Source organism: Natator depressus, chromosome 6, assembly GCF_965152275.1.
Source record: "Natator depressus isolate rNatDep1 chromosome 6, rNatDep2.hap1, whole genome shotgun sequence".
Classification (NCBI taxonomy): Eukaryota; Metazoa; Chordata; order Testudines; family Cheloniidae; genus Natator; species Natator depressus.
In genome coordinates, this window is record NC_134239.1 from 54,238,093 (window position 1) to 54,310,181 (window position 72,089).

The 72,089-nt window shown below is 40.6% G+C and overlaps 1 long non-coding RNA gene across 1 annotated transcript; it reads right to left on the reverse strand.

Annotated features, from left to right (window-relative positions):
* Positions 1–8,188: 8,188 nt before the first annotated feature.
* LOC141990049 (uncharacterized) lies at positions 8,189–24,911 on the reverse strand. The gene is made up of 4 exons (XR_012640063.1): positions 24,776–24,911; positions 10,267–10,382; positions 8,838–8,925; positions 8,189–8,269 (listed from the first exon to the last, which is right to left on the reverse strand). It is a non-coding gene; the product is annotated as an uncharacterized LOC141990049 (long non-coding RNA).
* Positions 24,912–72,089: the final 47,178 nt, after the last annotated feature.

Genomic DNA, 72,089 nt, shown 5'->3' on the forward strand with positions numbered 1-72,089 from the left:
TGATCATTAAGCACTGGTCCATATTATATACCATATGAGTGATTACTCAATGGCAAATTGATAAAATCTTTGATCTATGATTGATTTAATTTGGATCATGCCAGTGTGGCATGAAAAAGAGCCCAGAGATTGTACTGTGGTTGTTCCTAAGTGTAGACATGTTCATATATTTATGTTACAATGATATGAAGGAATATTCATGACCCTTTTCTTTTTATTAAGAGAGTCTCCAACTGAGCTGGAGAGAGGGGATTCAGTTTCAAGGGTGTGTGGTCCCACTGAATATTTATTTTCTATTTTTAACTATATTGTAGGTAAGTGACAAATAAATAATTTTGTAGGTACATGGATATGCAAAAGAAGAAACATAAGATTAGTGCTAGTGAACAGTGGTAGATTGACAGCCTGGAAAATGAAGATCTCTATGAAGCTCAGATTTCAGAGTAGCAGCCGTGTCAGTCTGCATCCGCAAAAAGAAAAGGAGTATTTGTGGCACCTTAGAGACTAACAAATTTATTAGGGCATAAGCTTTCGTGAGCTACAGCTCACTTCATCAGATGCATACAGTGGAAATATAGTGGGGAGATTTTATATACACAGAAAACATGAGACAATGGCTGTTACCATACACACTGTAAGGAGAGTGACCAGGAAACGTGAGCTATTACCAGCAAGTGGGGGAGAGGGGGACCTTTTGTAGTAATAGTCAAGGTGGGCCATTTCCCCCCCTACTGTTCTTGTCAACTGCTGGAAATGGCCCACCTTGATTATCACTACAAAAGGTCCCCCCTCCTGCTGGTAATAGCTCACCTTTCCTTATCACTCTTGTTACAGTCTGTATGGTAACACCCACTGTCTCATGTTCTCTGTATATATAAAATCTCCCCACTATATATTTTTTTTTAAATCTCCCCACTATATAATCCTGTGTATTGCAAACATTTTACAAGAAAAGACTCCTAAAGGGATTGCACCTGAGAAAAATATGTACTGTTAAAACTCAGGTGAAATGGGACATAAAGAGAAGAATCAAGACTAAATGGAAAACTTTTTGGAAGACTGAAATATGAAGGGCAAAAACATGAAGGGCAAAAACTGTCTGCTTTGAAATGACGACTTGTGATATCTGTGTAATGCTGGCCGGGGTAGAAACCGAGATGCACACCAAGAAGGTAGATTAGAAGTGAGAGCAAAGCATGGAAAAGTGTATATTGGGGATCAGAGAGGGAAGCGAATGAAGAAACATGCAAATAAGTTAAGAGGAAGGACAACAAACAAAATAAAGAAGCTAAAATGGCAGTGACGTTACAGAGAAGGTGACATCATCAGCATGAATAATGGGTCCTTTTTTGTTTTATTTTTGTTGAATTTTGTGCCGGTGAAAGGGATTTCACTGTTAGCCGTGAAGGCTCTAGCCCTGTAGCTGCCAAAACAAGTATAGCATGAGCAGCATCTTTATACATTTCCTGCCCCTCCTCTTTGCTCTCGTGCGTTCTCCATGTCCTGGAGAAGCCATATCTGTGAGTGAGGAGTTATTAGGCCTCTTTCTGAGATCACAGACAAGAAGGTTAATTAGTGCCTATTCTGATGTTGTGCTGTGGACATCTGCCTATTAGTGACTGTGGTCTCAATCCTGTATTTGAGTGTTCCCTACAGGCAGGCAGGCAGGCAGTCATGGGTTCAGGTCCTATATGAAGACCATACATTCCTTTAACATAAGAGCTACAGAATAGATGTCCGATACTACTGACATGGATATGGACCCAGATTCAGAGAAACAATTAAACATACAGTTAATTTTAAGCACACAAGATATCCCAATGAAAACAATGCAACTAATCAGGTATTTAAAGTTAAACACACACAGAAGTGCTTTGCTGGATCAGCTGCATGACATGTTGATAATGATAACTCCTCATCAACATTTTGCACAGTTGCCATAGTCCCACTTGCCTAGCAGTAAGAGTAAAGTCTCACACATAGTACTGAAAAACAAATCTCCATAAACAAATCTCTTAGTTCTGTTTTTTTCTAAACAAGTAATCTGGGACATATTCTCTCTGCATTTTGAGAGGAAAAAAATCAAGCATTTTTATGAGCCTGATAAAAAAACAAAGGCACATAAAAGGATGTAAAAGTTGAGTGACGATCATCCTCCTGTTAAAAAAATTGTCCTTTCCAACATTTTCAAATGAAACAGATCAGTATTTTAAAACATTCTGTCATTCCATTATTAATAAAAAGGCACCTTGGATAGCTAAACCTTTCTTAATACTATTTCCAAATTTCTTTTTGATCCGAGGAATAATCCAAGTATGTTCTCATTATTCATTGCTCTTTCCATTCTTTAGATGTTGCAAAGTTTATTCCTGTCTTAAATGCCTTTGAAGAGAGACTCTACCCCCTCAGCATCAGCAATAAAGCAGTTTAGCAACACCAGTGAGCTTTAATGAACAAAGGAAAACTTACCTTTTGCCACTTATCTATTAAACAACTGCACCTGCAGTGAGTTTTAGTCTCTTTGTCCTGCTATGTGTACATTATTGTTTTGTTAAAAGTAACATTGCAGTCACTTGGCTTCCACTTCTCTTAATCATGTTCAGTTTCTGATAGCATCGCATCCAAGAAGTGAGCAAATCTAGGCTGCAATTCAGCAAAGTAGTTAAGCACATGCTCATCCCGGTGTTCATCCCTACTCAGCAAATGATGAATGGCTCAGTTCTGTAAATTGCGGAGCACTCTAGCTTGAGTCAGCAAAACATTAAGCATGTTCATCACTTTAAGCACACAAATAGTCCCACTGACTTCACGTGTTTTTCTGGGTTGGAGTGTTCAGTACTCTTCATAGATTTTAAGGCCATAAGGGACCATCACAATCATCTAGTCTGACTTCCTGAAGAACGCAGGCCATAGAACCTCACCCAGTAATTTCTCCATCAACTCCATAACTTCTGGTTGAGCTGCAGCATATCTTAAAAAAAAAAAAAGATATTCAGCATTGATTTAAAGACTTGAAGTGATGGAGAATCACATCCACATCCCTAAGTTGTTCCAATTGTGAATCACCCTTATGGTTAAAAATTGGCACCTTATTTCTAATCTGATTTTTTTTTTTTTAGCTTCAGCTTCCAACCACTGAATCATGTTATGCCTTTGTTCTGCTAAATTATAAAGTCATCTACCATCAGAAATCTGTTGTCCATCAGGAAACCATGATCAAATCACCTCTTAATCTACTCTTGAATAAAGTAAAAAGATTGAACTTCAAGTGTCTCCCCATAAGGCATGTTTTCCAGATCTAAAGACATTCTTGGTGCTACTTTCCAATTTGCCAACATTTTTTGTGAAGTGTGAACACCAGAACTAAACACAATATTCCAGTAATGGAAACAGTGTTCCAGGATGGAATGGAATTCCAGTAATGGATCCCTTCAGGATTAAGACATTATCAGACAATGAAGTGCTTTGCTGAATAGGCATGAACTGCTGAATGAAGACCCTAGCACTGACACCCCGCCCCCGCACTCGGTAAGGCAACTCCCATCTTTTCATGTGCTGTATATTTATACCTACCTACTGTATTTTTCAGTCCATGCATCTGATGTAGTGGGTTCTAGCCCACGAAAGCTTATGCCCAAATAAATTTGTTAGTCTCTAAGGTGCCACAAGGACTCCTCGATGTTTTTGCTGATACAGACTAACACAACTACCACTCTGAAACCTAATATCTCAGTTTGGGTATCTTGGTTTAACCATCCTGCCTTATGTTATGATCTTGTTAAATCTACATCCACCCACCTACACACTTCTAGCAAAACACTTGTATTATTACAAGAAGTGGTTGCAAAATATGGGGAGAGAGGACACTGAAAACATTGCTACGATTTTATTTTTTTCTTGAAATTAAAAAAAGGTTATGTTCAAACAACTCTAGTTAATACATATTTGCATAGTTATTCACATGTAAATATATATTCCCATGCATATTTGCAACATGCTAAATTCGGCTCACATAGATATCCATGAAATTACATAAAAGGGATTGCAAAGTAAATTCATAGTTTATATGAGAACCAATATTCACAAATTTTTTTTTGCAATATTTGCCTCTCTCTAGTCATTATTGACCAATTCTGATTCAGCAGCAGGTTGCAACATAATGTGATCTTAGCCATATTTTTAATTATTCCTATAGTTATGCACCATTTTTTAAAATTACTTTTTCACAAAAAAATCTTGTAATTTCTTATCATTGGACGAAATATATTACTGCCAGAAGATGGGACTGGATGACAGGGGATGGGGAATCCCTCAATAATTGCCCTGTTCTGAAGCTGAAGCATCTGGCACTGGCATTCTTGAAAGACAGGATATTGGGCTAGATGGACCATTGGTGTGACCAAGGATGGTCATTATTATTGTGCACATTCCCTTTAGTTTCGGACATTGGAGTAGAAAATTACTCTGTTTTTCAATTTTTCCTCTATCACATTGGTGTCACAGATGCTTTTCTCTGGGTTTATGCTGTTGCTTTATCTCCCCCATACTGATTCTTTATTTGGAGAGTCTAACTCTGTTTTACACATGTCACTGTGGAGTAGTCTAGTGTGCAAGTTTTGCACAGGGATCTGTTGCTCATTATTGATTTTGATTTGCTCTTCCCAGTGGCCTTAGACATCAACCAGTTTCTGGGGGTAGCAGTGAGGGATATTGTTTGTTCCAATATAAATGTAGATATATTGTTATTCTGGTGTTCAGGCAGTTTCTGTGTGACTTTATACATTGAATTACACATTGTATTTGGATGTAAATTTTGGTTCTCTAGTTCTTTGCTATGAAAGGAGTGTATGCTATCTTAACTTTGTCTTCACTAGAGATTTAACTCATTGTGAATCATGAGATTTATTTTTAACACACTCCCTGATCAGTTACAAACTCCCCCAGTCACACCATAATCATGCCAAATGAGCCAGTGGCAATGCTCTGGGCAGAGGACAAACATCAAATTAGCATGTCACACTCTTTGTTAACTTGAAGTATCTGCAGTGAAAACGTGTGGCCACAACCAGCCAAAACAACCTATGGATGGTGGTCTGCCAACCCCTTCCACAAACCCCCAGGGCACTAGACATCTGTGTCCTATCTGCCATCTACCTGGGCTCTGTATTCTGACCAGAAGTATGCTACCTTCACATGATTCTCCTCAGTGTCCTGGGTCCCAAACTACTTGCAGTACCTTCAGCTTTGGATATCTCTGTTCTCTGATAGAGCAGTGAAAAGAATGTCTGGCAAAAGACTACATATCAGCACACAGTCACTTGATAGGACAGCAATACCAAAGCTTTGTCAGTCTTTGGGCTGAAGTGAGCAAGATTCACAACTTTGGGACCCAGAAGAGGAATGCCCAACAGTACGATAAACATAGCTTGGGAACTGGTGTTTGAGGATGGGATAGCCTCGAAGGTGATAGGTCATACATTAACAAAATGTATATACTAATCCCAATTCTGGCTTCAGCTGCAGGTCAATGCAGTGCCATTACACATGTCTCTCTGTCCCCTGCTACTCCTTTTTCCTGCTGGCCAACAACACTGTTCAGTATAGCAGACTAGGGAGGGAAAATAAATTGTAAACGAGCAGCTTATGTTGATTGATAACAATCACAATTTATTTAATAGAAAAGCATGAGTGCAAAAGATGTAAAAGCATTGCCATCCATAGCCCTGGCAAAATATATCTTGCTCAAACACAGTCCTTAAAGGCACTACCTAGAACACAATGACACATGGATAGCTGCAAAGAGAAGGAAAGGAGCTGGAGCAGAAGTTGCTGACCAAGTATAGTCATCATGATCAGAAAATGAGGAGGTGAGATGTGGTGTTTCAGAGGGACATGTTTGAATGACTCTTCAAGATCATGAGCCAGTTGTCTCACATTTCACATGGGCCTAAACCACCTGCCCATCCATGCCCCATTCTGTTGCTTTATCTTCACAGAACCATGTCCTACAACCCATGGGCAACTCTGGCTTGCAAGCATGCAACAGTCAATGAACAATGGAACTACACATTTTAAGCAATATCTGCTGCTCTTTACCTCTGTTCAAATGGTGGGTGAAAAGAACAGATACATTACCAGATAAGGCCACTGTGATCATCTACCGTTATACAAGGCACTGGTGAGACCTCACCTGGAATACTGTGTGCAGTTCTGGTCTCCCCTGTTTAAGAAGGATGCATTCAAACTGGAACAGGTACAGAGAAGAGCTACTAGGATGATCCGAGGAATGGAAAACCTATCTTATGAAGGGAGACTCAAGGAGCTTGGCTTGTTTAGCCTAACTAAAAGAAGGTTGAGGGGAGATATGATTGCTCTCTATAAATATATCAGAGGGATAAATACCAGCGAGGGAGAGGAATTATTGAAGCTCAGTACCAATGTGGACACAAGAACAAATGGATATAAACTGGTCATCGGGAAGTTTAGACTTGAAATTTGACGAAGGTTTCTAATCATCAGAGGAGTGAAGTTTTGGAATAGCCTTCCAAGGGAAGCAGTGGGGGCAAAAGACCTATCTGGCTTCAAGATTAAACTCAATAAGTTTATGGAGGAGATGGCATGATGGGATAACATGATTTTGGTAATTAATTGATCTTTAAATATTCATGGTAAATTGGCCCAATAGCCTGTGATGGGATGTTAGATGGGGTGGGATCTGAGTTACTACAGAGAATTCTTTGCTGGGTATCTGGCTGGTGAATCTTGCCCATATGCTCAGGGTTTAGCTGATCGCCATATTTGGGGTCGGGAAGGAATTTTCCTCCAGGGCAGATTGGAAGAGGCCCTGGAGGTTTTTCGCCTTCCTCTGTAGCATGGGGCACGGGTCGCTTGCTGGAGGATTCTCTGCTCCTTGAAGTCTTTAAACCAGGATTTGAGGACTTCAATAGCTCAGACATAGGTGAGAGGGTTTTTATAGGAGTGGGTGGGTGAGATTCTGTGGCCTGCGTTGTGCAGGAGGTCAGACTAGATGATCATAATGGTCCCTTCTGACCTTAATATCTATGAATCTATGAATCTATAATCTGACCTCCTGTATAACACAGGCCATAGGACTTGCTTGAATTAATTCCTGTTTTAACTAGAGCATATCTTTTCTAAAAGAAATTCAGTCTTGATTGAAACATTTCCACCAGTGGAAAATTCCATTACTAAAACATTTAATAGATTTGAAGATGAGAAGACACCAATATGATCATCTAGGAGAGCCAAGAAAAGGGGTTAAAGGATTGGAAAACATGCCCTGTAGTGAAAGAGTCAAGGAGCTCTGTTTACCTTACGAAAGAGAAGTTAAGGGGTGATTAAATCAACACCTATGAGTACCTACATGGGGAACACATATTTTGTAGTAGAGTGCTATTCAATATAACAGAAAAAGTTTAACAAAATCCAACGGCTGAAAACTGAGGCTAGACAACTTCATAACAGAAGTAAGACCACATTTTCAGCAGTAAGAGTAACTAACAACTGGAAGACCTTTTGATTTAAATGAATCGGCATTTTCCATAAAAACCCATTCAGTAGGAGAATTTCCAAATAGCTTTACTAAATAGATTGAGCTTCTTGAGTCTATGGCATGTTTTTCAATCTATTAATTATTCTTGTGGCTTTTCTCTAAACCCTCTCCAATTTTTCAACATCCTTCTTCAATTGTGGATACCAGAACAGTATTCCAGTGATGGCTACCCCAGTGCCAAAACCTGTATAGCCATTGCTACTGCACCAGCATCAAGAGGTGAACGAGGTACTGTCCGTAAGCAGACTCCAAACCGTTGGTGCCCTTAATCAATTCTGCCTCATATTATTTCCCCATATCCAAACATCCTCAAGAACACAACATGTCTCATTAACTTGTGTTGCATTATACTCATTACAGTCTAGATGAGTCCGTAAGCAATTCCATCTTGCCTTCACTCAGCCAAAAGCATATTCTATTACCATCCTGCACCTTCTCAGCATGTAGATGTATTGTGTCCTTGCAGGCATGTGGAAATCATGATAAGTCTATTACCTAGGGAAGCAGAGAGTAGGGATAGTCAGCTACAATCACAGTAGGCATGGACACCACATTGATGACTGTGTCGCTAGGAGGTAATAATGTTATCAACTTACCCATGCTAAAAAAGACCAGACCTCCAGAACAGCCTCACATTGTTCCCTCTGACAGAACATCATATGTGTCTATGAATCTGCCACAGTGGTCCACAAGCACCTGTATAATGACAATGTAGTATACTTTCCTGTTAATGTACTCACTTGCTCAAAATGCAGGAATCAAATGAGTATGTGTATGCCATCAAAAATGCCTGCATAGTTCAGAAACCCCATCCATTCAAAACCCTTCATTCTTTTGAGGATATTTCCCAATACAACCACCCAGGCATTAGAGCCATAATTGCCTTGCAATCTTCCATGACTACTAAGCTAACTGGATTTGCCAACCCCAAACAACAGATCTGTAACAATGCCAGTTGCCAGGTTCCACAGGATGATAGCAACATGCATCTGGACTGTAATACCATCTCTCATCTGGATGCTATCCTGGTGTTGAAAGGCCAGGACAAACTCCTCATGCAGCTCTAGGAATGTTGATTTTCTCATATAAAAGTGATGATCAGCTGTGGGCTCAGCACATTTCCATCATGATGTAATCCCACCACACTCTGCTTGTCACCCTGGTCCAGAAACAGCAGTCTGCCTGGGGGATGAGTGGGTGGGATGCCCTGCTAGGAAAGACAGCATCAGCTGGGTCCATGCCTCCACATTTGCAAGGCACTGACCTTTTCTTCTTCCTTTAAAAAGCAATCCCCTGTTGCTCTCCAGGCAGAAAGCTTCCTCTTAAACACCCTCCACATCCCTTGGAACCAGCTTCTCCAGAGACACATAAAAGAAACAGGTTTCAGAGTAGCAGCCGTGTTAGTCTGTATCCGCAAAAAGAAAAGGAGTACTTGTGGCACCTTAGAGACTAACAAATTTATTTGAGCATAAGCTTTCGTGAGCTACAGCTCACTTCATCGATGAAGTGCATCCGATGCATCCGATGAAGTGAGCTGTAGCTCACGAAAGCTTATGCTCAAATAAATTGGTTAGTCTCTAAGGTGCCACAAGTCCTCCTTTTCTTTTTATAAAAGAAACAGTGTATCCATAAAAAAATAGATGCTGTTTTTCCTGCTTGTTAGGATGAGTGTAATCCACACCTTTCAGCCCAAGGAGGTAACAGCTGTCCTGCTAGGAAATGCATTACACAGGACTAGACCATTTCCAACCACAACCACCAAAGACGACAGACATGTCCCGCAATGCCTGGCAAACAGAGTGGTACAGGCAGTTGTGGTCCTTTGAACCATGGAATACACATCCAGAAAGCTTAGTCTCTCTCACAACTGGCTACAGTGCCAGTGCTTTTGTTCTGCAGTATATTTACACTCTATCAAGTTAGGCTAAAACAAAATGACTAACTTGTGGTTGGTCAACTGGAGATTAGACTGCAGTGAGAGCATAGCCTTTGGTTAAGATGGCACCCGTATCTGAAAGGTTTATTTTTATAATGTTGATTAGTTTGAATATGCTTCTTATCCAGTCATGTTATTTTCAAGTACTTTTTGTAATGGTGGAAGACATGAGTACATAAGCTTAAGTTTTATTTCCTGGGTTATAGGAAAGCTTAATATAAAGGGTATAGAAGAGCAGAGTAAAGTTTGCTCTCTTCATATTAAGTGTGTCAGAGTTTCCCATTTGGAAACATATATTACAAGAGAGCCACCACACCAAAATGAGATGGGCTTTTCAGATCATCCCAGTGGCACTAGGTTTAAGGAATAAGCTTAAGTCAGCTCATCAGAGATAGTTATCCATATGACCCCACATCTCTTGACAAAAGGAGAGAGAAAAACAGTCAGGCTGAGGAACTGAAATCTAACTAGCAGGCTATTTCCACCATCCCATTCCCAGTGTAAATGAGAGTACATTGTATAGCAAATAGCAGATGGTGGTTTAAAACACACACCAGAAAAGGAGTCAGATGGACTGACGTAAGTATCTATAAAGAACCCTGCTGTTTTCATTCAAACCCCCTCCCCCCAACTCCTCCCTCCAAAAAAACCCACCCTCATAAAAATAACCCAGAAATCCTCTTTACTTCCGGGCAGTTGAATTGCAATAACTTAAATTCACATCCAATCAATACAAATATTATTAGGCTGTGTGTGCCTTTTTGCTTGTTCCAGCTGAATGGATTGTTGAGTTAGTGCAGAGAGAAGCAATGTACTTTAGTTTGCATTCAGAGGCCATGGATTACCACACCGACAGAGTCATTAAAACAGCTCCTAAAGAGAAAAACAAAATACATTTGACGTTAACATTAATCTTTTAAAAAAATAATAATAATTTGACCAAAGGCACTCACTACATATATTGCTGAAAATAATTAGGACCAGTTCTTGGACTGTTTAAGCCTACACAGAAGGGAGACAGAAAGAGAAAGCAAGCAAGCAAGCAATGCAGCTGTGATAGGTGGAAGGTGGGAGAGGAACAGAAACTCCATCTGTTAGTGGGGAAAAGAGTATACACTGAAATGGTAACCTATATGTAGGGAGGGAGAGAACTTCAATTCCAACTGTTGTAAATGACATTGTCAATTTTGTGGAGTTAGAGGAGAAAACAATTATACCAAAGGCAGGAGGAGGAGGAGATGGGGAATCTCAACTCTCAGCGACAGTGTGGGGGAACAGGACCAAAACAGTAAGGTGCAGAGGGGGGAACAGTGACTCCAGCTGTAGCAGATAGGGGAGAAGACGCACCTATAACGTGTGGGGGAAATGAGAAACAGTCAACATTTTCCATAATCAAATGTTACTAAGTAATATATTGGAGTATAGGAATCATCATACGGGATCAGAGAAGTGGTCCACTGAGTCCAGTATTCAGTCTCTGACACTAGCCAGTATCAGAGGAAGGTGCAAGACAACCCATGATGGAGGAACATGCCTGTAGAGGAAATTTCTTCCTATGCCCTGTCACCTCGCAGTTGGCTTGGGCGCTGAATTTTCAGTGATTTTTAGATCATATACCTTTTCTCTTTTTAGCCTATTCTCATTAACCATATAACGGCTTGACTGTGCAACCCTGCAGTCATGTTGATAAGCATTTACTTGTTCAAATAGCCTCATTGACTTTAATACAACTGCTCACTTGGGTCCTCAGTGTCCAATCTTTTTAAAAATCCTATCAATAGTATCTTATGGCATAGGCAAACTGTGTAAAATAGTATTTATTCTATTTTATTTATTTTTAATTGGAGGTCTTTACTTCCATGGGATGTCCTGTGGTTCTATTTTATAGGAAAAGTTAAATAGAAGCATTGGGTCTACCTTCCTATATATTTCTATCAGGTCCCTTCTTGTCTTCTTTCTAAAGTGACTGAATTTTGTTCTAGTATATGCACACACCACTACATGTGCATGTTTTCAATCTCTCCTCTTATGGATCTCTTTCCAACCTTTGAGCCCTTTCTTTTTCTGCTATAGCCTTTGTGAGACTGGGTGACCCAAACTGATCACAGTAATACAGATGGGGATGTGCCTTTGATTTGCATAATGGTGTTGTGAACTGTTTAGTCGTATTCTCCACAGCTTTCTTTATATAGCCTTTTGTTTACTGTTTTACTGATACTGCACATCGAGCAGAGGTTTCCACTGAGCTGCCACCCTGATGCCCAAATCTTTGTCCTTGGTAGTTTTACTAAACATAGAAACCAGCAATGTGTATGAGTAGAGTTCCTTCTAATATGCATTTCCTTGCACTTGTCAACAGTAAGTTTCATCTGTCATAATGTTCCCCATTCACCAGTGAGTTAGGAAAGTTCAGCGAAACCTACAGGCATCTATAGTATTGACTCTGTCATAAAAGTTTGACTATGATGGTTAATATAAGGTAGACATTGCTAGTATGTTTAGGGTCTGTAAAGTGAAAAGCTCCTAATCTTGCTATCATCATAAAATCCTGGCAGTACAGGATTTCATAAGGCTATGGGAAACCAGTGTCATTTGTAATTAAAATGGGGGCCCTGGCATTTTTAAAATAAAAAAAAAATTAGTATCCATTCCCTAGCAGTAACATAATAGCCAAGATCATACAGGGATAAACCTAGTTTTGAAGGCAAACCTCCCTAGAATAAAAAGATAAGAATGAAATACTGAAGATGGGCAGATAGTAAAAACCTCTGTGGAAACAAATTATCCAAAGATAATCCAATTACCTGTTGCTTGCAGATCTCCAATCTGTTAATTATCTCCATTCATTCTGAATAAGATGTCCGCTGCTGAGATTTATTAAAGGGACATCTTTAAGTTTGTAAAACTATTCAACATCTTTTGAGTCCAGGAAAGTACAGCATCATCATCTGCATTGCTTTCAAACTTTTAAGGCCGAGCTGTGTCCCTTGGATACACCTGTGCATCACTTATTGTAGTCAGAGTGGTGTGTACATATACTAGAACAAAATTCAGTCACTTTACTTTAAATATTTACATTTTTCCTCTTGTACCTCTGTGATAGAGCTGGTTGGAAATTTTCCGACAAAACCTTTTTCTGTTGGAAAAGGCCAGTTCATTAAACCTGAAATGTTTTGTGGGAATGCATCAATTTTGAGGACATTTTTGTTGAGGAAGGTTTCTCATGCCCAGGATGGAATTTCTGTTCAAAACCAGAGAGGACAGCAAAGAACCTGCCACACAGGTGTCATGAGGTGAGGGCACTTACCTACTGTGTGGGACACCCATGTTCACATCCCTGCTCTGATTCAGACAGCTAGGGACATGAACCTGTAGCTCCCACATTCCTAGTCACTGACCTATAGAGTCTGTTACCCTGAATATTTAATTTGTACAAAGTGGAACAGCTCCAACAGGAGAGTGAAAGAGAAACCCACCCCAGAATAGCCAGTTTAGTGCTGGACTATTGGCTATCCTGGGTAAGCTCCCCCAACCCCGGTCTTTTGTTTTTCATGAAAAAAAAAAAAGAAAGGTCTCACTTTTATCCCAATGGAAAAGGAGGGGGGAAATTGAAATATTGAAATTTTTCAAAGGACTAGAAAACCACTTCCTGCCCAGCTCTACTCTGTGATTCCTGGTACCAATGGGAGAAAATCACCAATACAACTCCATTCTACAAAATAGCATGGGGAATCCTAATTCACTGTCTGTACAGGTTCAAGTGCTTTTTGTTATATTGGTCACAATCCACAATGAAATGAATATTCTGACAAGCTCAGGTTCCACATGTTCCCGCCTGATTAAGGACATCCATATTACTATTTAAGAACCCAAATGAGGAAACTGGGAACCCTTAGATGCCCAAGTATGAGAAGTCAGCTCATAATGTTAAATGGAATGTTGTATGTTAGAGCAGAGAACTGGGACTTCAAACTGCTTGGTTCTATTCCTGGCTCTACCATTGATTCAGGGTATGACCCTGGGAAAATCATTTTAACCACTTTGTATCTCAGTTTCCTCATCAGTAAAATGGGGATAAAGATACTTCCCCTCACATTTAATTCATTATTGTTTAAAGTGCTTAAAGATTATGAAAGGAACGTGCACAATATTAATGAAACAAAGAGTTCCTCTGTATCTGTTAATGATAGCTACCTCTCCAGAACCACCTTTAACATTTTGTACTTATAATCCTGTACCCAGTATAGCCTTAGCTACATTAGGATAAAAGGTGTATTGGTAGGATCTATTAGGTAGCTTGGTTGAAAAGCATAGTGTAGACAAGACATTGCATTAATATGGTCAAGTTAAAGCTTTTAAAGTATGCACTGCCTCGCCTACATTTGACCTTTCAAACAATGGTTAGAAGACGTTAGCTTACACAGTCCAGCATCACACCTGTAAACCCTGTCTAGGCAATGCCTTTGAGATCAGGGAGAGCAGAATTTCCACATTCTGGGACTTTGTTAAATAAACCACGACAGTAAGGTTAAAAGGAGAATCCATATTAGGAAGCCAGATTTTTGTTTGAGTAGACTTCAGCAATATGGGATTTCTCTTTTTGGCATGTGCTAGTATCAAATGTGACCTGATTTATCTTAACTCACAGTGGGTCACTGCCTCCATGGTGTCCTTTGGATAGCTAGGGGAGCTCTCATGCAAGGCAGGACTGGTGACCCTTGTTTTAATAGGTTAATAAGGACCTGGAAACCAGGTCTACTGTGCTTTTCTCATTGGGGCTTTAGAGATCAGAGAAGAAACATTTCAAAGAATGGGGTTTGCATTTATTAACAAGAGAAGCTTTTCAATGAAAACTTCCAGGCATTCATTTAACACCACACAGCCTGACTCTTCTAAGATTCCTGCAGATAGTTCTGGGATTGGAATTGAAGGGTCATTGGGTATTTATTCTGTTAGGTTGCTTTTTTTCTCTTTTAATGTACATTTCACTGCTAGCAAAAAACACTGGATTGACAGCCTTGGAGACTGTAAACATCTGTTGTGTCACAAAGCAGGGCCAGTATGGGCAGCAGCAGTGCTAGCATCCCACGAACACCACCCTATGCCAATGTCATTCATGCCTTTCCTGGAAGGATCAAATTTATTCCACCAGAGCAACACCATGAATACAATTGTAGTTGCACAGGTACCACTGGGAGCAGATTTTGACAAGCCAAACCTTTAATAATTATGAGGATGCAAGAGAAGGAAATAAACCAGTTTGACTTTCAGATCTTCAGATGAATTTGGAGCCCTGGACATTAGAAAAAAATCGTTTTATTTGCAAATTGAACAAATTTCATCTGAAATCTCTGACACAATAAATACAGCATCTCCCCTTCCTATCCTGCCCCAGAGATGCTTCTATAGATTAGAGCCATTTTCATGTGAAATATGGAGAACAAAAAGAGCTCTGTCACCCTGTTGCTGGGACATTGGCCACACTGGACAATCTCTACGTAAAAGAATAAATGGACACAAATCAGACGTCAAGAATTATAACATTCAAAAACCAGTCGGAGAACACTTCAATGTCTTTGGTCACTCGATTACAGACCTAAAAGTGGCAATTCTTCAACAAAAAACTTCAGAAACAGACTCCAACGAGAGACTGCTGAATTGGAATTAATTTGCAAACTGGATACAATTAATTTAGGCTTGAATAAAGACAGGGAGTGGATGGGTCATTACACAAAGTAAAACTATTACCCCATGTTTATCCCTCCCCCCACCCCCCGGGCTGTTCCTCAGACATTCTTGTCAACTGCTGGAAATGGCCCACCTTGATTATCACTACAAAAGATTTTCTTCACCCCCCCCCGCCCCCCTGGCTCTCCTGCTGGTATTAGCTCATATTAAGTGATCACTCTCCTTACAGTGTGTATGATAACACCCATTGTTTCATGTTCTCTGTGTATCTAAATCTCCCCACTGTATTTTCCACTGAATGCATCCGATGAAGTGAGCTGTAGCTCACGAAAGCTTATGCTCAAATAAATTTGTTAGTCTCTAAGGTGCCACAAGTACTCCTTTTCTTTTTGCGGCTATAGACTAACACGGCTGCTACTCTGAAATCAGCATTGTGTGGTAGCTGTCATGCTATCCCAGAGTCTAACTGCTGGTAACTGTGGACTGTTTAATAGAGAGCCACTGGCCTTTATTGTGGGGGAACTCCTGGATTTATCTGGCTTACATTTGAACAAAATCCTTTATATAAATTTTGATTTAGGGAAATAGGAGAAAGAACAAGTTAAAAATTACTTAGACAAATTAGATGTCTTCAAGTCACCAGCGCCTGACGAAATGCATCCTGGAATACTCAAGGAGCTGACTGAGGAGATATCTGAGCCATTAGTGATTATCTTTAAAAAATTGTGGAAGATGGGAGAGATTCCATAAGACTGGAAAAGGGCAAATATAGTGCCAATCTATCAAAAGGGAAATAAGGACAACCCAGCTTAACTTCTGTACCTGGAAAGATAATGGAGCAAATAATTAAGCAATCAATTTGCAAACATGTAGAAGATAATAAGGTGATAAGTAACAGTCAGCATGGATTTGTCGAGTACAAATCGTATCAAACCAACCTGAAAGCTTTCTTTGACAGGGTAACAAGACTTGTGGATGGGGGGAAGCGGTAGACATGGTATATCTGGACTATAGGGAAGCTTTTGATACTGTGTCGCATGACCTTCTCATGAACAAACCAGGGAAATGCAACCTAGATGAAGCTACTAAAAGGTGGGTGCAAAACTGGTTGGAAAACCGTTCCCAGAGAGTAGTTATCAGTAGTTCACAGGCATGCTGGAAGGACGTAACAAGTGGGGTCCTACACAGATCAGTTCTGGGTCTGGGTCTGTTCCATATCTTCATCAGTTATTTAGATAATAGCATAGAGAGTACACATATAAAGTTTGCGGATGAAACCAAGCTGGGTGGAGTTGCAAGTGCTTTGGAGAATATGATTAAAATTCAAAATGATTTTGACAAACTGGAGAAATGGTCTGAAGTAAATAGGATGAAATTCACTAAGGACAAATGCAAAGTACTCCATTTAGGAAGGAACAATCAGTTGCACACATACAAAATGGGAAATGACTACCTAGGAAGGAGTACTGCGGAAAGGGATCTGAGGGTCATAGTGGACACAAGCTAAATATGAGTCAACAGTTAACGCTGTTGCAAAAAAAGCAAACATCATTCTGGAATGTAGTAGCAGGAGTGTTGTAAGCAAGACACAAGAAGTAGTTCTTCCACTCTACTCTGCACTGATTAGGCTGATCAGTATCGTGTCCAGTTCTGGGCACCACATTTCAGGAAGGATGTGGACAAATTGGAGAAAGTCCAGAGAAGAGCAACAAAAATGATTAAAGGTCTAGAAAACATGACCTGTGAGGGAAGATTGAAAAAACTGGGTTTGTTTACTTTGGAAAAGAGAAGACTGAGGGGGCACATGGTAAAAGGTTGTTACAAGGCGGAGGGAGAAAAAATGTTTTTCTTAACCTCTGAGGATAGGACAAGAAGCAATGGGCTTAAATTTCAGCAAGGGAGGTTTAGGCTGGACATTAGAAAAAACTTCCTAACTGTCAGGGTGGTTAAGCACTGGAATAAATTGCCTTGGGAGGTTGTGGAATCTCCATCATTGGAGATTTTTAAGAGCAAGTTAGACAAATGCCTGTTGGGGATGGTCTAGATAATATTTAGTCCTGCCATGAGGCAGGGACTGGAATAGATGACCTCTCAAGGTCCCTTCCAGTGCTATGATTGCCAAAATAAAATAATAATAATAATAATAATCCTGCCAAAATGGGAACCCCTTTAGTGAGATGGTAAACGCATTATAATAGTACAAACAGCAGCCTTTTTGAATTAGCTTCTTAAAAGGCTCTCATTTCTAATAAGTGATCAAACCAAATATATTTCAAAATATGTTAGATTTTTTAGAAGCCTATAATTAGTGATGCACTGATTGGGTCATCCATTGTTACCATTTTTCTTATCTGAGAGAGCCTGGTGCTAAATATTTTGTATTCTTTGTAAATACTGTGTTGTATTAATCGGTGTTAGTAGACCTGGCAGAGTAAATAAACCAGGACATCTGATATCAAGTATAAAAGAGGTTCCTCTTCAGGTAACCTCTGTATCAGGGTCATGTAGCACACTGTGCAACTCCTAGGTGAGTGTCTATTAGAGAGGAGGGACAGGAATTTCAGAAAGTGGCAGTGATAGATAAAAGGTAGAAAAATGTCCAGTCATCTCCTCCCCCCATTTTCACAGTTGTCCTATATTCTGTGAAACATCTACTTCAAAGTATACTGTTAATAGCTATGGTGCAGAGATCTGATATCAAAGATGCTGCAGGTTTACAGGGTGGTAATTAGCTGGCAGGTGAACATAAAATAGGGGTCATGGAAGGTGTGTTAGGAGAGTTGAGGCTGAAGGGCCAATGCAGATTTGCTTAAGCTTCGTAACCCCCCCCCCCCCCCGGCCCAATAGCAACTTAAACTTTATTCATCTGCACTGTCACCTTAGATATTTCCAGAGAGAAAGGCTGCCAGCCCATACCAAATTATCGAATTGGAGCTGCCCTTCCTCTTAACACAAAAGAAAAACAGAAAAATTAGGAGCAGAAAGTTTCTAGAAAGAGTAACAATGAGTTCCTCTATTTTATATTTTTAAGTACTTCTGGGGATAAATCACATTAACGTAATGATTGGTGTAATATCCTGTAAGTCTTCTTTCTCTATGTTTAATTTATTATTGTTAATTATTAATAGTTATTATTATTAAACACTTTAGGGTTGCATGATCATCACAAATATAAAAAAAGAACAAGAGTAGTTTACAATCTAATTTACATAATTACAGCTACAGATCACAAAGAATTCATTTCATAAAGGGTGAAGGAAAGGAGTATTTGAAGGGGATAAAAACAAAGAAAACATTCTAAGGACCTTTGAACAGAGCTGTTATACATTGCATACTTAGGGTTGCAATTTACTTGAGCTGATATGACATGTTAATCTATTATTAATTAATTAATTAATTAATTATTAAGGTAACGTTTTTGTTTTAGAATCCCTCAAATGTCAGCACCTAAAACTACCACATAAGGGACACATTCAAGTACAGTTATGAACTATATAAGTATAGACTATTATTATTAATTATCATTAGAGGTAAATAAAAGGTGAAACTTCAAAAGAGGCCTCTAAACTGAAGGTGAGTTATGCACAGGGTGGGTTTTTCAAAAGCATTTAGACTAGATACACAAAGGTATTTAGGCAGTTAGATGCCTATGCCCTTTGTGAATCTAGCCTAACTGCCTCTTAAGTTCAACATTTATATGCCTCTGACATTCTTAAAACCATTGCTCAGTGGCTGCCTAGCTCTATAAGTATCTAAAGTCTTCTAGGTGCTACAGTCACAGGGGTGACATAGGTGTTGAAATACTGAATTTTAAGTGCCCCAAGTTAGGCTCCCAGGGTCTCTGTGTAATGTCTGGATACATAAAAGCTAACACACTGACTGGTGAACTGCCAAACTCGCCAATAAGAAATGCCAGAGAGAGGGATGTAACCCAAGTCCCACCCCTCAAAGGGAGTTAGGTACCTAATGGCAGGTAGTTCTCTCTACTTGGAATTCACACCCATGAACCCTGTCGTCAAGTGAGGCATCTAACTCAGGTCAGTCCTTTCACACAAGTAACCAAGGAAGCAATGCTCCTGCTATTTTACCCAACAGCTAGGGAACTCATACAGTGTGTGGGAAATTGGGGCTCAAGTCATTGCTCCATACCAGGTAGAGTGGGGCTGTGAACCTAACCACTGGGCTATAGAGACCCTGTCTCTAACCCAATGTATACAGTATTTGAATATCTTATAATAAGTCAAATAGCTTCAACACAAAAGCTTGATTAAAAACCCACAGCCCATTGGTTAAGACACTACCTAGAAGACCTATGTTCAATTCTTTGCTCCACATCAGGTAGAGTGGAGATGTGAAACCAGATCTCCCACAACTTGGATGAATGATCCAGAGAGAAGCACAGGGTCTATTTTGCACAGCAGCATCAAGAATGTCCTGTATATCCATTATAACAGAATCCTCTCTCTTCTTTTCCATGAAATCAAAACTGTAATACTGATTTGACCTCCAATGTAACCCTTGAGTCCCATCTTAAACACAACCCATATTTTAAGATTGCCTTCTAGAGTCATTCCTAATTCATAAAATCATTTCACTCCATGCTGCAAAGATACACATGAATCACTACTTCAAGGGGAAAAAAGTACTTACAGGATGTTAGGACCCAGTACCTTAAGAAAAACTTACATATCACCTAATATGGCTATTATTTGTATCTCTTCTTGCAGATGCAGAGCAAGAGAAGTATCACTGAGAGATTCTGAAAGCTTTTGTCCTTCATAGTCTAAGAAAAGTCTTTACCCATTACACTTGTAATGAATTTATCTCCAACTAACATGGCACTGCACCACACATCAAGTCTTTATCTCTGCAATTCATAATATAAAACTCCATTTATAGCATAGCATAATGGGCATATTTTATTTCCAATTAAGATTACTCATCTTTTCACACCCACCAAGATTTCTACTGTGCTTTTAATTTATCATTGCTTACTTTAATGCACCCAGTTTTATCACAGTAATGCCAGGAATCAGATCATTATAGCCAGAGCTGTACTGAACTAATTTAATCTTCTTGTGTGGGGAAAAAAAAAAGAGAGAACATTTTGGATTCAAGAGTGCGTGGGTTTATTTTATACAATGTTGCTCACCATCTCCCATTATATCCCAACACTATTTAATGTGATGAGACTGCCACCCCAATCTGAATCCCCACCACCCTCCCAAAGAAAGTTAACTTTTATTCCAAAACTGCATAAAGTTGAGTCTTGGATTACAGTTGAAAAGAGTTTACTTCCTGGATTAGGCTTTCAAATCCCAGCACAGGTCGGAAGTGAAAACAAGTTTAGATAGCTTCTTCCCACTCCCCATTTATAAACATCACGAGACCATTCTACATATTTCTGGGTAAATCACCAGTCCCTGTTCAAGAGAGGCCCAGCAGCAGCAGGATAACAGGGGAAGGTGAAGGACTGGACTGAGGCACATTAGCAGAGCTTTTGGAGAGCTATAATGGAATTTCAGGGTGTTGCAAGTCAATAATAAAGTACAAGGACAGTTCTGTGCATAGACTAGTCCGAATAGCAGAGGAACACAGACCCAAAATATCGCACACTGAAAGACACGTTGTGGGGTGGATGTAAGGAAGTGTAAGGGCTGAAATTACAGACGCATTGTACTTCAGGATGGATGTGGACTGGAACAACAGAGGTAAAATTAAGCATGTACATCCAGTATTGCGCTCCGAGGCTTGTCACTCCAGAATTAAAGAAAAGGAAAGGAGTACTTGTGGCACCTTAGAGACTAACCAATTTATTTGAGCATAAGCTTTCGTGAGCTACAGCTCACTTCATCGGATGCATACTGTGGAAAGTGTAGAAGATCTTTTTATACACACAAAGCATGAAAAAATACCTCACCCCACCCCACTCTCCTGCTGGTAATAGCTTATCTAAAGTGATCACTCTCCTTACAATGTTTATGATAATCAAGTTGGGCCATTTCCAGCACAAATCTAGGTTTTCTCACCACCACCACCACCCCCCCCAACACACACACAAACCCACTCTACTGCTGGTAATAGCTTATCTAAAGTGACCACTCTCCTTACAATGTGTATGATAATCAAGGTGGGCCATTTCCAGCACAAATCCAGGGTTTAACAAGAACGTCTGGGGGCAGGGGGTAGGAAAAAACAAGGGGAAATAGCTGTAGCTCATGAAAGCTTATGCTCAAATAAATTGGTTAGTCTCTAAGGTGCCACAAGTACTCCTTTTCTTTTTGCGAATACAGACTAACACGCCTGTTACTCTGAATCCAGAAGTAAAGATGCCTATCAGGGATGTCATTTGTTACCATTCGTTCTATTAGGTCTAAATGTTGTCCTTGTAGAAACGGAAGGCAAAGGCTGTTTTGCCTGATTAGGGAGTGATTCTGCACTGTAATTTTTGAATCGTTAGTGCACTTTGTAAATGCTACATATTTAAGGTACTTTCCTCTCTAAAATAAAGGAGACCAGCTACAGGACTTTTTGTGCTGGTGAATAATCAGCAAATAATTTTTATTCATCCATCTAGGAAAACATAAGTACATGTAAATATCATTGTTACATGTAGTATGCAGTTATTTTTCACTTTTAAAAATATGCACTTTTACAGGCAAGTTAGGTGTTGGTCTTGTGCTCTTAATAAACTCTGGAATCAATGGGACCTCTAAGGACGCTTGCCTTAGAGGTCCCATTTTTTAATCCTACTTGCAAATACTTATCAAATAAGAATCCACTGGCAAAAATAGGTCCTATATAAATAGATCCTACATCTAGTTATCACTAGACATGCGCAAAATATTCACATCATGTCTCAAGGTTATTGGTCAGAGAAGCCACACATTCCATGGGTTCATGAACCTCATCCAGGTGTAAAGGCTGGTGAACATGGGCTGCAAATGTTCACAAAAATTCTGCATCCCTCCACTGGGATTGCCCTTGACAATGCATGCTGAAAGGAATGCCTCATAATTCCTAGATTCTGCTTCCCTACTTATGAGCTGGCAGGGGAGTGTGGAATGTTCTCTTTCATCACATTGTATACAGGTTGAAGGGTGCATATCTTGTTTAAATCTCACCCTGAAGACCACTTATGCTTAGGCGAGAAGCTGAGACCTAGCTGCCTCTAAAGACGTCACAGGGGGAGGGAGAGAGGAAAGAGTGCCCCATGAAGACCAAGACAAAGAAAGTCACCTGGCCTCAGGAGGAAGAAATGGGATAGGGGAAACAAAACACCCCTCCAGAGAAAAGTCTAAGTACAAGAAGAGTCATCCTTGGGAGGACCTGTGATGAGAATGAGCTAGAAACAAAAAAGAAGGGCTGGTTGCAAACTCAAACCTTAACTCAAACTGGTACTGTATGCAAATCAGTCCTTCAGAACCCAAACTTCAAGGATGCATGTCACAAATCCTCTTGTGAATCAAATACTCTAGGGTTTGCCAAATCGTACTTATTACTTAATGTTATCTATTTCCTATATGCATGCATATTTCAGGAGACGTAGAACTGACCTAGTCATTAGTGCAAATCCTTGGAAAGCTTTGGGAGGACCGTGTGAAAGAAAGATGTTTGGATTGGTCTCAGTCCAGGTGCTAGTCTCCACATCAGTAGAGACCACCACCAGCACAGGCACAAATTGCCAATAGCCAGCAGTCTCAACAGAAGTGCCAAGAACTGAAAGCGTAGCAGAGACATAATTACGCTTTCCTGCCCAAGGAAGGGTCCTTCAAGATTGAGGCTGAAGCACGGTGCTGGTGGTCAGAAGTGTGTTTTGAGGGGGGCTGTTCACTGGCGCTAGCACTACTACTACCCATGCTGCATCTCTTCTATGAGTAAAGAGGAGGTTTCGTTTTCCAGCACTGTCAATCTGGCCTTTTCATAGAGAACTAAATTAATTAAACAAAGAGACCAAGGCATTTCCCCTGCCTGAGTTTCCTCTTTTTTCTGAAGAAGATGGAATGTTTTACTCACATTTCCAAGCAGTACCTATAAAAAGCCAAATCTATCAATCAGTTAATCAGACCACACTTCAATAGTACCTTTAATGCCATGCATCCCAGGGTGCTTTAGCAAAAGGCAAAATTAGCAACTCAATTAATTATGAATTATTCAAACAAATGAGTTGTGAACCTGGATTTAAAAGCTGTAACTGAGCCAGCACAATAATTTGCCAATGGTATGAAACTGCCAGAGCTGAGGTGGACTAGAGCTGGAAGCTCGTAATACAGAGGTCAGACATCACTAGGGCAATGTCTGGATAATTAATGCAAGCCCTAAAAATTCTGGAAATCTTATTGACAGAACCATGGGAAAGGTGATATTTTAGCTGAGACAATCCATAGGCTAGCTGCATATTGGTCATTTACAAAATGACCAGCGATTAACAGGCTCCCAGATTCTTTCCAGTTGGTACAAATCCTGCAATGAGCTCCAGATGAACAGATATCTGAGCACATGTGGAGACCTACTAGGACTCCATCAAGGTGAAGGATCTGACAGAGAGGAGCTCATTGCAGGGTCAGGGCCCAAGTAGATCGGTTTGTCTGCAGCAAACTGAAATCAGAACTTGAGCAGCAGCAAGGTACTATCAGTGCCATTAAAAAAAAAATCTGCATTCTTTACCCCAGGCACCCACAGTGACTGCAGCATCTTGGTATACTTGAAAAGGTAGATGCTGCAATACCACAATTGCTGAGTTTTAATAGTCCCCAGAGAATTAATATTTTTTATGCAGGTAGATTGTATTGTCTTTACTACAGATTTAAAAATCCCCTCTAGGTTTTCTATTGCTAAAGCATTTTTCTAGCTACAGGGGCTAGGTTAAATTGCATATATGGAGAGAAAAAGAAAGGTTGTAAATTGCAGTCTCTCTAATTCCCTGAGCTACTCAGAGAGCTCTACAGTCAAGGGACAATAAATGTCATACACCTGCACTGCATATAAGGGAAAGGAAGGGACTTTTACTCTATTTGGTACTGCATTCTCTTTCCTATCATTGACTTTTTGCCCTTTCATGCAGTGGCCTCTCCACGCAGCCTAATCTTCTATTGCTTTCAGCCTTGGTTCTAACCCTTGATGACTCCTTGTCTTTTCCAGGCGAGCAAGCATTTATGAATGACTCCTACACCTCTCCACTGCTGTACATTGACTGATAAGCCGGCGAAAGTCTCGGCAGGCACATGGGTATGCTCGTATATAACAAAGAAGAACAGCTACGATAACAAGAAACCCCAAGTGTGCTCTGTTTGCTTTCAGGAATTTCAATGAGAGACTAGTGAAAGAAAATTGGGAAGAGGAGCCTGGAAATGTAAAATAGGAAGAAAGGACTCATGAAATGAAATAATACCTTAGCTAAGGGAATGTGTATGTCATTGCAGGGAGGATGGAGCTGAAACAACTGAACATGAGTCTCAATGAACAGACATAAAACACTTTGTGGGTACTTCTCATATTGATGACATTTACTAGTGCAAAATCACCTACTGTTGAGTCTTACAGTTAATTAGAAAACATAAATTGGTTTGTTACTCTACCTAAAAATGATGGATTCTTCATAGCCGGAGGAAACAGTATTTAAAGTCCATCAGTCCATCCATTATTTCTCAGGCTGTGTCCCCATTCCGGATTCCGAGGCTTAGCAAAGTCTGGTTTCAGAGTAGCAGCCGTGTTAGTCTGTATCCGTAAAAAGAAAAGGAGTACTTGTGGCAGTACTTAGAGACCAACCCCACTCCTACCAACATGTAGAGTTCAGTTAGTGGGATACTCTGGATATTTTCTCATGCTGATAGTTTGTTTAGCCCATTTAGTTCTCGGCCATCTACCTATATTTATCTAATTCATCTTCCTTGTATTTTTGTATTATGAGCTCTATCATGATATTTAAGCTACAGTTTCCCTGGCTTTTGGATTTTTATCTGAGAGACAGCAATTGGAATAGAGCATACCACCTCTGAAAATGTCAAAAGGACAAGAATCTCAAAAATTTCTGCAAACCAAATATATATAGGAAAAAATGTTTGAGTCAGGTTCAATCAAAACAATTTGTTTTGATTTTGGCCTTTCCCCCCTCTTTTTGTTATTTTTAGTGTAAATTTACTGCAATTTCAAAACAAAAAGTACAAACAACACATTTGGCCAATCAACTTGTTTTAACCAATTTTTCTTCCAGTCAGGTGTTTTGTCAAACCCAACCCTGTTTTGCTAAGAGTTGCAGTTTTTACAATTGGCAATTATCGGCCAAGAATGTTTTCTTGCAAAATTCCCAACCAGCTCCACTCAGCACCTTTAAAAAAAAAAAAAGTACTTTGCAGGCCTCACACCAGACTCCACAGGCTTTTTCACTTTACTATAGAACTAATATTTTGCAAGTACCCATGTGTATTTTACTTCAAAAAAACCTGAAAAACTCTGTTCCCTTACTTATCAACTCTGACCATAATGAGGCTTTTATCCTTTCGAAAGGCAGAGCAGCTCTGTGCTATTAGAAACAAGATAGAAGCAAGCCTAGTGGTCTTTACACAAGGTTGATTGCAAGATGCGAAATTCAAACCTGGTGGGAAATTCAAAAGTGATAACAGGAAATACTTTTCCACACTTCATGACATTACATGGTGGGACTCATTGCCACTGAAAATCATCAAAGCCCAGAATTTAACAACATTCAGAAGGGATTGGACATTTATATGGATGTCAACCATATCCAGAATTATCATAATTAATTATAACAAATATATGCAAGGGATATTAAGCCTCATGATTCAAGACTTAGGCCAATCAGGATACCACCTAATATAGAGGCTAATATATCATGTCTGTCTACTTCAGGGTTCTTCCAACTTCTTCTGAAGCACCTTGTATTAGACACTGTCAGAGCCAGGATACTGAACTAGATGGACCCCGTGTCTGATCCAGTATGGGAATTCTTAAGTATCTTAGCTTGTTCTTTTTAAAATGAAACTAGGAATAGCTATAGTACATATACATATATATTTCTATATATACACAGTATAGTGGATTAACTTGATATTTGTAAAACACTAAGGGTTAGTTCCCACTCTGTTACAGTGGAATTTTTCCTGCTTTTCACTTGTGCAACTAAGATCAGAATTTTTCCCTATGTATTAATAAAATTGGAATTACAATAGTTATCAGTATTTTATAAACCATTTTTCTTTGTGTACTTTTTCTATCATTTTATTTTTGTATACAGTATCTGAGATAACATAGGTTTTCTAAACAGGGAACCTGAAATGAGATACATTTAAGAAAATTGGCATTAATATCTTGTGGAGGGAAAGAATCATCATCTTATGGTGATGATGCCAAACTGGAAGTCAAGAGGCCTGAATTCAATTCCAGACCCTGCCATAGACTTTCTTTGTAACACAGTGCTAGTCACTTAGGCCCAGGTACCCAAAAGTACTAGGTGCCTCACTCTCATTAAGCCAAGTGGTTGTGGGTGCCTTCATGAGGGGGACCTACTCTGAGACAGCTTAAAGGGTCTCAATTTCAGAAAGTTCTGAACACCGTGTCTGGCTCCTTTAAGGTCTTACAAGTTGGGACCTTAAAAATTTATTGCTACTTTTGAAAATTGTGTTCACCAGGTCTGATTATGAAAAGCAGCTTCGAGTTTGGCTATTGCATTGTAGAGCATGCAGACTTCTAACTTTCTGATCTGCAGGTACTACCCGCTAGTTAAAAAAAATGTGCTATACATTCACAGTTCTTAACTTCTGCAAAATTGCAGTCGAAGTTATTTCTTGTGCAAAACTGTGGGTGCAAAATTGAAGATCGAATTGAGGTCATTCTTTCTTAATAGGTCATTCTGTGGCTTGGTTTCTGTGTGCATAAAATGAGGATAACTGGGTGCTGAGAGACTAAGTCCCAAGTATTATTTGGCCTAATCATGCCACAGAGACCTTCTCTGTGTAGATTCTCTCCCTCCCACACTGGAATGGGACTCAGTCTCCTTTCAAGGATACTTGTTGAGGAGATTCGGTTTATCTAGGTAACTGCAGTGAGGCAGAGCAAGGGAGGACTGTGCAGCCTGGGGAGATGCACATTATCCCCCTCTTGTCCCTTCTGGTGCTAACCACAGAAAGCATATATTTTGACCATATTGTCTTTGCAAACACATACACACACTACCTAGTCTGCGGATCCCTCTTCATAGAGGGGGCATTATCTGCAGGGACAACCACTGGCTGAGAGATCTCTGGAAGCAATGGGGAATCTGAGAGGTTTGTGGGTAGACCCCATGATTTGTTTCATGAGGGGCAAGCCTGAAGGAGCTTTCCTCCTCCTTGGCTGGCCCATAGCTAATTATTATAACATTAAAAGCAGAGTATTAACTAGAGTAGGCTTGCTGAAGCCAGCAATTTTTCTCTCCATTTTGTCCCCATAGCATTTTTACAAAATATTGAATACAAATAACTGTTGCAAATCAAAGCAAAGTCAGGCAGTTCACTGGGCATATATTAAGCTCTTTTACTGAATGGATTATTTTCTAGAGGAGGGTTTTTTTTTCTTTTCTTCATCCAAGGTGGATGAGATGGACATTTTCCTCTTTGTGGATCAGATAAAAGGCATTTGGCTACCTTGTCACATGTGAGCTGGCCGATCTATTTATAATACCCACCTCTGCTTCTCAGAGAGTCCTTGGTATTTACATTCACACTGATGCCTGAGTGTGGCAGGAGATAACTATTACTTCATTCTTCCCTAGTAACTACTATCTAGCTGCTTTGCATACTACCCATATTTGCTGTGAATTGAGAAATTTACACAGATACACACAGACATATGAGAAAGAGACCTTTCTTGAGATGGTTTCAAAGGGCTAACAAATGGATTATGATCTTTTCCCTTTAAAACACCTCCTGCAAACTTCAAATTAGTTCTGATAGGGACGTGGAGTCTCTCAAGGCTCTTCGGCATCACGAGCTCTGCATCTGCCATTTCAAACCAAATAAGCAATAGCAGTGCATAGTGTATGCTGACGGGGAAAAAAGTAACAAGTAAACAGCAATCTCCAGATATAGCCTGAAATAAATCCTAACTGTACATAATGTATGATGTGCATTATAGCGATAGTACCTGCAATAGCAGTAGGTCATATTCCTAGCAATGAATTAAAGATTACGCTTGAAGCTACCTGCTGTGCTTTATTTTACACATCCTGAGGTCACTGCCCTGCAGAACCACCAGGGGTGAAATGATTTTGGTCCCTCAAGTTCCAGTTAGACATTAGGCATGTTTTGATTATTTTATTTGCCTTCTAAGGAGCTAAGGACAAGGGAAGGAATGAGATTAGCAGGACTCAGATTCCGTAGCTGTCTGCTTACTCAGACAGCAAAAATAGCCAGAAGTTTTGCTGCTGCCACCCTCATTACTATTCTTTCCTCAGTGCTGTTCAATACCTTCTCCCCTCTCACCCTGCTTGCTAAATAAAAATTCTTCTGTTCTGGACCTTGGACAGTCAACAGTGTTTGGAACAACAAGGATTTATGTGGACCAACATAGTGAATGTGTTCTAGTGAGTAGATCCAGGAATGAAGAGCCATGACTCCTATGTTCTAACCCTGACTTACTGTGTCCTTGGCAAGTTGCTTTCAAACTCACTTTCAAATTAGGTCTCTCTTTTTGCAGACACATTTTTGCACCTGCAATGAATTGTGTCCACAATTATGCACCACAACCCATTCATTCTTTTCTTGATAATTCATTCTGGTACAAAAGTTTCTGCCTGCAGAAGGGAAGGCCTGATTTAAAATCAAGCCTTAGTAACTGAATCAGTAACAGATTGTACATACAATTTGCAGCTGATTAGTTATTGCGGCATGGTACTGAATCCCAAAGCACTGGTTCAGGGTCTATTCTTTGCTTCACAAGCAAAGCCACTGCAATCAATGAGTGAGTTACAGATGCATCTTAAAGGAATACTATTAGAAACTGTTTATCTGGGCATCCACCATTCATCGGCAAGAATAATTCAAACCTTAATAATTCAAACATGGAACATCAAAGACAATTATTTGAGTTCTGAAGAACTTTTTTTTTCTTTTAGAAAGAGGCTACTAAATGGGAAATATGATCCTTGCGGTGCAATAATTCATTAACATTTATGGGAGATTCACAGTTAATCCCAGGGCTGAAGATGCTGACTTTTGTTTCCAGATGTATGCAATCAAAACTGAATGGGCATAAGGGTTCAGTGTCACACATTTACCCCAAAGTAATTCTAACAGATTGGGATAAGAATGCAAAAAAAGCAAGACAGAGGAAGGAATTCTGCTTTGTATCTCATCTGACTCCCATTCAGCTGACTCCTAACAAAAGGGTTTTGTTTATGAGGACTGTTGTCTATCCTGCCTTTGAAGAGTTCAATATTCTTACAATATAGACTTCAGAAGCTCAATCAGCTCAATGTGTGTCCCACTAGGGAGCTCTTCTGATGATGAAAACTAATGGAGTCAAATCTTGGACCCATAAAGTCAGTATAAACACAGTCACTGACTAAGTGAGATTATGATATAAATAAAAATATATCATGTATATCTATACACACACACACACACACCTATATTCCCTAGCCCAAGGTTCAGAATGCCATTTGAATCAATGAAATGTAATAATAAACTGCTCATTGATCTACTTCCAAGAGGTACTTATTAAAGTTGATGCAGATACTCTAAGACAAATTCTGCTCTTGATTACTGTCACATTGTGAGGTACAATCCAGACCAGTAACGGGTTGTTTCACCACTTGCTCTGTAAACCTGGGTTCCTAACAATGCTTTGCTATTGTAGCTCCCAACCTGGGCTGCTCATAAACAGCCTACCAGCATGCAGGTCACACCCTGAGTGTCTGTGTACAGCTGTAGCCCTGAGCCAGCAGCTCTGACCCTAGAGCATGCTAAGAATGCACCAGTCACACTCTGGCTTCCACCAGCCTTGGTTACTATTTGCAGTGTGACCCCAACATACTTCCAGTCCCAAATTTTCCCAAAAACAAGTTCGGCAATGTGCAGCCCTCTCCTGGACAATTCAGATATTAAGGTTTGTTGCTTCTGTACAGAATCAATATTCAAGGGTTTGTTACTTTAACTGGAGTTACCAAACAGTTCAGTTTAAACACAGCACTGAATTAGGTTTATATTAAAAATCAAACAAAACAAAAGAAGATAGGATTTTAAGTGAATTCAAGTACAAAAGATAAAGTTAAAAATGGTTACAAGGAAATACAAGTGAAAACACACATCCAAAACTTAGCAGTGCTGTGACCCCTTGTGCCAGGTTGCAATACCCAGAGTGGGGAATTGGGCATTGCCCTGTGGTACAGGAGCCGCCACTGCATGGTGAGTGGGGGGTGGGCTCAGCAGCATGGTGCTGACAAAGGTGCTATCTTTTGGGTGAGATATAAGAGAGACCCTGACACCATACAACCATTGGTTCACACAAAAACTTATTATATAAATGTAACACAGTATTATTGATATGCTTGGAACAGGACCCTAAGCAGTTTTGAGTGTGAGTGTGAGAGAGAGACTTGTTATTTACTACGTGCTTAAGACAAGATCCTCAAGCTTCACTGATGTCAATGGAGCTATATCAGCGGAGGATTTGGCCCCAAAGTTATAGTCAATGGGAGTTTCAGGTCCAAATCTTCTTGAGCAGAAATTGTAGATATGCTGTCAAGGTTCCTTCCCCACTCTGAACTCTAGGGTACAGATGTGGGGACCTGCATGAAAACCTCCTAAGCTTACTTTTACCAGCTTAGGTTAAAACTTCCCCGAGGTACAAATTAATTTTACCCTTTGCCCTTGGATTTCCACTGCCACCACCAAACTTTATCTGGGTTCCTGAAAAAACAGAGTTTGGACACGTCTTTCCCCCCAAAATCCTCCCAACCCTTGCACCCCACTTCCTGGGGAAGGTTTGGTAAAAATCCTCACCAATTTGCATAGGTGACCACAGACCCAAACCCTTGGATCTTAGAACAATGAAAAAACATTCAGTTTCCTTACAAGAAGACTTTTAATAGAAGTAAAAAAAGAATCATCTCTGTAAAATCAGGATGGTAAATACCTTACAGGGTAATTAGATTCAAAACATAGAGAATCCCTCTAGGCAAAACCTTAAGTTACAAAAATGACACACAGACAGGAATATTCATTCTATTCAGCACAGCTATTTTCTCAGCCATTTAAAGAAATCATAATCTAACACATACCTAGTTAGATTACTTACTAAATTCTAAGACTCCATTCCTATTCTGTCTCCAGCAAAAGCATCACACAGACATGGACCCTTTGTTTTTCTCCCTCCTCCCAGCTTTTGAAAGTATCTTGTCTCCTCATTGGTCATTTTGGTCAGGTGCCAGTGAGGTTACCTTTAGCTTCTTAACCCTTTACAGGTGAGAGGATTTTTCCTCTGGCCAGGAGGGATTTTAAAGGGGTTTACCCCTCCCTTTATATTTATGACATATGCTTTTTTACAATGCTGAGCACACTGTTGGTGCTCAGTTATATAACTCCTTTGGGTTCACAAAACAATAGCAGTTGTTCCTACCTTGTTCCTGGTTTCAAAGTACAACATGTTATGAAACCTCACAAAGGCTACATACTCCAAAAGGGTATGATGTGCTGAAAAATGCCTGGTGCTCTTGGGACAGCTTTAATACTCTGTTCTCATAAGAGTTAATGAACAAACAAGAACAACTTCAATGAGTTGCATAGGAAAACCTGCTGTTTCCTCTCCACAGTGCAAGCCCCAATGAAACTTTGATGATGAATAGTGATTGGATCCAATAACTATTAGTTAAAGCATCTGTCATGTGTATCACAGGAACATTCACATGACCTTCTGTGAGTTAAAGATACCACTGACTCAAACAGCTCAGGATCTATATCCTTTCTGCATTATATTTGCAAAAGAACACAGCCCTTTCTAGGGAGCCATAAAGCAGGAAACCCAGGAGACAGACTCCCCCTTTAAAGAACAGCATAAACTTAATTTAAATCTGGGGTGAAGGTAAGGTTAATTATCACTATGGCCGCTTTTTGTTTTATGTGTGGCTGTGAAAACACATTGTGATGTTTAATTTCACTGTACATGCACTGTATCTAATTTATTTAAAGAGTGTATAATAAATTACAGTAGCACAGGTTCTCAAACTTTTTCATAGCATGGTCCACATTTTAATGGAGACCATGTAGTAGACACATCCTTACTCTTTCATATTTGTGTGGACCAATTCATCATCATCCATTCCCATCTCTGTTCCCATTCATGATTACACAACTGACTTCCCCTTCTGTTCTCCATTGCATAGATAGACCATTCATGATCGCTTGGACCATCACTCCTCCCTCTTCTGGCCCCACTTCCCTACATCTGTGACTACATATATCATAAACACTGCACCTCTTTTTCAATTGCTTGGATACATCATTTCCTCCCATTCATGATGATGCAGACCATCTCCCATCCTGTTAGGGTCCCTATAACATCTCTGTGTGAAGTACAGCAATGGCTTAGTTGGAAAAAAATAGTTTTGGAGAGTATTCATATATGACTTTTAATAACAGTTGGAAACAAGGAGGGCACAGCCAGCACCACATGGCTGAACAGTAATTTGGGAATAACCAAGCATACAAATCAAACAAACAACCCTGATGACTATGTTGTCATCAAAAGAGTGACATTTTACAGCTATAACCTAATGATAGTAATATGGCCATTATAGGTCCCCTTTCACCTGAGTACTTCAAAACACTTCCACAAAGTTAACTGCAACACCAGAATTTATCCCATGGTTACTATGACTCCCCTATGAAATATATAGATATGATACCATTTGACATACAGAGAAACTGAGAGACTGGATGCCATTCATCTAATCTAAGGTGTCTGTCACCTCAGTGTCTAAGAGCCTGATCCAAAGCCCATTGAAGTCAAAGGAAAATTTTCCACTAACTTCGTTGGGCTCTGGATCAAACTCGAAGGTTAAACATACAAATGAGCATTTCATAAAATTCATCCCAGGTCACAATTCAGAGATATTCAAATTTGGGGCCTTGGCTCCAGATGTCCTAGGGCTCTGATCCCTAAGAATGTTTCAGTAGGCTTTGGATCAGGTCTATAATCACTAGACAGTAGTCCCTGTGTAAACTTCACTCTGAGCTGAAGGTTGATGTCTAAAATCTCAGGCCAAAAGCAATTATTTGGATAAATTATAAAAAAGAAGGGGGGAAAACATAAGTGATACTTTTCAGCCACTTCTTTCTTTCTGAAACTGAACGAAGTGCAGTATGTCTCAAATCTGTCTGGTTTTCTGCCATTTCAAGTTTTAAATTACACAGGCATTAGAAAGAATGGAGTCACTTGTAATGTGAATTTGTCTAGTAGTATTGTCAATGTTTCTGATGCCAAATAAATTCATAGATTCTAAGGCCAAAAGGGACCATTATGAAAAAATCGGCAAAGTTAACTGCAAATAAAGCTATCTGTAGTCTGTGCTTAACCCACAGATCCCATGCAGTACCTATCTTCCAGACACAGCATTTGCATTTTGTACTTGGAAATCAAAAGATTTTGGTTACATAAAGAAGGTAAAATCCAGGTCCCATTGAATTCAATGGCAAAAATCCCAATGAATTCCATGGAATCAGGATTTCATTTACAGTATATTATGTCCTAATTCCAATATGATGTGAGAATCCTACTACACTATTACAGAACTGGAAAGCACTGAGGGCCTATCTATTTTAGTGTGATTCACAGATGCTGAGAACCTTTCTACATCTAGCTGTAAATTAGATGTTTAGAATACAATTTATCAGAGTAATTTTCTTCCTATATTTTGGTCAATAGAGCTCAGAAGTACATGGCAATGACTGGGACAGAGTATAGAAGTTAAGTTAAATCAAAAGTAAAAGCGTAAATTTTAATCAGGACAAGCCATGCTCATTTCACTTCATTCACTTTTCCTTTTGTACAATGTACAGTCCCTTGCTACCACACTTCCATTAATCTAGTGAGAATTCAACACAAGAATTTCCGTATATCAAGCAATGAAACTCCAGAATATGTGGCATGCAAACAGCCTTCTGAGGAAACCATAATCTATGATAAAAATTGCAAAGGAAGAAAAAGAAATTCAGTTACTGTGACCTGTATTCTCCATAGCTGAAGTTTCATACCAAATATTAGATATTCAACTGAGATTAGATAAGCTTAAATCTGAGCTACCTTTCACTGGTTTACAATGGATTTACACCAGCCAAAGTTATATAGGAGCTGGGCCCTATGGCTTAGAATCACAAAGGTGTTTAGGCACCTAAATTCCAGTTATCACACCTATATGTCTACTTTAATAATAGAAAACAATTATACTGATGTACAAAGGAAGCCACCATGATAGGTTAGGAGCTGTAATATACCACAATAGTAGCATAAATCAGTGTAATACTACCTAATATGGTCCATGGCAAAGAAATGGTGAGGATCATGGGCATAGTAAATTATCCATGATACTTCCATTGTAAAACCTTGTGATAGGAAATAAATTAATTCCAATTTTGACTGTAGTCTTTACAGAAAAAGGGAACAGTCTTATAAGTTACCAAGGACAGCTGAAGTTGTTGATGTTATCTTGGGATGGTAGCAAAATGATGCAATGCTGAATAGGGAGAACTTACTGCAGTGAACTCTACTACATTTGCAAACAGCAAACACAACATTTTACTAATATTCAATGGCTGAGCTGGACCTTTCTATAGCATGCTAATGCTAGAGCCTGGAACTTGAACTGTGGATGCCTCTTGTTCTGCCACGGACTCACTCTGTGACCTGGGGAAAGTTTCTTCACCTGTCTGCCTCCGTTTGTTTGCCTGTAACCTTGGCATAATATTTTCCTAGTGCTGTGATGCTACTTACATAAAGTTTATAAAGTTTCTTGAGAAAAGGTGCTATGTTGCAGGGAAGAGAGGGATTTACAAAATCAGAACTTGCTTCATCTGCTCATATAAAATAACATAGCAGGGTAAGCAGGTGGGCAGCTTGCAGCACAGTAATTTTTGTTGCCAAAGTAAAGTATCCTGGTATTGAGCATTAATGATATCACCCTGATGTGCACTAAATACTAGACTTGAACGGTACATGCAAGTTTTTAAAGGGGTTTCTGAGGCACAAAATCTGAAGAAAAAAAAAGTCCACTGTTCAGCCCATACAACTTGTAAATTCAGTCACGTGAATGCAAATGTATCTTTCCTACTGCTCTCAAAAATGCAGAATTTAAAACTACTGATGTAGCCTAGAGTGAGTTCTCAGGCAGCAAGTTACTGGCTGGTGACAACCCCATGATAAATCTCATCCCTAACTGAAAGGTACCAGCTGCTAAAGGAATTCCAGCATTTCACCTACATGCTGAGACTCCAGGAGGGCTGACTCTGGGGTGGGTATGGAGCCCGGGGTGGAAGTGACAAATTCGTCACTTCCAGGACCAACCCGTCACTTCTGGGACCAACCGTGCTGGCCAATCACACTGGCCTGTGGAGCCCTCCAAAGCACATTATACACAATAGCTACAACAGTGATATAGACAGATGGGACAGCTATGCACAAGATCTGATAGATTAGATAGGATGACCAAGTGTGGCTCTGGCTCCTGAATGCAAGGCATGCTGTATCCTGGAGTAGGTTGATGGAGCTTCCGCTCTGATATACATTGGTTCAAAGTCATTGGCTGAGTCAATGCGAATGCCCCCAAGAACAGCCATTACTATGTGGTTCCTTCGGCACCCCCATACTGTGTGGGCTGTGCTCAAAAGCCAAAATATAGCCCTAACAATGGAGCAGATCAGTCTATCCTCTACAACCTATACACAAAGGTCTGTTCCTTTGTTACAAATCTGATGAAACTCAAGTAAAACTTCTTTGAAGCCATAACTTTTTTTAAAGTGATTTAGATTATGGACATTGTACTTTATTTCCTGCTTCTGCCCCCGACATCCCCAGTTATGAAGCAGCACTAAATAAGCAGCTTGGAATGAGCCAGACTTGTACCTTGTTTCCCATTTAGCTTATTGTATCAGAAAACATTTACACAGGGAAATGTTGGTAATAGCAAACAGATAAAACTCGAGATATCAGAACAGAAATTGCTGCTTCGTTCTAAATGCACATTTTATCCTTTTTATGTCTCTAAATACCTCTGTTTGCTAATGACTTCCTCCTTCCTTGAAGTCATATTTCCTAAGCGATTTACAATGCAGGGTAGCTCTCGTGTGACAAATCCTATTAAAATAAGTGTTTTGCTGAGTGCAGAAAATAAGAGAGAAGCCTGAGTCTAAAGTATTTGTCCCAAATAAGGAAAACTGGAAAAACATGTTTTAAAAGCCCAAGCTACTGTTGCTTTAAAAGTTAGGGGGCCCATCTTATAACTCTTACTTATTAAGGTGGTAAAAACGGAGTTGAAATGCTAAGCTATCAGTTTAAATTCTCAGGAGTTGTCCTTGTCCTGCTTGCAGGCTAGGGAAGGCTCTGTAGAGAAGCTCATGGTCTGGGTCTGTAAAGAGTCAGTCTAGAGCAAGGTGGAGTGAGTTCTGCCTCATGGAGCAGCCTGCTTTGTCTCTTTCTGTTTCTGGTTCTTTTATTAGAAACTTGGCTTCAAAGAAATAAAGTAGTGTTACATTGCAGCCTCCCAGAAAAAAGTATTTTATGGTTGTTGTTTTTTTTTTAATATAACATCTCCGTTTGTATGCTGTGACCATGACCCTAACAAATCCTTAGTTACCCAAATATTCCCATTGACATCATAGAGATTGATCACTTCATGAAGGGCTACTTCTGTACATAAAGGTTTTTCAGGATTGAGCCCTGACTGAAAAATTCTGTACCTGCTCAGATTACAGTCTCTGTGGTTTACCAGCAACAGGTCTGAGCCTACTCTCATTGAAATCAACCACAAAACTCTCATTGACTTCAATAAGAACAGGATTTCACCCATTAAGGGCCTGATCCTGAGAGTGGCCTCCTCTTGTGCTGAATTCCATCAGACTGCACAGTGAGAGTGGTTAAGGAAGTTGCGGATACTCCACAGCTATCAGTATGTGTTCTGCCCTTTGCAGAGCTGAGCTGTAAATGAGGGAAGGATGGTCTTGTGGTGAAAGCACAGGACAGTGTTTCAGAAGCTTTTGACTCTGTCATACACTCCTTGTTACCTCAGGAAAGTTACTTGATCTCTCTTGTTGTCTCAGTTCCTCATTGCAAAATTGAGAGAACAACACTTTCCTACCACACAGACGTATTGTGATGTCAAACTACATTAAAAAGTTTGTGATGTGCTCATATACTGTGAGGGACATATATGTAAATAGTTTGATAGGGAGCTGCATTCCTTCTGCTACATTCACATTAGTAACATCATCAGATGTGCTTTTGAGTGGCAATGGGTGACAGTATATAACCCTACAATTAGATGATACAGGGGAACTGCAAAGTTCTTAGTTTAGCTCTTTTAAAATTGTTAAAGAAAGAACATATCTTAAGCCATTTTAAGATGTACTTATTTGTAAAACTGCAGTTGCCAGCATATTATTCTGAGGCTGAGTTTTGAATTCACAAACTCTTTGGATTTATTCATTTTTTAAAGCCTTCAGCTCAACTTCTAGTAATTAAAGTAACAGCATAGACATGTTCATATTAAAAAGTAGTGGGACATGTCAACACACCTCTGGGAACACTGTCCTATGCTATTTCTTGCTGCTTGTGTGTAGTCTCCGAAAATTAATGCTAACATTTATAAGCTAGACTCTTAAAAGTCTAATCACAAATTCACGTCAGGTAGTGCTTCCAAGCCTCATTCTGAGAGTGGAAATCATTTCAGAAACTTACCTCTCCTTACTTAATGTTCTCAGAGGCTTGAATAACACCCAGGTCTATCAGATAGTTGCCAACAGGGTTTCAACAATGGGACATAAGCTTTATTTTACTTGACACACCCGTGTCTCTAAATAACCAACAGGACTTGTTTTTTGAAGAGCTGGATTAGGGGCAATTTTTTTTATTTTATTTATTTGGAATGTATCTTCTTCTAGCATTTCACTAGCAAAAATGTATAAATTTCTTCTTTGATTGCAGGCCCATAAAAAGAGAGCACATTTTTCAAGGTAAGTTAGTTTTGAATCACAAATAGATTTGACTTGGTTAAGTTCCAGGGACTAGCCTTTCACTGCTATGACACTGACTTGAAATTGGCCCAGGTGAATCATGATCAAAATCATTTTAATCTGAAGGCTGTTTGGTGTCCTATATGAAAAGAGGTGCTGGGTCTCAAGCCAACTCTGAGAGGGCAGACACCCCATTATAAAAACCACAACTGCAGGGACAGCTTCAGCAGTGAGCATGTGCTGGGAATGGGCACAGAGAAAGATAGTCATATCTTCTGTACATGTTCTCCCCATGCACAGAGGGGGGCTGGTGGCTTAATGAGAGGAAGCTTCCCCTGTGGCTGTCTGTGCTGTACCTGTTCCAAGGAAAATCCAGAGGATTCCAGACTGCAAAGCTGTCAATCCAGCACTCTTCAAAAGCACTAACACACACACACACACAGAGACATATATGGTAAGTACATTACATTTGGTGTGTGTGCGAGAGTGTGTGCATATATATATTATATATATTTACACACGCACACAGGTAAGTACACTACAAACAGCGAGACAATTGTTTAACATGGCAAATGTATTTAAAATTACGCAGCATCTGTTCAGAGAGCACAGGAAACAAATTATTCTCCAAGGGCAAAATATCTCCTAGCTTTTTTTTTTAAAATGCAGCTGGCTTTTTATCATTAATTCAAAAGCACCATGATAATTGGCTTCTTGACTACGCACACTGAGAAATATATTGTGAATGTATTGGAGCGATAATATCAAATTCAGGGGGAAAATCTGTGTAATACTTTTTAAAAACTCACAACATCTCCAGTTTATATGGAAATTACTTTCCCCCACCTCAGATTTAACCCTTTGAATGCTGGCATATTACAGACCGCCAGGGGACTGAGTGCTCAGTAGGATGTATCTTATGTATAGTATGTTTCACTGGAAACTAGACATGGATAAGACCATTGTGTTCATATAGAGATTGTTGCTGGTATCATTCTGCCTGTTTTCTGCCTACCATTCCTTTAAATGGGGAGTCATCCCCCTCTCTGCTGCATAGACAGTTGTCATTTTGTGACAATATGCAGACTGCTACAGAAGAGACATCCTGAGTGTGCTCTCTGTTCTCTTAGTTCTGTTCTCTGGAGATAAAACAAAGGGAATTCTGACTTCCAGTGCATTGTTGCTCCTTGTGTGCTTTGTACAGTAAGGCTCAAATAGACATTGTGTTCTAGGCTTTCTTTTGAATCTGCTGTATTCCATTGCCAGGCAATTTTCAGACACCTAACGTAGGAGTAGATGCATTTCAGTAGGGGATGCAATGACCCATAGAGGAACCCTCAATGGGGCTTCACATGGATGCCCACTGAGTTCTGATTGTAGGATCAGTGCCATAGTTTGTAACTTGGTTTGATAAAACTTGCAAAGTCCTCTGGGATCTTTCTACATGAAAGGTGTGTACAATTGTAAGACATTAACATTATGGGCCACATTCTCAGCTGGTGAAAGACTGCATAGTTCCATTTATTTCAGTGGAGTTTTGGTGATTTACACCAGCTGAGGATCTGGCTCTAAGGTCCACACTCTGCAAAAGTTTAAGAAAAGTTTGCCTATACAACAAGGGAGCTGCTTCAGTGACAGTATTTGGCATTGCCAGTGTAAAATGTATTTGTTTGGCCAAGCTTTTACCCAATGTCTGACCATTTTAATGGCCTGTTATGCAGGATTTTTAGACTGATGGATTGTATTTTTTTCTTTAATTTAAGATACTGATATAATCAGAAACATTATGAAATGTGTGCAATTACCCTCCACCACCATCTCAGAAGATAAATGAAGGCTTCATTTTTAAAGTCAGTGGGGATTTGAGGGCACTCAACACCTCACAAGGTTGGACGTTAAGTTTGTTGTAATAATCTCTCTGTGTTTTGCCTTTTCTTGCATAGGACAAGTGATCCTGAGACAAGGGGCTTTTTTAATGTCTTTTATAAAGGAGCAGATTGGTGACCTAAAGTTAAATATTATTGGACTGGGAGGGTACATTTGTGAAATTGATGAAGAGGAGCACCCTGGTTAGAATTATAAATCCAACACAGATTCTCTTTCAGAGATTTTTTTTGGTGGGACAATTTAAATGTTCAAACAGCTCTGTGTATGACAGCACATGAAGACAAGATAACTGTTGTCAAACTCGGAGTTTACACAATAGGACGTGGAATCCCAGTGACATTGAGACAAGTTCAGTTTCAGTTCAGTTTCCCAAGACCTACTCCACATCGAAACACTTGGAATCCTCGCTCATGAGAAGTATATAAAAGCCTGATGCTGAAGGACCTAATAATTATGTTTAATTTAAGAGTCCCTTTGCCCCAGAGCAATGCCCTTATTTGCAATTAGCCTCTCCAAACAACTACTGAGGGGGAGTTATTTCAGAAAATGATCAGTAGCATTGGAAAGTTTGGCAAATTTCAGCAGAAGACTCAGTAGGATTGATTATAGGACAGAGCTCTAACCTTTTTAAAGCAACAGTGTCTTAAGCTCCATCGCCAGAGCCTGTAGAGATTGAGAGAGAGGGGATGCAAATATCTTGGCTTAAAAGGAGGTAGATGACATAGGCAGGAAGAAACAGAAAACAGGAGGCAGAAGGTATGCTGGGTATGTAGTGATGGGTACTATGGAGTTGGGTATAAGTTGAGAGGGAACCTGGATGCATATGCTAATTTGCATGTGGCCCCTCAAAATATTAGACTGGCCCTGTTTTTCATATTTATCCAATTTAAGCTGTATCTCTTTGTGCAAGGTGGTTTATTTTCCCAAAGAGAGGAGTCCTTCTAAAGTATCCAGTCCAGTTTTAAGTGTTATGAAGCAATGGGTCTTCCACGGCTTTGCATGAGAGATTACACCTCATTCAACTGAACTCTTTTTGTAGAACTGACTTCTGTCAGTCTATCTTTTAGTATGGTTAATCACATCCCATGATTCCTTGTCTCACCCCAAACAAGCCTCCTCCTGCCTTGGCATTTCACAGCCGGCAGATGTTCCTTTATAAGATGATTATATGTTGTAACATTTCATGTTTTGTATTATGTTGCCATTGGACTATTGGCTTAAGAAGGCTGTAGTTAAATAATGCATGTTACCCTCCCATCCTTGCTATGTCCCCAACATGCTCCTACACTCCTTTATCTCTAGTCCTCATGACCTCATTGCCTTAAAGTGATGCTTTCTGAATGCTGCAACAAAATAACAAAGCATTCTCACCATTTTCTGAGAGTTTTCCATCTGGATTCTCCTTCAGCTGGAGGTCACCAGGCCCATCACAGCAAGAACTGTCCCCTTAGATAAAGGAAAAATAATATCCCATCTAACTGAGATTAGGGAATTGTTTAAAATAAAATAAAAACAACCAAACGTCTCTTTCCTGAGACAGACACTCCAGTCAGCATCCTACAAATGATTCATCAGGTCCCTGAAATGGACAAGGCAGCTATAGCATCACTACAAAATACAGAGAGGGAATGGAAATATAGCACTTCATCAGTATGTAAATCTCTTTCTCTCTCTCTCTTTCTTTGTTAATTAAGTCTTTCCTTGTATGTCAGCCTAAAGCAAGATAATCTCTGCTTTACAAAGATTAACCCCATTTATACCAATTAACACAAGGTAAAGAAGGCTTTTAATGTTTTACAGCAGCAGGCTAAGCAGGATGCTACAGAGCAGGATTAGAGGGGATCACCTATATCTTTAGTTTATGACACCTCATTAAATAACATAAAATAATTGTCAAACCTTTAATACTATGGAAGTTGTAAGTGTTTAAGATGCAGGATCTATTGCGAGAGGTTGGAGCGGGGAGGAGAAATTTTACTTCTAAGTGTTGGGAGAAGGGAAAACAGGTGGGGGAAATGGAGAGACTCAGAGGTAATATCTTCAACTCAGTGTGCAGAGCTGTCTGTCTCTGTGCTATACCAGGAATGATAATGGGAAGGAATATTGTCTTGTGGACAATATTTGATTAGGGAATTGGTATCAGGACTATTCCTAATGCAGCCACTAAGTTTGTGTGTCCTGAGCAAGTCAGTTCACCTGTGTGTATTTCAGGCCCTATCCAGACACAAAAGTTGTATCTCTTTAACTATAAATGTATAGTTAAAATGATACAGTCCCCCTAGTGTGGACCAGCTATACTGGCATAAAGGTCATTTAGACCATTAAAGCTATTCCCATATGCAGTTATACAAGTATACTTGCTCCACTATGGGAAACAAGTTATACTGGTATAACTGCACCCACACGAGGGGTTATACTGATATAAATATTACAGTAAAAAAAAAATCACACCCCTAACCAAAATAGTTATATCAGTACAAAATGTGTGTGTAAAACAGACTTCAGTTTTCCCATCTGTAAAAGGGAAATAACGTCTCAGGAAAATAACGAGACTTCATACTGATACTTAGGTCTTCTATAGTAGTTTTCATCCATTCAGTTCCAAGCCATTTAAAATGAAGGTCAGTATCATTATACCCATTTGACAGATGGGGAAGCTCAGTCATGAGGAGTCAAAGACACTTGCACAAAATCACAGAGTACATTATTTGCAAAGCCACCAATAAACCCAGTTACTCTGATTACCAGTCAGATGCACTGAGGAAAACATGGCCTCTGCTTGTAAAGTGCATTGAGATATTTCAATGAAAGATATTTTCTAAGTACAAATTTATTTGTATTGAGAATATACATAAAACTCGTTAATTTTATCGCTGTGACTTGGTTTAAAAATCATATTACCTTTTAAATATGCAGATACAGTTTTGACTCAACTCAATTAGTTCACGATAAGGGAAAATAGTAGTTGTCACTCTACCCAAGCTCCCCATGCATTTTCATATTCACTTGTCGTTTCTGATAGAACGATCACAAGTATTCCCAATGCACTCGATATTCAAAGATTAATATTGATATTTGTTATTGATTCGATATTTCATCTGTTATCGTTATGCTTCAGAGTTAGGAGTCCATTGAGCTCAACTGGAAGAATGCTCGCTGCTCTTATTTCTGGAATGAGTCCTTTTATTTTTCTCTCAAAAGTTGTTTTTCCTCATGAAAAATGCCATTTTTCCTACGTGGAAAATTTGTGTGTTCCAATTTTATTTTCTGAGGAAATTTTCCCACTTTGAACACAAAAAGTTTTAGTTTTTCATTACAAACTGGAAGTTTTAGCAAATGAAGCAGACTCAACAGGATTCTTTATAATCCCATAATTCTTTGTATATAAAACCCCCAAATCCCATAATTCTTTGTATATAAAACCCCATAATCCTCTTTTATGATTAATAAAGGATACTTGTTGTTGCAATTGTATTTCCTAATTGATGTGATAATGATCAGGTGTTTTGTATAGCAAGAACTTGGTTACCAATATCTTTAGCTTATTGAATAGTTATTCTGCAATACCATAATAGGAACTGCTTGTATAGAAGTTATGGGAAAGGAATTTCCTTTGTCCAGCATATTAAGAGGAGAGTTCATGGGAATTAGGAGTGAATTGAACTGCAGTCACTTCTATAGTCTATAGTCTTCATTTCTATATTAATCTTTGATTAATAAATGCTGATTGAGCCTGATTATTTGACCTCTTATCAATAACGGAACTGGAACTAAACCCAACAGAAAATCGCTGTGGTTTTTTTAAATGAAAAATATTTTTCCCTTCAGGAAATTGTATGGAAAATACCATTTTCTGACTAGCTCTTATTAATTATTATTATTTATTTTAATTGTTATACTGGTAGTTTCTAGAGATCTCATCTGAGAATGGGGCCTGTATGAACTAGGTTCTGTACAAACACAATAAGAGAAAGTCCCTGCACTGAAGAGTTTACAAACTAAAATGGACAAGGCAGACAAATGATAGGAGAAATAAAGGATTATTATTCTCAGTTTACAGATGAGGAACTGAAGTACCAAACGGTTTATTGCTTTGCCTAAAATCTTTGGCAGAACCAGAAATTTAATCCAGATCTCCTAAATACAACACAGTTCACCTACACAGAATCACCAGACAATCTTTCCTTTCAAGGAAATGCAGAAATATCCCCTGAAAAGCCATTCAGATGGCCTGACTAGAAATAGAAATCATGGTGGGAAATTATTTGTCATAGAATTTCCAGTCTAGTTTTGCAGACTCAAGAATCCAAAGAATTTAAATAAATGAACACAAGCCTCAGTCCTTGGGAGATTTGTTTAATACTTTTGGTGCTCATCTAAAATGTAAGACCTTTTCCTCCACTATACACGATATTGGCTTTAAAAAGAAAATAATAGCTTCTTGTATATTTCATAAAAGCCAATTTAATCTCAGTCTGAGTGCTGTATTCTGCTCCTCTGCATTTGCTACCCATCTGCTCATATTACACCCTTCTCCTATAGACCTGGAGTGTTGTCAGCACACAATCTTCCACTCTGCGGAGCTCATATCAGCTACCAGTGTCAGCCCACAGAACACCTGAAATCATTGCATTTGTACTCATTCACAGTGCCAAAGAACATGCCTGCTTATATAGATGCCTTAAGAAGTCGCTGATGCTCTAGGGCACTGTTGTTTTCATTAAGGGAATCAGTTCAATTTACTTTGCTATTTTTAACAGCATTGAAAGGTTTGGGGAGAAGGAATAATGAACACATCAGTATATCAACCCCTGACACACAGACACCCCAGACCGTCATTCAAATTATTGCTCCTCGCACTATTTGCATACACTGAAAAGCCAGTACAGTTAGGAAGTCTTCCTCCTTTGCCTCCCTCCGCCAGTCTACTTTGCCTAAACTAATCATGCTGCTGCCAACACGTCCATATTGATTCAGACCCCTTCTTGCTCTCTGACATGCTTCCTGTTGGTTGCTAGGTAACAGGAACAGCTTTGCAAGCTAGCTAGGAGCTGGCATGCTAATTTGCAGCATGAACTTTTGTTTTTGGTTAATACATGCAAATATCTATGGCCCTTACACTCAGTATTTGGTGGCTGATGGGCAAATCACATCTCTAAAGTGTGTGTGTCTGTCTGTGTGTGTGTGTGTGTGTGTGTGTACAGAAGAACAGTCTTCTTGTCAAAGGCTCAGTGAATTTACAGTAATTACCATGTGAGTACAAAATGTAGCAATTTGCTAAATAATCGTTGTTGTCAGAAGATTATGTACCTAATAAGAAATAAGCTTTGCATGGGACTATTATGAACAGTGTTTCTTAGTCACTGGCTGACAAGCCCAAAAAATATATCTAAATCTTCACTCGTGCTGGGAGAAAATACTATTTTTATATGAGAGAGACAGAGTATATTTATTAATTGGTTTTCACTCCAGAAGTTCACAGTAAACTATGGCACAACTCCTGAACTCCTGGCTCATTTTTTACTCCAAATAGGACATCAGCATTTGTGGAGTGGAGAACAGTAATCAACTGCCATACTGCAAATTTTGGCCAACGGCAAATCTTTACTCTTATGACACTCCCATTATCTCACTGTGTGGCTATGGTCAAGTTATTTAATCTCACTCCCTTACTCTTCTTAGTTGTTAAATGGGAAAAATGTATAACTAGTAGCCTATCTACCTCAAAGAGGTTTTGATATATCGCTTTCAATTTATTTCTCATAGACTCAGACTTTAAGGTCAGAAGGGACCATCATAATCATTCTTTTTGGTCCTCTCCTCCAGCTCCTTTTGCTCAGCTCAACATGCACAACTAATCACCGTTTCATGAAATCCCACTCTTCAAATAAAACTGGATCAGAAACAATTTTTGAGATTTCAGACATTTTTATGTTCTACAACAGGATGAAACAAACCGTTGAACTTCTTATGAAAAAAAAAATCTGGTCACCCCAAAATATCTACTAGGACAGTCAACTAAAATAGCAGGGACTGAGGTTCAAGTCCCTGCTCTGCTGGATTTGAAGCAGAGATTTGAACATGGGTCTTCCGCTTCCCAGGTGAGTACCCTAACCACAGGGTTGACTATCCTGTGGTATGTCTTTCCTTTTGATCAGAAATTCCATCCAGAACCTGAGAAAAGTTCCTGACAAAAAATCTTAATGAACACTGACATGTTCCCACAAACAGTTTTGATTTTGACACACAATTTGTACATTATCTAGTTCAAAAATAGGCTTTTTTAGGGACAGAGACTTTGCCTTCATACTCGTAATCATAGCAACTCCCCAGCTGAAATGTTCATTTCATTTGTAGCACCCAGTACCCCGGAACCCATCAGCCAATAGACTCACTGGTCTGTTCTCAACTTCTTTGACATCTGGAACCACTGAGAACTAGATGAGAAAGTTCTGCTGGTATCTCTACTGTGGCCATCACCCTGTTGGTGCTACCCAGGTAATAACTATGTTAATCACTGAATAAGTGCTAAGTATTATAACCAAATTTTGTGTTCAGGATTATATGTTTGTACTCTAACAGTTGAGAATACCACCAGCAAAAACACTCCCATGCTGTTCACAGCACATTTAACTTTAAGCCCGAGAAGCCTGATCACGCTGGACCTAATATGTTTTAAATATGTTTTAAAATGTCAAGACCTTTGTGATTTTGTTGAATCTATGCTCTTAATTCAGTTGCTGCTTTGGAATCTTCAGTGATGTTAATTCAACATTTTCAGAAAGTTCCTCTACTTACTTTAAAGGAAATAATTTACCTAGATTCCCTGGAGTCTCCTCTCCCTGACTGTCATGTGAATTGTGTTGCTGCACTTTAAATGCGACCCTGACTAGAAAACTCTGGTCTGGGAGTGATGTAAACTATGTGCTGCATGGATGATTGCAGTTGCCAAGGGGATTGTGATGCAGAACTCTCCTTTCTCGGAGGTGTATAATTGCAGGTACTCGGAATAGATATGAATTTGTATCCAGCTTTTGATGATGCTCTATGATCTGCTCCCATTATTTTAGAGAAATAGAATAAGCTTCAAAATATTAACAGGAGAGAGGCTATTGAGTTCCATGAATCTGAGGTCATGTACTAGATAGTTGGGGCCAGATATTCAACTAACATAAATTGGTATAGCTCCTTTAAAGCCAACTGAGTTATACTGATTTACCCCTGCTGAGGATCTGGATCTTAGATACCAGCATCACCAACTAAACCACATATAGGTAGTCAAGGAACAGAACTCAAGGAGTTCTCATCCCAAAATACAGGAATTTACTACTTAAGCTCCAGCTTTCCCCCCTTGTAGCTAGTCACCATTTAGTGTCTGTACTTATAACAGATTTGTAATATATCAGCAACCACATGTTGAGCCACATTTCTGTGAACCCTGCACACATCAACTGAGCCCAATTTGGGATAGTGGGGAATAATATAAATATGTAACATACACTGTATATGTGCACCAGTGTCCTGTGATTTGGAATCAGGCCAGCTCAAACCTTTGTGAGTATGGTGGTTGGAGGCTTGCAAAGAGGCTATAAGAAATAGCTGTGCAATCCATGACAGGATTTGTTTACACACACCAGTACTTATTTAGAGTTCCAGTGTCAAGTCTTCCCTGACACTCAAAGCAAAACAACATTTGCTTGGGTTTTAGTTGAAACCAGGGAAGACATTCACAATTGTGTGGTTTCCACACAAAATCATAACACAGCCTGAGTTTATTCAAAATGCAGCCCAGGTTGGCCAAAACATTGGCAAATATATGTAGCAAGCACAGAGATTTGGGGCTGAGTAGAAGTTACTGACAGTTAACAGAGAACCTCCTTTAGAACAAGTGGTTGAAGGAGGACTGTTTTCAGAGCAGAAGTCCTAAGTTTTATTCCCCTTACCACATGTATAAGGTTTAACTGCAGGCATGTGGATATTACTTTTACGATTATTCTGTAGAGATGAAATTCATCCAGTAAACCAACACAGTGACAGGGGTGAAGTCAGCATGCATAAACCACAAAAAGTCACTGCTACTAAATTGTAACGAAGCTCTTATATAATCTAAAGCCATTTTTGGGGGGTTGGGGGAGAAGTGTTGAACAAATTCCTGACAATACTTTATTTACAGGGAAAAAATATACAGGGTGAGATTCTAGACCCTATTGAAATCAATGAAAAAACTCCTAACAACTCCACGGGAGCCTGGATTTCATCCTCAGTGTTTTCCTTAGCTAAATTTCAAGTTTGCGGAGTGTGACACAGAATACAGTCTCACTGGTCTGAAAGCACATGGGTGTGACAGTATTTTGCAAAATTCCTATGAGAATTTTCAGAATAGTCATAATACTCACTATGAGTATGCCTGCATTGGTCAGTCTCAAATCTTATTGTGAACTGAAGCATCAACAATAATCAAGGGTTAAATCTGAGCACCATTTTCATTTCCCATCATTCCATTTTCTATGTACTGCTACCAGTATAATTGTGTTGAGTGCAAGTAGCAGAATTTGAACCTTAAAACATTCAGAGATTGGATTATTATCTGAAGCTCTATAGAAATTCACTAGGGGTTTGCCCTGCTCACATTCAAGTCAATGGAAAAAAACTCCCATAGTGTAGGATCATGCCCTAGGATGGAAGTACTGCAAGAATGTACTTTCTTGTGACATTTGCATGCCCTCCTGGCCTCGCTGGAAATACCATAAGAACAGCTTTTTTTCCCTCTTGGTATTTCAGCATTTCTGCTGTCATCTCAAACTAAAAAAATTCAGAGCTGTTTTTTTAAAAATCCCTCGTTAACTTTTTTGAACCCCAGAGGCTGCAACAATCAAATTGAATGAGTTTTGTGTGACAATTTAGAGGTATCTTATTCTATACACTCTGAATGTGTTGGCTCATCCCTTGAGACCACCCTTATAACCAGCTAAATACATAAATATTTTGGCCCATAATTTGTTTTCATAGTGGGATTTGAGAGAGCTGCTACTGCTGGCAGCCACAGCAGGTGTTTTAACACAGAAAAAAAATGAGAAAAAATAAATAAATTGTCCTTTTCCATGTACACTGAAAATCCTGAAATTGCTTGACTTCTAAGGCCTGCAAGCATTGCCCTGAAAGCTTTAGGAGTTTATTAAGTGGAAACAATTCTCAACTGCAAATGCCACAGAGAAGGAAAGAGAAAAGTTGTTAAGGCTGCTATTTGGTTTCATTGATGACATTAACAAATACAATTTCATATATACACACTCTCCTCTCCAAAAAAAGTCTGAAGCACCAAATTAAAATCAGAGGAAAAACACGGATTAAAATGTAATCTGTGTGAGTGCCCTTCATGGTGGTGCTACTTAGTAATAACACCTAATACCGTCAGCTTCATTCACTCACATTTTACTAAGAACCAAAGCTTGAAACTTTGGAAGGAATTTGAAAAGCCACATATTCCGAAATGCAAACACCTATCTCCAACGAGAATCATTCCATAATTTCTCTTCATTACACAGCCAGTGTTCCCAAAGCATTCTTTAAAACATTGTATTAAACAGAAAATGAGTATTGTTGGAGTCACGCTTCCAATCCTAATGAGATATAAGGTGCCTCTCTCCTTTGAAACAAACTGGATGGCAATTAGTCAGGGATCTCCAAAGAGATTAGGATTTCGATGTTGATGAGGCATTGGTGGATGGAATAAAGCACTTATCATCCCTGCCAATGTCTCAGACATTTCCTTTTCAGAAGAAGTAGGACTACTGAATTGATTTCACTCCATGGATCTTGACACCTCCTCTACTTTTTTTTTTTTTTTCCTGGTTTCTCATTCTAGGAAAAGGGGAGGAGAAGTTGCAAATGATTTTGCATTGAGCTCCATTTTGGAATTCACTTTTTGCTTGAATACTTTTTCACTCCTGAAGGAGAGCTCTGTGTAAGCTGCAAAGCTTGTCTCTCTCACCAACAGAAGTTGGTCCAATAAAATATATTACCTCACCCACCTTGTTTTTTCACACTAGCTGCTTTTCAAATCTTCATTTACAATCTGCTCATAAAAAGCATCAGAATGCAGCAGGGCTTCGATTCCATTTGGCTCTCACTTCCCAATGACAGGTTGTTTCCCTATTTAATATTTCTCACCCTCATTTATCCCATTTTACATACCGGAAAATGTGACTTGTGCCAATCTAATTTGGGCAAACCTTTTTATCACAGACACTCACAAGTGATATTTGCTTCATGAAAATAGAAACAGTCACAGACAAAAACTCCACCCAAAGCAAGCAAACACTTCTAGATGGTGATTGCAATAAAACAAAACCTAAGGGAACTGGAGTACATTCTGAAAAGCAAACTGTGTGGAACGTCAAAACAGGCTTCACATTGGATACAAAAAGCAGATGCTTCCTAGAGGTCTGTCAGAGTTCCCTCCCCACTCTGAACTCTAGGGTACAGATGTGGGGACCTGCATGAGAGACCCCCTAAACTTATTTCTACCAGCTTTGGTTAAAAACTCCCCAAGGCACAAATTCTCCCTTGTACCTTGGATAAGGTAATGCTGCCACCCCCAAGTGATTTATACAAACTCAGGGAAAGGACCACTTGGAGTTCCTACTCTTTCCTAATATCCCCCAAGTACCCACACCCCCTTTCCTGGGGAGGCTTGAGAATAAACAAGTTGAGCACAGACCAACCTTGGGTTTTTTTAGGACACACAAAAAACAACCCAATCAGATTCTAAAAGAAACAGAACTTTATTAGAAAGAAAAGAGGTAAAAGAAGCACCTCTGTAAAATGAGAATGGAAGATAATCTTACAGGGCAATCAGATTAAAAAACACAGAAGATTTCCCTCTGGGCCAAACTTTAATGTTACAAAAAGAAAACCAGGAATACACATTCCTCTCAGCACAGAGAAAATCACAAGCCAAAACAAAAATAAGCTAACACATTCCCTTGCTAGTACTTAATGATTCTAATGGAGTTGGATTGCTTGCTTCCTTGATCTGTGTCCGGCAAGCACACAGAACAGACAGACCAAAACCTCCCCTCCCCCCCCCGCCCCCAGGTCCGAAAGTATCTTGTCACCTTATTGGTCCTTTTGGTCAAGTGCCAGCCAGGTAACCTGAGCTTCTTAACCCTTTACAGGTAAAAGGATTTTGTGCCTCTGGTCAGGAGGGATTTTATAGTACAGTATACAGGAAGTTACCCTTCCCTTTATATTTATGAGACGCCCCCCCAAATCACAGATAGTGTTGGACAGCTGGTTCCACACTGGCTGTGATTTCTTCCTGGAGCTTTAGGAGAAAACAGAGTTAATAAGACACATGTACCGTTAGATATACTACTGACTATATAAAAACTAACAATATTCAGGGTTTCCTCCCCACTCTGAACTCTAGGGTACAGACGTGGGGACTCATATGAAAGACCCCCTAAGCTTATTTCTACCAGTTTAGGTTAAAAACTCCCCAAGACACAAATTTTCCCTTGTATCTTGGATTAGGTAATGCTGCCACCACCAAGTGATTTACCCCATGAGCTTCCCAAAGGCTTTCCATGGTTTCTGCTATGAAATTAGCTCCCGAATCTGTCAGGATGTCGGAGGGCCAACCTACCCTGGCACACATTTTTAGCCCTGGTGTTGCTTAGAGCTACTGCTTCCGGTCATCGGGTGGCAAAATCCATGAAAGTCAATATGTACTGCTTTCCTCTGGGTGTCTTTTTCGGAAAAGGACCCAGAATATCTACAGCTATTTGCTGAAATGGAACCTCAATGATGGGGAGTGGCTGGAGAGGGGCTTTGACCTGGTCTTGAGGTTTTCCCACTCTTTGGCATACCTCACAAGACTGGACATAGGTAGAAACATCCTTGCCCATTCCCTCCCAGTGGAAGGACTTCCCCAAACGGTCTTTAGTTCTGTTCACCCCAGCATGGCCGCTAGGATGATTGTGGGCTAAGCTCAAGAGCTTTACCCGGTACTTAGTTGGAACTACCAACTGTCTTTGAGGATGCCAGTCTTCCTGGTGTCACCAGAAAGAGTTTCCTTGTATAAAAGTCCTCTTTCTACAACAAACCTGGATTGATTAGAAGATCTGAGAGGTGGTGGGTTCCTCTGTGCCACAGTCCAAGCTCTCTGGAGGCTTTCATCTGCTTCCTGTTCAGCCTGGAACTGTTCCCTTGAGGCTGGAGACATCAGTTCCTCATTGGATTGTGGACTCTGGCTTGGTCCCCCTGGAAGTGATGTAGGGGATGGGGCTGTTTCTGTTGACTGTGAACCGCTCTTCGCTGGTGAATTATGTTGGGGTTCAGGCTCCGGTTGAGCCGCTTGCGCAGGTTTAGCTGCTATTGCCAGTGCGGGCTCAGTGGTGCCCTCTGGTGTTGGGGTTGCAAACACTGGATTCAGTGCTGGCAATGATTCTGGTGCTGGTTGCTCTGCCGGTTCTGGTTCTGGGACTGGCTCTGGCTGGGTCTCTGTGACTGGATCCACTACTGCTGTTGCAGACGTTGGCATGGGGTCCGGTTCCACCACCTCAGTTAGATTCTCTGGTAACACAGACTGCGCCCTTGTAGAAGGCTCAGGAATGGAGCTAGTTGTGAAGATTTGCTTAGCCTATATGGGGGTGACCATCCCCATCCTCTTAGCTAGCTTCACGTGGCTGGCCAAGTCTTCCCCCAGCAGCATGGGAAGGGGATAATCATAGACTGCAAAAGTCCACATTCCTGACTAGCCCTTGTACTGGACAGGCAACTTGGATGTAGGCAAGTTTAAAGAGTTTGACAAGAAGGGTTGAATTGTCACTTGGGCCTCTGGGTTGATGAATTTGGGGTCCACTAAGGACTGGTGGATAGCTGACACTTTTGCTCCAGTGTCCCTCCACATGAAAACCTTCTTCCTGCCCACACTCATGGTTTCCCATCACTATGAGGGTATCTGGGAGGCACCTGGGCCTAGGGACCTTTAGTGTGATTGTGGTGTAATGAACTGCAATCTGTTGGGGTTCTTGGGGCAGTTGGCCTTTACACGCCCCACCTCATTACATTTAAAACACTGCCCAGCTGACTGGTCCCTGGGGCAAGGTTGGTTGCTGGAGACTGGTGGGGTGGGGTGATAAGGTGTGTGGGGTTTTCCTTGGGATGTAGGTGGGGCCTTGGGTGGCCCCTGGTGATAGGGTTTTGTTTCGGGTTGCCCCTTCTGATATTCACTCCAACTGCTACCAGTTTTTTTCTTTTCTGCCCCCTCCACCCATTTGGCTCCAATCTCCCCCGCCTCAATTACAGTTTTGGGCTTCCCATCTAGGATGTACCTTTCTATTTCCTCAGGAACACCCTCTAAGAACTGCTCCATTTGCATTAGGAAGGGCAACTCTTCCGGAGATTTAACACTTGCTCCTGATATGAAGGCATCCCAATTTTTCACAACGTGGTAAGGCATGTCAGGTAAATGACACGTCTGGTTTCCACCTTCGGGCTCTGAAATGCCGATGGGCCTGCTCGGGTGTTAGCCCCATTCGAATCCTGGCCTTGTCTTTAAAAAGTTCGTAGCTGTTCATGGTTGCCTTAGGCGTTTCAGCTGCCACCTCTGCTAAGGGTCCACTGAGCTACGGCCTCAACTCCACCATATACTGATCTGTAGAGATGCCGTACCCAAGGCAGGCTCTTTCGAAATTTTCTAAGGTTCTCTGTATCATCGCCTACCTTGTAGGTGGGAAATTTCCTTGAGTGGGGAGCGGTACCCAGAGAAGGATTGGTAGGGTTAGCTGGTAAATTCAGCTTAGTCTTTTCCAGACCTAAGCACTTCAGCACTAACTCCGCCTCCAAGAGGTGCTTCTCTGCCTCCAAGTGTTTCGCCTCATTCCTCTCCTCTGCTTCCAAATCCAAGCGTTTTAAGGCTATCTGTCTGTCATGTTCTTTTTGTCTCTCTTCAGCTTCAAATTTAGCTAATTCTAGTTACTGTTCGACCTTGTTTTTTGCCATCCTAGCTTCTGCTTGCCTGGCTTACCAGAGAGCTAAAAAGGAAAAAAAAAACCTGCTTGTGAATTTCCTGGCTGTAGTTAACACCTTTGTTAAAAAAAACCTCTAACACCTCTGCCTCCAGGCAAAGAGAGAGAAAAGGAAAAAAAAAACCTCCAGCTGTTCTCAGCTCCTGCTTTCCCCAAGCAGCTAAAAGAAGAAAAAAAATCCCTTAGGTTTGTGCTTCTGATTCAAAATGATCTCTGGTTCAAAATCATCCCACCGCTCTGCCGCCAAGTCAGGGTTCCCTCCCCACTCTGAACTCTAGGGTACAGATGTGGGGACCTGCATCAGAGACTCCCTAAGCTTATTTCTACCAGCTTAGGTTAAAAACTTCCCAAGGCACAAATTCTACCTTGTACCTGGGATTAGGTAACGCTGCCACCACCAAGTGATTTATACAAACTCAGGGAAAGGACCACTTGGAGTTCCTACTCCCCCGTAATAGACAGACCAAAACCTTTCCCCATCCACCACCACCCCCCCGGCCCTAGGTTCGAAAGTATCTTGTCCCGTTATTGGTCCTTTTGGTCAGGTGTCAGCCAGGTTACCTGAGCTTCTTAACTCTTTACAGGTAAAAGGATTTTGTGTCTCTGTCCAGGAGGGATTTTATAGTACTGTATACAGGAAGGTTGTTACTCTTCCCTTTATATTTATGACAAGGTCTAAGGATGAGATTTTCAAAAGGTACAGATAAGAATTGGGCACCTGCTCCAGTTGACTTTCAGTGGGAGTTGGGCATCTAATTCCCATCTGCAACTATGAAAATCTCCCCTTCCCCCATTAATCTTTAGTAAGTGTCTTTGTGACCAATTCTATGCGATCCTATGGAGGTACTACGTCAAAGGGAGTTTTATGTTGTGTAATCCCCCAGAGACTATGAAGCAGCAGTAGACCAACTCTGCAGCTGTTACTGCAATCCTGAGGTGGCAATATCCTCCTAATTGTCTCTAATGCACCCCCTCTGTGGCAAGGGAGGATGGGAGGATCCGCAGAGCAGAGGATCACCAAATGCAGCTTTCCACCACGCAAGGAGTGCATACGTGCTGTATGTGTCTCCAAATCACCACATTTTTGCTCATGGCAGTGAAACAACAAAGATTCCACTGCCAGAGGATCCTCCATTCCCACAGAGGACAAGATACAATTTTGTCTTTGCACACTCAATGGGTCATATTCAGTAGATTTCATCTGGGGGTGAAGCTGGCCTTGTATGTCTTTGGAATGCAACTCAACATAAGTTGAGTTTTAAGGTTCAAATTCTGCTACTTGCACTCAACACAATTATACTGGTAGCAGTACATAGAAAATGGAATGATGGGAAATGAAAATGGTGCTCAGATTTAACCCTTGATTATTGTTGAGATGTTTCTGTTCACAATAGGATTAGAGACTGACCAATACTCAGGCATACTCATAGTGAGTATTATGACTATTCTGAAACTTCTCATCGGAATTTTGCAAAATACTGTCACACCCATGTGCTTTCAGACCAACTCAACATAAGGTCCTGTGGGTTAGAAGGGACCTCTGGTGGATGAGCTACAGCCATCCCTTTGCATCACAACACAATTGATTTCCATTAAGCAGTAGGTAAACAGCAACCTTTTAAAGTCCAAGGTATATGGGGAGCAGTACAAAAAGGATTAAAAATCCTTGTGGATTAAGTGCCCACCAGGCACTGGCTGCCAATTTATGAATCAGATATCAGCTCCATCCTGTACCACCCCACAATTCCTGTTGGCTCTCTCAGGTAATTATGACCCAGAACATATTTAGAAGCAGTTTAATTTCTTGTTGTGGTGAGTAGAGATGGAAATGAAATGTAACAGCATTGTATTATTTCAGACAATAAAACAAATCAGCCACTACAGAGAACTAACCAAGCAATTTAAAATTTGGTCACGGTTGCTTGAACACCTGGCTTTTTATTTGTATGGCGCTCCTATATTTCCCCAATAATTCCGGATTTTTTTTTAAAGGTATGGGGTGGGGGACAATCCTACTAATGTAATATTTGTTTGGGAAAACAGCATTCAACTGTGGTGTTTATGTTGTACGCATTCAGGACATAACAGCATGAAACATCCCCTAGAAAAGCCTTGGAAATCCTTCCCCTTTGTTAGGAAACTTCAGAGTGTTCCCCACCTCCCTTTTTTCTTCAGCTAAAGTCTCAAGCTGTGGACTTTCTTATTAATTTACTGTTATATGCTAAGAAATACAGAAAGCTGTTATAAATCCCTCAGACAAAAGAGGAGTTGGAGGAGGCCGGAACACAGATAGTGGTTATATCACAGAATAGCATGCAAATAGAAAGCAGAGACAGGCCCAAGGCATAGAGTTCAGATCAGTTTGATTTGGTCCACATAGGCCAGCTAGGATCTGCATCTCAATTCACCAAATAGTCACGTTTTTTGCGGGACCATGGTTTTGGGTCAGCCCCATCTCTGTTTATAGATTAGTACTTAAACAACCTCATCCTGTGTGGTTTTGTGCTATAAATTAATGAGGGGTGAAAACTTCAAGTGCTGTGCTTTTCAACATTTTCCCTACCAACCCCTCCCTTTCCCCCCGGCCCAGACCTCAGCGGGTGGGGATGGGGGGAGGAGGAAGGAGCTGGCTCCCATTTAGTAAAGATGAAGCCAGGACTCCTTTTCAAGTTAATAATATGAGAAGGGAAAGATGGTTATGGCCCATGACAACCACTGACAATCCCCAGGTTAAGAACCCCTGGATTAGAAGGCTCAGTTCACAGTGACTAAAAAAAATCTCAAAATTTAGAATGACCCAAATCAACAGTCTGAAAAACAGGGCTGTAAATCTAATAAAAAAGGCTTTTCTGTCATATTTCATTAAAGTAATTCCTGCTTGTATATGAATCCTTGCTGTTCAGGTTGGCTAGACACGCCATGAAATAAATCTCTCCCTTCCTGGAATTTTGGTATTAGCATTTCCAGCCTGAGCCAGGTGGATGAAAAAAGTAATAAATTTAAGTTAGTTTAACATTTTTATTTAATTTAATTTATTTATTCCACTGATGGGGGCACAGAGAGGAGTTCAATTCAAGTTTTGGGATAAAAATCCAAGTTGGTTTGTAATTTTTCCCAATATATTCACCCACCGTACATCACACAGTCAGGGCACCATCTCTCACCAAGTGGTAGTCATCCCAGTGATGAAATCATGTACAGCCTGTGCAAGTTAACCAGTGTTGGAAGAAGAGCCATGTGAAAAAGTGGGTGTGGGGAACAGATAAAGGTGGCCTTCCCCTCAAAGCCCAAATCCATCCCTTTTCACCTGTTTTTTTGCACAGAAGCAGGACACAAGTTTGCGAGCTAGACAGTATGCCTTGTATTCACTTAGAGAAGATAGGCTTCTGTGTCATTATTAGAAGACAAACAATTCAAGTTGTCCAATGGCCTCACTATAACACTTTCAACATTCCTACCACTCAGCTGATTGAAACAGAGAAAAATTGTTTGATCTTGTATACATTATAAAATTTACATACATAGATCTCTTCCAGAATAGTTCTATTTTTGCTAGAAGGGGAGCACATTGGATGTCAGATAAAAGGAACATGAGTGAAAGCTGAAGCTATCACAATTAATTGGGACTGAATCTCAGTGATTGTTCCTTTTACTAATTATCTAAAGCAGCATCTAAGATGAAACCATTAGTGAAATCTAATTAAATTTTCAATATTTATGCTGTTTGTTTATTCTTTGCCTTTCTGTCTTGGGGAAAAGTAGTGAAGGAAAGAGATTAGTGAGTTTCTGGTCTTTTTTAGTCAGCTTCTGGTCTGTTTATGCTCCCTCTCTTACACATTGGAAAAATGCTGCAATGTTTGAGCTGCAAACAGGGAATGTAAACTGTTCCTTGTTTTCACTGAATCAAAAAAAACCCCAACAAAAACAGGACATGTTCCTATTTCTTTAGGTTTTGTAAAACCTTAAATTTTACAAAACCTAAATTTGGCGGCAAATTTTCACTGAGTTATGGTTTCTTTCTCATTTTCACTTAATGTAGTAGTTAATCATGTTCCTCTCTCTTCATTTATATTTTCCCCAATATTGTGATGAAATGATGTTGCATTGTTAGGGCAGTGATCCCAATGCATGAGGCATCAACAACTGAAATGTACAAGGTTACAAATAATCTGCTGAGTGAACAAACTGACTAAAGATTTATTTTAAGTGATTAACAGGGCACTTAAAGAAATGCATTCAACCCCTCGTAAAGATGCACTGAAGGAATAAGGGAGAAAAAGATGGTGATGAAACCCTTTTGTTTTCACCCATTTGGTTGAAAGACCTGCTGCTTCTATTGCTAACTATTTGGGGACTTCATCCCAAGAACTGAGACATGAAAAGCCACACTGGTAATTAACCCTTGCAAATTTCCCTTAGAAAACAGATTGTCTTTCCATTAGACTATCATGTACAATAGGGAAGAGTTGAAAACTAAAGTCTATATGCCCTTATGTTGAGAGCAGAGGAATAAGAGTCAGGAAATCACAGTTCTATTTCGGGGTCAGCCACTGAGACAGCAGGTATAAGTCGTTGGTCTCCTCAGTGCCTCTATATATACCTCTGTAAAATGGACATAATACTTACCTAGTGCACAGTGGTGTGAAGAGGCTTTGAATAGATATTTGTAAAGGGTTTTGAAACCCCCTATTGAATGGTTCTGTAGAAGGATTCTTGAATGCTTAATTTAAAAAAAATCTATGAATATTCATTTATTTTTTCAAAACAGTTGCTTCACTGATGCTCCAGCCTCTTGTATTTCCTTTCCACAAACATTTCCTGCATTTTACTCTGCACAAATGTTTGTAGACAGCAAATTTTAAAATCAAAATTAAGGGTTAGAGTGTGCCCTGTGTAAGGGCCAATGATGGCATAAAGCAGCACTGCCCCAAGAGCAGCTCAGCTTTGGGGATGAGTGAGTGTAATTTGATTCAGCCCCTTACCAAGTGTAGCACATTACCCTCACTCATGCTAGTTCGTCTCTTCTGACTGGTATTTTGGGGGAACAGGTCAAGGTTCTTCCCATTTACTGCTTCTCTCCACCTCCCTGCTTGAGGGTAGGGACTATCAGCTGTGTGCAGTCTGCTACACCTCTGCATCGAAAGTCAAAGTCTGAGGAGGCTACATAGGGACTTGGGGAGGAGCATCTTACTCTCTTTATGTGCATAAAGGTATGTCTACACTGCACACTAAACCCGGTCTCTGACTCAGGTTTAAGCCCAAGCCCCACTTCTGTCCACACACAAATTAGTTTGACTCGGGTCAACAAGCACTCAGGATCCAGGTCCTAGCACACTGCTATGAAAGTGGGTCAGAGCCTCACTTTGTAACTCAGGTGCAAGCTCTGGCATTTCGCAGTGTGGATACAGTTCAAGCTGCAGACCAGAGTCAGAAGCTTTGCATAGTGCAGTATGGATGCCTTAGCATGGCTGTGAGACCTGTGTCCAGCAATTGTAAACCCAGCCTTATAACACAGTGTGGATGCTGAAGGATGGCCTTGGAAAAACCAAGTCTACAAGACCCGGTCTCACAGACACCTCGGTTTATAATACTGTGTAGACATACCTTATGTGGCTGTGTTAGGACCAGCCACAATTTGCACATGCCATTATCTGTGGCAGAAACACTTGTGTGCTCATCCAATCAGAAACAGAAACAATACCATGTGATTTACTTGACAAGTAACCCAAGACAATTCTAATAGTGCATTGATTGAACTTACAGAACTCTTCATCATCAATCCCTAGATTTGAAATTCTCAAAGAAAAGTGCTAAATAATTTTGAGCCAAAAGTGAACTTGAAGAATCTGTTAGTTCTGCAAGAACAACAACAATAATATTTAGCACTTGTATTGTATTTTGGATCTATAGTTCTCAAGCATTTTACAAATAAGGGAAATTATCATTATCCTCATTTTACAGATGGGGAAACCGAGGCACAGAGATTAAATGACTTGGCCATGATCACACTGTAGATCTGGCGGTGCCAAGAATAAAGCCAAGGTCTCCTAGTCCAGTGCCCTATTACTGAATCATGCTGCTTCCCAGAGAGAAGGCTAAATCTCTAGGATCAGTTATCTATCAGTTGTAAGTCACCATTGGTTTACAATATACATGTGCCAAATACTATTACACTTAAAGCAAGACAATGGAGGAAAGGAAGGAATTTACACTTGCTTTGGGGCATTCACATTTGAGTTGATCTCTCTCTTATAATAGCTGCTTGCCTGGGCTCTCCAAGCAAACATTTGTTAAGTTGATATATACCCTTGAAACAAAGTCACCAGCATTTTTTTCCAATGCCTGTCTCATTTCTCGGAAGCACTGGAAGAGGTTAAACGGAAGAAAGAAATGTAATCTTCTCAATTAAGAATGCAGAGAAATATATATATATATATATATATATATATATATAGGAAGTGACTATAGTGAACACTGCTGTGATAGAGTCTTCAGTGGGCTCTTTTCCTAGTCTCCTTCCTACTACAGAGGTTCCCAAACTTGTTCCGCCGCTTGTGCAGGGAAAACCCCTGGCGGGCCGGTTTGTTTACCTGCCGCGTCCGCAGGTTCGGCCGATGGCGGCTCCCAATGGCTGCGGTTCACTGCTCCAGGCCAATGGGAGCTGCTGGAAGTGACGCGGGCCGAGGGACATACTGGCCACTGCTTCCAGCAGCTCCCAGTACATCCCTCAGCCCGCATCGCTTCCCACAGCCCCCATTGGCCTGGAGTGGCGAACCGTGGCCACTGGGAGCCGCCATCGGCCGAACCTGCGGACGCGGCAGGTAAACAAACCACCCTGGCTCACCAGGGGCTTTCCCTGCACAAGCGGCGGAACAAGTTTGGGAACCACTGTCCTACTAAAGTCTCATTAGAGGAGCCACGTCCCAAACTAATCTAATTACCCGGCAGTTGGGGCTTATCTGCAGGCTCCCTTTGGCAAGGGGAAGGCTTACTTGTCTCCAGTGACTGCATGGGGTGGCAGGTTGCTGCTGCGTCCCTTCAGGCAGGTAAACAGCAAGTTCCTGCCTCCTTGCCAGTCTGCACCTGATGAGCCAGGCTGTCTTCTTCCCCCCACCCCTCCAGGCCTGGCATTGGCTGCAGGTATAGCTGGGAGGGGCTAGCTGAACCCACAGGTTTTCTTTAACCCCTGCTGTGCGAGGCAGCAGTTTCTCTGCTCCTTCACAGGTGCATAGAGAGTGGTTTGCATTTGGCTGACCTATACATGGTGGTCTATCTAAATATCTTCCCCTCAGAAGCTGAAGTCGGAGATCTCCTTCAAAATCAAACACCTTCTAACTGTACTGATACTGAGAACTTACTGGGTCTTTGGATTGGTATTTGGATACAGAACATTTAATCAATGCATGAAACCGAACAGGGATGAAGAATTAAATTTGTTACCAGCTGGTGGATATGTGCAGACCTATTTGAAATGGATTTGGTGGTCTCAGTTTGTTCTTAGCAAATATGTGTTCACATACAAAAGACCACCACCACATTTCCCACTAATTTTCACATTTGATTACACTCACAGTAAAGAAGATATGGAAAGTAGAGGCCACATCCTCAAAGATATTTAGGTGCCTAATTCCCACTGAAATAAATGGGAGTTAGATGCCTAAATACCTTTGAAGATCTAGACCTAAGTTCCTCTCTCACACATGCAGGTGTGCCCTTCAGGTCAGAGGCGAAGTACCCTCTATCGGTGTAGCAGTGTGAGGAATTTGGTAGTTGCCATGCTGTATCTGTGTGGTGGGTGTATAGATAGAAGACTTCCATCTTCAGGCCTGCTAATCCAACCATTTTTATTAGTACTACTAACCAGAATAATATTTTAAAAACAAAATATGAACAGATTGTGCCAGACAGGGTAGATAAAAGAAATTCAAACCCAAGACAAATAAATATGAAAAAGTCATGGAGGGCACAGAAAAGAGGCAAGACAGTGAGAGAGAGCTGAAAAATCATGGCCTCACATTTGCACCAAAGGATGGCAACGCATTTTTAAAGTCATATAAACTGTTATGCAAACTTTAAGCATGGATAGATTCATTTATCATTTAAAAGTTCCTTCTCCTGGGGTGAAAGAGAATAGCTGTTTAAGGGTGCACACCCGAACTGCAGACCAAGTTTATGAAAGGAACAAAACTGATGAGAAGGCAAGTATAATTCCAAGAGGAAAATGGTGGGCAGAAAATAATGGGGGTGGGGGAAGTGCAAAAGAGAAAGAGGATGGGAAGGAGAGTAGAGAGAAGATGGAAGAGCAGGAGAGCAACTTCCTTACTATTAAGAGAAAAGGGAACACCAGAAGATAACATAACAGGAGTTTAAAATACTTACCAGCTGGAAGACAGGGAGGAGTAGTCTGTAGGAGTAGGAGGGTCATTTTAAGGCTGTAGCTGCTTGTCTCTGCCTAATTTAAAGGAGCAGCTACCAAGAAAAGCATTCTGGGAAAGGATCCTAAAACAGGGTGTACCCAATCTATGCAATTTGGTGGTGACAAGGCAATTATAGAAACCATATCTACTGTGTGAATCCCCATCTTCTTTGAGAGTCAGGAGCTTTGGAGGAGGTCAGAACTGGAACTTGATGTGTTGGAGGGATATGTTATCTGACATTAGGTTTCATTAATAAAATTCTGTTTTTTTTTCTTTTTTTAATTAGATGCATCCTGGATTTAAATTTTACAACAACTGCACCACAGAGTGAATATCTGGGTGAACAGGATGTGCTTTTGGGGAAAATGGACAGGGAAAGAAGGGAACATGCAAAGGAGACAAAGAAAATATAAAGAGTAAAGTCAGAAAGCACTGGAAGGGTAATGCAATAAAGCACATGCCCCCAAGTCTGGTAGGCAGAGAATGGGGGGTGGGAGCTTCACAAGCCACACTTTAATGGTAAATGAGCCACATGTGGCTCACAAGCCAAGATTTGGCCACCCCGGTATAAAATTTTCCACTACTTCCCTTGGGAGGCTGTTTTCGAATCTGGAATATTTTCCAACCATTCAAACCTAATTTTTCATGTGCTTACTGTCATCCCATTTCTCTTAGCTGTATAACATCAGAACATCCTAAAAAATCATCTGAGATGGGTGTGAACCAAACCCGTTTAAACACCTGTACCTAATCCTATATGTTAGTTTTACATTACCTTTTTAAAATGGTCCTTCTGACAGTTTTCAATTCAATCTCTCTATAATATGCCAACCACTGTGGGATCTTTTTGTATCAATGAGGAGACAAGAACATGGAATGCAAAAAAAAAAATGAATGAGAGAAGACAAGGAGAGGCATGCAAGGGGGGATTACCCTCCCTCTCTCTCCCTTCTTCTTTTCATCCCCTTTCTCTCTTCATCATAATCTTCTTCTCTCTCAATAGTGCTCATTTCACCCTTGTCTTTTCTCCCCACCCACTGTACCTTCTACTCCATTCTTCTTTGCCTGAGCAGGCAGACACTCTGTCTCATTAATGAAAGCTCTGGGTGAGCTAACCTCTTGTGGTAAAGAATTGCTTGTCTCCCCATTGCCGTGTCAGAAATCAGCAGGGATCTAGAAGGGGAGCCAATATTTTCCAGGCAGAAGAAAGAAGAGATGACTGCCAATAATGCACACATCCATTCTGTGCTGAACACTCTGGAACTAAGCAATGAAATTTATAATGAAAAAAAAGATCTCTTTGAGGCTGCTGACACCCTACATGCAGGCCACGGTGACTGACAGTCTTAGACTTGATACCAGTTTGACAGGGGCCTTGATGAGCTGGATGCAGAGTCAAAGGAGAAGCAGCTGTTGAGGAAAGAGAAAAGATGGGAGAAAAAGTGAGGGAAAAACCATCACTTGTTCATGCAATTATTTTTGAACTACCTTAGAGCACTTTTAGTTGCTCAATTTTTAAAAGATAAGCCTAGACATGACCTGCAAACTTTAAAATTTCAGATGCCCAAAGAATATAATTCTTGTTTTCAAACCCCTGGCTTTAGAGCACACTTGATTATAAGGAAAGAGATGTGTGGCACTGGAAAAAATAAACAGCGTTTCATAAACTTGTCTCTCAGGGCCAATTTGTTTAGAAATGGCAGACTTGAATACGAAAACATGTAGGGTACCAGAGAAATACTCGGATACACTAGTTGCAAGGACGTGAGAAGGGTTGTTACCCAAGTGTAACAATGAGTAGCATTTTGAAAGTGCCTAAGGGCTAGATACAGAGAGGTTCTAAGTGCCTAAGTCCAACATTGTCACGTGCCACTGACATTCTCAAAACCATGGCTTCACAGCCATGGGCTAATAGGGCTCGTGCTTGTGCTCTAAAAATAGCTGTGTTGACAGTGCTTTGAACTTGAGACTCAGGCTGGAACTCAGGTTCTTAAACCTCTCTCTCCCCCCCACTCCCCAACCGCCAGCTCCTAGGCTTCAGAGCCTGAGCTCCAGCCCAAGCCACAACTTGAAATTGCTGTCTACACAGCTATTTGTAGAGCACTAGCACAAGGCCTGCTAGCCTGAGTCTGTTGATCCCAGCTGGGAGGCTTACATCCAGAAGTTGTGCAGTCGTTCCCTCTGTGAGAAAGGGTGACCTGGTTTAGACACCCAACTTGAGGAGCGAATTCACAGCTGAGAATCCTGAATAGAGATAGGCACCTCCCTCCAGCCTGTCAGTGTGGTGCCTAAGGCTTAGATCAAAGGGAGTTAGACACCTAAGTGCCTTGTGAATCTGGGCCCTAAATCCGACCCTTGTGCTCTGATTCAGCTTACTCGTTTATGAGGACTGTTTTCTTAAGTGCTTAATTTCCCCCATGCAGTGTATGAGCAGCTGGGGCAGCTAACTCAGGCTTAAGGAGTATGCTAGGTGGCAGTACACCTAGGAGTTAGGTGTTTTAATGCCTAAATCCCTTTTTGATCTAGTCATAAGTGTCTTATGTCTAAGTTCCATTTTCAAAAGTGACATAGGCATTTAGCATTCTAAGGCTCATAAAAGCCAATGGGTCTTAGACTCCCAGGTACATAAATTGCTTGGATTTCAGCTCTAAAAATTACTTAGGTACTTTTGGACATTTTAGCCAATGCATCTAATTAGATTGTCTGTGGGGACTGAACCTAGGACCTCCAGATTTAAAACCATTTGCTTCTGTTGCTTGACGTAAATGATAAGGTCCATTAGTAGCTGATACATCTTTAAAAGTGGTCAAAGACCCATATTGGGTTAATGTGGATTCCGAACGGGGTAGCATACCAAAATGATAGGTCCATGGCAAAATGAAAAGGCATCCAAAATAAAACCTCCCCATGTCTGTGGTGTTTAAAATGATCAGTTGCTCTGAAGTGACATATGCCAAGATTTTTAACAGAGACAAGTGATTTTAAGTTCCTTGACTTTTGAGTTACCCAACTTGAGATGCCTTAAAGGGTTCTGATTTTCAAAGAGTTCAGTGGTTTCTCAAAATTTGTACCCTTTTCTGTGCCTTAGGTTGAGCCCCCCAAAATTGAGGCACTCAGAAAAGTGACTACTGATTGTAGAAGTCATGTTCTGGGTGTATATAAATCTCCTCACTGTATTTTCCACTGAATGCATCCGATGAAGTGAGCTGTAGCTCACGAAAGCTTATGCTCAAATAAATTGGTTAGTCTCTAAGGTGCCACAAGTACTCCTTTTCTTTTTGCGAATACAGACTAACATGGCTGCTACTCTGAAACCTGTCATTATGCAAGGCACTGCATTTAGCCGTATGGAGTGGAAATCTATCAACTTCATGAAAAAACTCGTACAGATACAGATACACATCATCTTCCTTTCCAAATGCAAACAGATGGACATCGTACCAAAAGGACTGAAGGTAAAAAATCCATTACAATCTACATACCATACAGACTATGCTGACAGCTTGTGCCACACGCTCTCAAAGAAACTGCGGAATCACCGGATCAACATCCTCTACAGCAAACAGGGAAAGATTAAGAATGAGCTCTCAAAACTGGATACTCTCATAAAAAAACAAACTTCCACACAAACTTCCTCTTGGCTGGACTTTACAAAAACTAGACAAGCCATTTACAACACACACTTTGCTTCTCTACAAAAGAAAAAGGACACTAAACTGTCTAAACTACTACATGCCACAAGGGGCCAGAGCAATGGTTCCCTTAACCCAACCAGCAATATTGTTAATCTATCCAACTATACTCTTAGCCCAGCAGAAGAATCTGTCCTATCTGGGGGCCTCTCCTTCTGCCCTTCCACCCCCACGAACATGAAACAGTTCTGTGGTGACCTAGAATCCTATTTTTGACGTCTCCGACTCAAGGAATATTTCCAACACACCTCTGAACAACATACTAATCCACAGAGACATTCCTACCAACACTACAAAGAGAAGGATTCTAGGTGGACTCCTCCTGAAGGTCGAAACAACAGTCTGGACTTCTACATAGAGTGCTTCCGCCGACGTGCATGGGCTGAAATTGTGGAAAAGCAGCATCACTTGCCCCATAACCTCAGCTGTGCAGAACACAATGCCATCCACAGCCTCAGAAACAACTCTGACAACATAATCAAAAAGGCTGACAAAGGAGGTGCTGTCATCATCATGAATAGGTCGGAATATGAACAAGAGGGTGCTAGGCAGCTCTCCAACACCACTTTCTACAAGCCATTACCCTCTGATCCCATTGAGGGTTACCAAAAGAAACTACACCATTTGCTCAAGAAACTCCCTGAAAAAGCACAAGAACAAATCCACACAGACACACCCCTGTACCGTGACCTGGGGTATTCTATCTGCTACCCAAGATCCATAAACCTGGAAATCCTGGATGCCCCATCATCTCAGGCATTGTCACACTGACAGCAGGATTGTCTGGCTACGTAGACTCCCTCCTCAGGCCCTACGCTACCAGCACTCCCAGCTATCTTCAAGACACCACTGACTTCCTGAGGAAACTACAGTCCATCAGTGATCTTCCTGAAAACACCATCCTGGCCACTATGCATGTAGCAGCCCTCTACACAAACATTCCACACAAAGATGGACTACAAGCCGTCAGGAACAGTATCCCCGATAATGTCACGGCAAACCTGGTGGCTGAACTTTGTGACTGTGTCCTCACCCATAACTATTTCACATTTGGAGACAATGTATACCTTCAAATCAGCGGCACTGCTATGGGTACCCGCATGGCCCCATGGTATGCCAACATTTTTATGGCTGACTTAGAACAACGCTTCCTCAGCTCTCGTCCCCTAATGCCCCTACTCTACTTGCGCTACACTGATGACATCTTCATCATCTGGACCCATGGAAAAGAAGTCCTTGAGGAATTCCACCATGATTTCAACAATTTCCATTCCACCATCAACCTCAGCCTGGACCAGTCCACACAAGAGATCCACTTCCTGGACACTATGGTGCTAATAAGTGATGGTCACATAAACATCACCCTATACCGGAAACCTACTGACCGCTATTCCTACCTACATGCCTCCAGCTTTCACCCAGACCACACCAAACGATCCATTGTCTACAGCCAAGCTCTATGATACAACCGCATTTGCTCCAACCCCTCAGACAGAGACAAACACCTACAAGATCTCTATCAAGCATTCTTACAACTACAATACCCACCTGCAGAAGTGAAGAAACAAATTGACAGAGCCAGAAGAGTACCCAGAAGTCACCTACTACAGGACAGGCCCAACAAAGAAAATAACAGAACGCCACTAGCTATCACCTTCAGCCCCCAACTAAAACCTCTCGAACACATCATCAAGGATCTACAACCTATCCTGAAGGATGACCCATCACTCTCACAAATCTTGGGAGACAGGCCAGTCCTTGCCTACAGACAGCCCCCCAACCTGAAGCAAATACTCACCAGCAACCACATACCACACAACAGAACCACTAACCCAGGAACCTGTCCTTGCAACAAAGCCCATTGCCAACTGTGTCCACATATCTATTCAGGGGACACCATCATAGGGCCTTGTCACATCAGCCACACTATCAGAGGCTCGTTCACCTGCACATCTACCAATGTGATATATGCCATCATGTGCCAGCAATGCCCCTCTGCCATGTGCATTGGCCAAACCGGACAGTCTCTATGTAAAAGAATAAATGGACACAAATCAGACGTCAAGAATTATAACGTTCAAAAACCAGTCGGAGAACACTTCAATCTCTCTGATCACTCGATTACGGATCTAAAAGTCACAATATTACAACAAAAAAACTTCAAAAACAGACTCCAAAGAGAGACTGCTGAATTGGAATTAATTTGCAAACTGGACACCATTAACTTAGGCTTGAATAAAGACTGGGAGTGGATTGGTCATTACACAAAGTAAAACTATTTCCCCATGTTTATTTTTCCCCCTACTGTTCCTCAGATGTTCTTGTTAACTGCTGGAAATGGCCCACCTTGATTATCACTACAAAAGGTTTTCTCCCCGCCCCCGCTCTCCTGCTGGTAATAGCTCATCTTAAGTGATCACTCTCCTTACAGTGTGTATGATAACACCCATTTTTTCATGTTCTGTGTGTATATAAATCTCCTCACTGTATTTTCCACTTAATGCATCTGATGAAGTGAGCTGTAGCTCACAAAAGCTTATGCTCAAATAAATTGGTTAGTCTCTAAGGTGCCACAAGTACTCCTTTTCCTTTTGAGAATACAGACTAACACGGATGCTACTCTGAAACCAAACATAAAACTGATTTGTTCAACTGAAGGAATAATGAGGAATTCCTGTGTGCATAACACATAATACTGATTATAGTCCCATTATTCAAAACACACACTGTTCATATTGTGGTGACCTCTGCTGCTGGATCAAATAACATTACTCCTGAACAGAGTTACACAATGGATGGTAAAATCCTCTTCTTAGAGTCCTCCCAACTAAGTAATATGATTACCTGATAGGTATCTGAGTTCCAGCTTTTAGTACTTACAGCCCACTTCATCTATAGAGCTCAAAGAAGAGTAAAATACTTTTATCCACGTTTCTTACAGATGAGCAAACTGAAGTACAGAAAGCCTAAGACTAGAGCTGTGAAAATTTCCATGATTTCAAATATTTTACCAGTCTGCAATGGGATGAAACCAATAACTTTTGATATTTTTTAGAATAAACCAGAAAGAGACAGGCAGCACAGAATAGCGACTAGTGGTAAGGGTACACACCTAGGAAATGTGGCACCAGATTCAAGTCACTGCTCTCTCTGTATCAGAAGAGGGATTTAAATCTGACTCTCCTACTTCCCAGGTGAGTGACCTAACCACCAGTCTACAGTGTCAATATCTGACTCAATTAACATTCATTTAATTACGTATACACCGTGGAACACCTCTAACAGGAGAGACTGAGGAAATGTCTACACTACCTGCTGGATCGGCGGGCAGCGATCGATCCAGCAGGGGTTGATTTATTGTGTCTAGTCTAGATGCAATAAATCGACCCCTGAGCACTCCCCTGTCGACTCCTGTACTCCACTGCCACAAGAGGTGCAGGTGGAGTCGACAGGGGAGCAGCAGCAGTCAACTCACCATAGGAAAGACACCGCAGTGAGTAGATCTAAATACGTTGACAGGGACCTAAAGTACATTTGTACTAATAATAATCCGATTTAATTAATTATTAATATATAAACTACCACTATAACTTACCCTTACTCTTTTGATTGTTATCCAGATCCAAAACAAGCTTCTGAAGCCCTGGATACATAACAAAATGTTGTTACTGAAATACAGAATCAGAGAAAATGCAGGAAACTTCATTGTTGAGCCCTTTAAAACTAGACTCAAGCAACCCCTGGAGATCACAGGGAGTGAACCTGTGCTGGCTGGGGAAAGTAACATGGGGAGAGGAACTAGATGACCTAACAGAGGTTTTCCACGTCTGTTCTCCCTGGGAGAGTATTCCAGAGTTGAAAGATCAACTGGATGCTGCTGTATGGGTGTGCAAGCAAATTAGAAGGTCCAGGAAGTCCACACACATCAGCAGTAGACAGAGGGCAGCCGGAATCCTTGTATTTGCAGTCCCTGAGTATGGAGAAATGTTTTCATTAATATTAGAGAGCGTTAGGGCAGACATGAGGCATATGTTTTCTCAGAATGCCCAGCGGCATTCTGCTGGCACTTATTCTCTACAGCAACCTCCCCTTTCTGCACAGCCTGGTTGTAAAGGTCTAAAAGCCATAGCAGGTGTCTCTGTCAGGACACTGTGATATATGTGACTTTTAAATGTGTAGGGTTTGCATTTACACAGCAACTTTTGCATGCAGCACTCAGCTGACCATTTTTCAAATGTTAATTAAGCTTCACAAGCCACCTGTGGGGAAGGACATCAGGTTCACCCTCTTTTTGCAAATGGGGAAAATAATGCACAGAAAGGTTACATGAGTTGCCTAAGGTCACACATTGGTGGCAGAGCTGTGAATAGAATCCAGGAGGCCTGACTACCAGTACATGCTTTAATCACTATAGAAATTCCTTCTTCATGTCAGAAAAAATGTACTGATCTTCTACCATATTTTTAACATGACATTCTTCAAAGTTGCAAAAAATATAGATTTTTTCCTATCCTTGTCTATATGAAATAACCATAGTCACTTCTCTGGGTACTTCAGTGTTTCCTCATTCAGCCAAAATAAAGTACTGGAATGGGGTTGGAACATTTGTGAACCTCAGATAGGGTTCAAGTTCAAGATAGGTTTACTTACCCAGCTATTTGTAAAGCATTTTGGGAGCTTTCAGGATACAACATACCGTATAAATGTAAGCTATAAAGGAATGACTGCAAGAACACATGTGCTCTGGTAGGTTGCTGACTGCCACAAGTCAAATCCTGCTTCATGTAAATCTCATAGATGTAACCCCATCTTGGAATTTTTCAGCTTCTGGAACTGTGGACTAGTCTCTAGGGAGACTGGAATACAGGGAGCTGAAGTGACTTGTCCAAGCTCACCCAGCAGGACAATAGTAGAGGCAGGAAAAGACCCCAGGTCTCCGGAGTCCCACTCTAGTGCATGACCCACAAGGCCAGACTACTCCAGAGCAACATTTATGAAAATATGATGACTTTGCCACTCATGCAAAATTCACAGTGTAGGTCAATGTATGGGATTCAGCCATATTGACTAAGGCTTAAATCTTATCGCTTGAATTAAAGATTTAGGAGCGCGGTTTGGTGTAGCGGAGTTAACCAGAGACTGGAAAGAAGGAATTCTCCCTCCGTTTCCAGTCACTATGCGCTGGATACTGCATTACTTTAGTCCGTACTAACTACTTCTGCATCTGTCCTCCGAGGTGGGGAGCAGACAATAAAACTGCACCCCTACAACAATACTGTTCCCAGGTGGATCCTTGCTGTGTGGCAGTGCACAGGGAACCACCACAAAGACCGGCTTCATGGTGCGGAGGCAGTGCAGCCCCTCTGGGTAGGCTCCTCAGTATCTGCCCAAAGCTATGCATGCCCATAATCCCCTCACCACTTCTGACTATCTGAATAGCAGCGGAAGTGGAGGGATTTGCCAGGTAATGCCAATACAGAGACTATAATCCCTGGAACTCAATACTCATTAAAACATCCACCCTCTGGCTATTGTCCTACTAGAACAATTGTAAATGGAGCTGCTAGAGCTGTGTGCCAGTGGATGAAGTGCATCTGGGGTCATACATGCATATTTATACAGAGGGGGAACTGAGACAACTGGTAAT